Here is a 72,089-nt window from a genome sequence, read left to right as displayed (position 1 = left end):
AGAACATGTGGCCGAATTCATGATTAATTGTTTGATATGTAGACAATATACTGCAGGCCATACATTAAGAGTAGTGAGAGGAGCCATACCTCGCCCAGTTGGCCCATTCCAACTCCTCCACATTGACTATGTCGACATGATCCAAGTCTCACAAGGGTACCACTAATTGATAGCGGTTGTGTGTTCGCTTTCCCATTGGATCGAAACCGGTCCTTGTTCTCATCTTGACACCCTAAGAGCAGCAAAATTCCTGGCCCGGGAAGTATTGTGATGATGGGTGTGTGTGAGGTCCTGTGGTCTGAGAATGGCCCTCACTTCACCAATGAGATGTTTCATCACATTACAACCTTGCTGGGAATCCAACACAAATTCTCCTGTGTTGATCACCCACAAGCGAACGGTATGTGTGAATGTCTCAACGGCTTGCTTAAAGAAGCAATAGCCAATACTAAAAAGAGTTTGAACAAAAATTGGCTGCATTGCCTACCCCTAGCCCTGTTTGCACTGCGCAACAAGTCCGGATCCGACCACCATTTAACCCCACACGAGGTGGTGACAGAATGGCACATGTGACTTCCCCTGGCTCCTCCCACTAGAGCAGTGAAAGATGCTGAGAGTATAGCAAATGTGTTGGGTCAGTAAATGTATGAATATGTGAATTCCTTGATTGCTAGTGCCTCTTTTATTTCTCACCAGCTGCAAAGATACCAGGAGAGGCCGGAAGCCAGAGAAGAAAATGACACCGTTGAGAATAACGTGGACTTAATGAAGCAGCCACGTGTATACCCAGGAGACCAGGTTCTCCTCAGAAACTTTTTCAGAAGGTTTGATGCGCTCGGGTTCACGCGTACCCACACCATTGAAGCAGTAACTGAAAGAACTGTAAAGCTGATTGGAAAGAGCATTTGGAATCATTTAGGTGACATAAAGCCCTACAAAACTGTGGCCTCACCCGGCATGGGCATGGACAGGGCCAACGATCCTCACCTAGAAGAACAGAGGACTAATCTTGAAACAGCACTGCCGAGCAGAGGACCGCCATTGGGGACTCGCTCACGGGTAGCAGAGTTAGGGCAAGGACTGCCTACACATCCAGAGTGAGGGTACACTGTCTGTTTGGTATTTTTATTCCCGCACACATTCATAGTGAAAGTGCAACTGTTCTATTGCATTTCTTCCATGCTGCCCACTGATCCCCAACCTGACACATTCCAAGGCCAATTCATCCAATTCATTAGAAGATCCAACAGATGTCGAGCATGCCATCCTAATGTGTATTTCCATGTCTTCATTGCATATCTGGCCCACGTTTACCCACAACTAGAAAGTGGAAACCCCATCCATCCTTGCAGTCCTTAGAGATCCTAGAATTAAGGCTGTATGAAAACAACTATTCATTTTTGCCATGACAGATTATATGATTAACAGGTCTTGAACTACTACAACACTAACACAATAATGCTCATTTTTGCACATTTCAGGCGGGCAACTGTAAACACATGCTCATCTTGCCTTGTCTCTTATTTCCAAGTGGTGTTTTTGCATTACATTTTTGGCAAATATTCCTTGTATCCAGTGCTGCCTCTGTATCCACTACTAACAGTACCCCAACTTCAGCAGGTGGTAGGACCATGTCAGGTGGACAGGGAAGCACTGTAAGCACAGTAATGAGAGGTAAGCGCAGTGCTGATACAGACATGGGAGGGGTGGACCTATATCTCACTGACACTGTTAGAGTGTCTAACAATATGTGGTACAAGCACATAACCAAAGTAGGTAAAGAAACCACTGGGGCGAGCTTCTATGTCAGCTCACTAATCCCCTATGCCATGAGTGCCTCCAGAACGTTTATAGCAACTGAAATACCAGCAGAAAGAGCACAATGCCTTATGTACCTATCCATGGTTACAATCCGAGGAAGGTTCCAAGGGAAAACAGCAACATTGAGATGGATGTCTCAGGCACCGTTCCCCTATGAAGACAGTTACATAAATACTCTTGACATGTTGAACAATTACTGGCAATTAGACCAAGCTGCCCAATACATAACTGATGGTCCACAGAAAGGAGAGATAAAAACAATAACACTGAAAGAATGACCATGCTCAAAGAGGGGTGTCAAGGAAATAGGAAGAGAACCAGGATGTTGGGAAAGACCACAGATGCTTGTGTATGGCCATGAATACACAGCAGAAGGATGGAAAGAGGGAGTAGTAGAAAGTAAAGCTAACATCATAGTGCAAGCACCAGTAAACACTGTTCAAGGAGAAAATGACAGGTGCCTGAAAGAATGGAATGAGAGCACCAAGTTGCTCACCTGGCTAGTCAATGACGCTGGACGAATGCCCATAATACCACTGAAGAAACCAGCATTATGTTACCAGAATGAAGGTGCAGTTAAGGTTGGAGATAACACAGAGTGTAGGTACGTAGAGAAGCATCCAGCAATGAAGGTTGGCACAGCAGTATTAATGGACCACTATTGGGTGTGTGGGTCCAAGGCATACAAAAAGATGCAACCCAACTGGAGAGGAGTTTGCTCGTTGGTGCACACAATATGCTTGCACTGGTAGTGCCACAGAAGGACTTGAAGATAGATGACTTCCCTAAAATGGATACTAACAAGGGAAAGAAGAGATCGATAGAAGGAGAAGAAAAGGGAAGAAAGAAACTGTCCATAGAAGTGAGTACGTGAAAAGAGACAACTATTTCTCATCAGAATCAGAAGCATCATTTGACGATGTACCACCTGAGCATCGGTAGTTCAGCAGGACAGAGATGTTTTTAACATCAGTAGTTCGAGCTGTCTAGACATGTAAAAACGTGAAATGGTTGCAGATAACAAGATTGGAGCTGATGCAGACAAAAAACTCTACAGTAAATGGCTTCAAGCAATAAAAGAAGAGCTACGAGCATTAAGGTTAATGGCACTCCAAAACAGATATGTTCCAGATCTTCTCACAGCAATGGAAAGAGGAGTTTGTGCCAAGATCTGGAGTTCCTGTTGCACATTCTACCTGCCAATGATGGAGAGAATGGTACACTGACAGCAGCAGTGACAAGATCATCAAAAATGCAGGCCAAGATGGAGGAAGAAGCCAAAGGGACAGGAAAAGATCAGAGCCGGTTGTCATACATATGGTCCTGGATGCCTTCATGGTTAGCAGACGGACTGAAAATATTACTAGCAGCACTAATACTAGTACTAGTGGGACTGTGTGTGGTGAAGATCTGAATTACATAATGCTGCAAAACTACTGAGAAGATAATAGGAATTAAAGTTTTAGTAGATGTGAACACAGAAGAACAAAAAGACAAGATAGTGGAAGAACAAAATAACTTGAGAGCCAGGATAAAGGGGTATCCACTGTTCCCAACTGAGATGATTACATTCGACAATCCATTCAACAGTAACAGATACTGGGGGAAATGGGTATGGTGCAACCCAGAAGGAGATTGCAGCTATATGACCTGGAGTTTCCATAACCATGCAAATTACTATGAAAATCTTGGAGCAGTAACGAAGATATGGCTACCAAAAGCAAGAGTAACGAAGTATGGAGGTTTGGTCGACATGTCAACCAGAGGGGGGGACGGAAGAGAGGGTCCAAGGAATTCCCCCCTCATCCCTATGAACATGACAGCTCAAAGAGTCAACAACGCACAAAGTCACTCACTATTTGGACAGCCCCCAGGCGCACCAGTGACTGACATGTATGCTGAAAGCTATTCCCTCAGATATCCATTCAAACCTTATCCAGTGAATTTCCTTATGGATACAGGTGCTTCAACAGGGGCATAGGCCCCAATTTGAGCCTATGACCATAGACTCAAATGCCATGAGGGATGGTGTTGACTAAATGCTGAGAAACCACTGTGCTGATGTCATTAGTGACACCATGACATAGCCACGCTAGTCATGAAGTACACTTGCAGCCATGCACAACTTTACACAAACACACACTTGATTACACGAAGAACATGCTTACAAACTTCTGTAGATAGAGGACAGATACATATACATGCTATCAAAGCTTTTATTATTTTTCTCAATAGCCAAATGCAGAAACGCTGAATGCAAGGCAGCAACGAGATGCAGAGCAAGCTTGCATATGCGTATGGCAACTAAATCTATGGAACTGCAGGATCATATAAGGAGCCTCCCAGGACCAAATAAGACTAACCTATGGGAAACAGATCATGATATAAGTGTGCAGATATCATAGTATAAGTTTAACGAGAATCACATAAGGCCAAAAGCCACTGGACAAGAGATGAGGGGAAAACAGAACCAGGCTGCACAGAGCAGGAAGGCCAGGGCTCACAGCCAAGGTCAGAGACAAGCAGCACATTCCAAACCTAAAATGACAAGGGGCCATCAGCAGAAAAACATAATAAATCCTCATAATTGCAGACCAGAAGAGCTCAATTTTGTTGTTTTAAACCATGTGATGCGGCCGAGCTAGACAATGGTCAGTCACCACGGTGGAAAGATGAACAGTTCTCAGCAACACAGACATGAAGTGAAATATGAACCAGTTAACAACGTTGCAACATGGAGAACACTCTCACAGGCAAATGTGATACTGCTAGCAGATACATTGGGTACACCTAATCCTTCTCATCACCTTGAAAAGGTCAACAGAGTGCTGTCAACCGAGCTAGGTCCCAGGCCTTCGGAGACCAGTTCCAGCCAATCATGGGGCAGAAAACCAGGGGTTTATGGCAGAGGGAAAGGGCAAATGGTCACGTGGATTACGTGTCCTTCATCTCCAAGGAATCTGTTCCTGTGCCCTCTGGGTTCCTTTTATGACGTCCAGAAAAGCTTGCCAGGGCTCAGCAGAATGTAAGATCGTTTTTTCTGAAGATGGTTTCAGTAGCACACTCATCCACTATACTGTGCATGCAGAAACATGTTTAAAGCATCACTATGATGTCATAGACCGCTCAAGAAAATGTCTTATTTTTTGTAGTGCAAACAAGATTTTTTGGTATCATGCCACTCTCTTCGTATTGTTGGGTTACATTACACATGTGCTTAGTGAAACCATTCATTTATAGTAAAGAGTTACCATAACATTAAACGATATGCCTAGTGGGGCTCTGAAAACTTGGAAAGTATGCAGATTGCCTAAATAATATTGTACATTTCTGAATATATGTTGCCCTAATGCTGCACAGCATGAACAGTGGCAGGAATATTTCCACACACACCATCCTCTGAAGGCCAAGCAAGTTATAACGCAATCTCTTACAGGTAATGTCAGGATTGCTAACGTTGGAGAGGCTGAAAAGGAAATGTGCCTACCCAAAATACATTGAGGGCAGATTAATAGGTGTATATGGTTCCCCTCGCTTACTGGGAGTAATCAGAAGAATCCCCTCCAGAATACCAACACTAGTTATTATTTTTTTGTTTTTGTCAACAGAGAAAGTAAATAGGAGGTGACTGTTGTGGCTTGTGCCTTATTAATGCTTGATAAGGTGACAATTGTCTCTGTGCACTGCTAATCTCTTCTGAGTGAGCGCATATAACTTGGTACATTACAGATGGGTTCTACCACATGTTCATTGATTGATTGATTAATCAGTAAATTCATTGCATATCCTTTATCAAAATGTCTCTAAGAGCTTGATATTGTATTTTTACTTATTGTTGGGTCCAACATGACTTTCAGGCCTTGTACTTGAAAACATCTGGAGAGCCGCAGGTTACAGGCCCCTGCATTAGGTAATGAGCTCACAGGCATCAAAGAAAGAGAAGTAAGCAGAAGCTTTATGATAAGGTGTGTTTAGATCCTGAATGTGTGCTTTGAGTTCTGAGATTCACTCCACAAGCTGAGACAAGCTTGTGGAGTGAATCCACTCCTGTGGAAATACAGGAATATTTCAGGGCATGAGGAGTACATGATATTAGGAGGGTTTTTCTAGTAGGAACATAGATGATAAGGCAAGATATTTATTTATTTATTTAATATGCTTACAGCCATCAGGCTTTACATATAAAATCAACATTTCATACAGTACAGTTCAATTCACCGTAAAACATAAAAACAGAGTGCCATAATTACCCCAAAGAAAAATAAAATACATACAAATCTTATTTAAAACAGCGTACCACCAGACAATTCATTTAAAATAGTTAAAACATATTCATAAAACTTCATCATGTGGAATATCAAATTCTGACCGTTTCCAAACAGTAAAACGTGCCATGTATTACACCTATTAACATCATTATAGCTATTGTCATATGCCTTCAAATAATCGCAATGACATATTAAGTGTTCAGCAGTTTATATGGTTAAATTCCCACACAGTCTCCTGCATCTCATATAATTAGCAATTGCCAATTTTGTTCCTAAAATTTCCAACGTGTCTCGCATATTAAATTTGAATAGTAAATACTGCCTCATAGTTTCACTATCTGGGAAGCTGCTTGGTACATTGGCTTTGTTAAGTCAGTAGAACAAAATTCCAAGAAAAGGCTGCTATTCGCTTTAGTCGCCAGATTAATCATGTCACGTTCTTGCGCAAAATTAAATATGGCAAGATATATGTAGTGGCTTACATTTTGCAATGGTAACGTAAGAAGAAAAGAGATATCTTAGGCTCTAATCGGTCACAGTTCAAGGAGGTCCAGTTTACATGAACCGAGCAACCGGTGATGGAAGTATACTAAATTTAACGGATGATCTGGGGCTAGCAGACAATTAGCATGCGCCTTTCAACGTGTATTTTAAATGGTTTTGCTAGACCACGGTGTACGATAGTAAAGTATAATATTATGAAGAGTATTGACAATTATGTTACAATTATGTTACGGTTCATGCACCATCACATATTATGCAATAGTACTGTTGTCGAGAATTCAGAGATTTTAAACTGTATTTGAAGGCAATGGCTTGGATTTCACCAGGCCTGTGGGTACAGTTAAAGAAATAATAGAATGTTGTTCACCACTCACATGGATATAAAAGCTCAATGAGAAATAGGATGTCAAAGGCAACAACAGATCTCTTGGAAACGCAGAGTTTGAGTGCCGTTCATTTATTTATTTATTTAGTTACAACACACTTAATACCAGAGATTGCTTTCTAAATGTGAGATTCAAACCTGTGTTGGGCTGCATTGTCTGGCTTTCAAGAGAAATGTGTTGCCACTGAGTTATCGCCCCTCCTCTAATGACTGCACCGCCTTCTGTGTCAGGACTTTTACTCCTGCAAAACAAGGGGTTTTTGGGTGCATAGCTAAAAATATAAAAAGGAAGAAATACCATTCCCTCTATGAAACAGTTGTCACCCTGATTACTTGTTTAAAAGAAATGAGAAGAACATGAAACATATGCTAAATGGGGGCACGTGGGCTCTGGATTGGAACCAATCTTGCTGAGCTCTAGTATTGAGGTTCCGTTTGGTTCTATTTTTGTGGCAAGATCACAGGTTAAAGTTGAGGTGCAGCCCACTCCTTGTTTGTTGGGTAGAGAAAAGGAGGGAAACCTGGATACCTTGCATTTGTTGAATATAAGAAATATATTTTCCACACAGTTTTTGCGTTTGGTGCTTGATTGTAAAAGGATTTGTTTATTTTCTCAGGTTATAAACGCCCTTTAAAGGTACAGTCGGGGTTCTAATGTCCCCATCTGGTCAGCCGACACGTTTTTCGACCCGTAGGTCCTTCTCAAGGCTATGAATTGTGGTCCGGCGCCCCCTGTGGGGTTCTGGTTGGGTTAGGTTTGTCCTGTGTTTACAGTGGCTCCTGTTGGGCCCTGGAGTCTGGGCTCCTCCATGTTCGTGTAACCTAGGGGTTCCCACCTATCTGGTTGAGAAGCTTTGCATTACCGCCGGCTCCCGGCTTAGCCATAGCCAGGATAACCTGTCTCTGGAAATCTCTAAATATCGGCATCTCAACTGTGGAATAACATTCCAACCTACACAAGGCTAATCTCCAACCTACTTCCTTCTTGGAAAGCCTTAAAAACCTTATTCTTTGCCTGTGGTTTCGTGTCCAACAAGTTTTCAGATACGTACAAGTTCAGAATCTGTAGTAACTGTATGCAGTAATGTTCGTCTATTACTCTTTGGGCTTACTGCACAAAAATACCCACACTCGCTTTTAAGTGGAAAAGGTTGCTTTAATGTGACAGGCCACAGCTCACAAAAACGCTAACCTGGCTCCCTGGCCTTACAGACTAACATATTAGTTTAAAAAAATTGCCAAACAATTACATAAATAAACAATGTCCATTCCCCCAAAATTAAATAATGAAAGCATTTCAAATTCCCCCCTCCTATCCTTTGCTCGCTTCTGTCTCCTTAAAATCCTCTTAACCTTCATTCCTGCTTTTTCCCATCTTCTCCCCGAGGCCACACCCCTCCTTCTTCAATACCTCTTACCCCTCTTTGTACCCCAGGGTAGCCCGTTCATGCAAACAGCATCACCCCCTTCCTTTACCGTGCTAGTACCCCATTTTTCTTCCCCCATCCCTACTCCATAGTAAATACATCTAGGTCTTTTACCCTTTTCACTGATATTACGGAACAGGGATTGAGTTTTCAACGATATCCCCATATGTTCCCACAGCGATACATCTCCAGAATGGGAGTCTCTACTACTCTTGGTCCCCAAAGAAATTAAGAATCTTTTACTCGACCCCGGAGAGAGATCCTGGTCCCAGCACACTGAACGTCAGTGTCGTCCCACCATCCTCCTAGTATTGTCTTTTGTGTCAGCAGAACTCCTGCATATTTTAATGTCACTGAGCTCTAAGAACATATGTGAATACACAGTGAATGCGGCTAACGCCTCCCCTTTTATATGTTCCTCCTGTAGGGAGACCTTCCCAGTCCATTGAAGAAGGCTCTTGAACAGAATTTTGCTGAAACGTCCGGGGTCCCTCTATTGTCTTCATTGAGACTACCCCTCAATACATCTGAACTATTTGATCTAAATCCAGATGTTGACCTTTGATTAGGCCACTGTTTTGTGCCCGGCTTCTGCAACTATGTACCTATATAGATTGCTGTAATATGACTGATTACCATTGTAACTACTGTACTACACAAGTCACTGGAGGTGAAGGATTTGCTCACCAAAAGCACTTTATACCATTGAGTTTTTGCTGCTTATACCACCTACAATACTTTGTTTCAAATTTATAAACAGCTCAAGACCACTAATAAATACTGCTCGGATTCATAAAAACCTGTGTATTCAAATGCGTAATAAGGTTACAAATAATGTATATGCTACACCCGAACTGTTCTCTAGTGTACCCCTCATGACAAAGACATAAGTCTGCTTTACAAAATTGATAGTAAAACAGTTAAATACCCAGGAAAGGACACCCCCATGTATCCATATACTCTCTTCCCCCACACCCTTCTCCCCTGTAACGTCTGTTACTGCCACCTCAAGCTGAGCTTTAGATACCCTGCCAATAATGTTCAAGGCTTCTCTCAATGCCTGGGCGTCCACCAGGCCCCAGGCCCCAGAGTCCTGTCCTGCCATCCTACTAACTGATGAAAGTAGCTCAATGTAATACTCCTGTCCTGCAACACTGCCACAATAGCTGGCTCCCGGGCCTGTGAGATAATAAATATCTCCCTGCAAGGCCTTAATGTAAAATACCATCTAAAATCCCCTTATAATCTAATCTCTGTATTTGCTATTTGTTTATTTATTAGGTACTGCCTCTAAAAGCAGGCGAGGGCTGTCACCCCTTTTGGAAAAACTGCTCCTGACAAATTAGCCTGCAGGTGGGCTTAACGTGTCACCTGCACCAAAATCTTAATTTTCTTTTTTTTTCTGCCTATCAAGAGACTGCCCTCAGCATTCACTGGCGAGTGCAGAGCGCCAGAAACCACTGTCCCAAAACTGTGTGACCCTAAAATGTTGGGTGCACACTGCCCCCACGTGGATAACCAGCCTTGGAGATGTAGGGTGCCTTGGCAGGGGGGCCTGTGCACTTCCCCTGAAGGGTGCTAGCCCTGTAATGAAATGGCACGGCCCCCTGGCTGCAACGCTTAGTCATCGCACTGTCATGCCGACGCGCAAAGCTGCAGCAGGGCACCCCGTGAGAGTAACGCTCCCTCATCTCCCTCTAAACTAAAGTCCTGCTACCAGCCCCCATGGATCCCCTTAACACCCGGACCTCACAGAAGACGCCTGGGCCCACTGAGCAAAACTGCCTGCAAAACACCTCTCTACGATGACGAAAACACGCTGGAATGTGTTGCAGGCTCACTGTGCACCGGGATGAAGCTCACACGAGGTAAGCAGGAGGTGCTTTATCTACAGCACTCCTGGCACCTCTGTACAATAGAGGTAATAATAACTTTTTTTAAATTATCTTTTTTTTTTATAACCGCCTGCCTCCAAAGAAACCTCTCCCCGATAATACCGCCCTAAACCCTACCTCTACCGCCGCAACTAACCACGGCCTGAAGCTGGGAAGGCTCGGGAGCAGCGACCTGGACAAGGCAAATGCTTGTCCCAACTGTCACTTGCTCCCGAACCTTCCCTGCCCCCCTTCATACCCCTTCCTCAGCGCTCTATGCGCAGGCCTGTGCAGCGCCCAAAATCACCCTGGGGGAAATGATAGCGCATTCCCCCAGGACCCCTCCTCTACTCCTCCTCCCTTTTCCCCCTCAATTATTTTTTTCTTTCAATTGTATTTTGATTCTCAAAGATTTCTCTTGTCGAGCAACTTGCCTCCTTGAGGACAGAGAACACTTTATTACATTAACAATAAATAAGACACATCAATAACATTGTCTATGCATTACCTAGAAACATCTAATTGTTAGTGGGAATTTGACACTTCTTGACAAAAGAATTCTTGAGTCAACTACTAGAGGTAAAAAGCAAATTGAAGGGCAATAAACAATGATGGGCATTTCCGTTTCCACCTGCCCACTCTAATATGTTTGCAAAGCATTGACAAGTGCTCACTGTTGTCAAGGTTTATTACATGGCACACGCAAGACAGGGAACTCCTTCCCTGCAATGAGTGTGGCACACAAGAAAACACATTTTATTTTTTAGTATACTACGGATCTTTTTGAGTAGGCCTCCAACCCGTCTTGCACCCAACCTTCACAAACACTCAGTGTCACAATGGCCTAGGAACCAGGTTGGTCTGTATCAATAAGATATTTATTATTTTAGTATTTAATGAAAAAAGGAAAATCAACCAATTACAGCAGCCACCAATGTTGTGGCAACACACGACACAATAATCTCTACAAAACAAACATGTAAGGATGTCACAGTTACTTCCATTTTTTTAATGGCAGTACAGAAAAAGAACAATTGACCACACAATGATAGCATTAGCGTTAAGCGTGCTCCCTGCAACACTCCACCCCCCCAAACATCAATGGGACTTAATTCCTTTGAATGGGAGGCAGTGGCAGAAAGTGAGAATACAGGGGAAAAATTGGTTTTGGTGTGGTGCCCACAGAAACAAGATGGGGAGTCAGCAACGAATGGGACAATTCAATTTTTAGAGCAAAATGGAAGAATGTTTTTTTTAAATTATTTCTCACATCTGCTAGGGAAAGAGATGGAAAAACAGGGAATTTGCTTGCTTATGTTTAGGAAAACAGGCTAAGCTTTTAGGGAATACTAATCAGCATGCATCAAAATAGAAATGGAGTAGGACAATCGGTTTTTAGGAGATTCAACACGTGGGCAATTGAAAAGAAAAAGACAAATGGAAGTCGTTTTTCCTGGGACTGCAAATGACAGGTAGGCTCTTGGAAAAGGGGTAGCTCACACAAGGCAAAGCGGTTTTGGTTCAGGATGACAGATGCAAAGAGAAATTAAAGTGGCAAATGGAAATTCATTTATCAGGGCCCAATTTAAACACAGGGACAAATTTGTTTCCCAGATCACAATGGGAATAAATCTTTTGGGCAACACTTTATAATTTCGAATTACGCCAATCCCGATCCAGTGAAATTCAATGGGGGAATTAGTTGATTTACTTACAAAAATACTAAGGATTTACACAGAAAAATGAGGGGTTTTTCAATGGAAATATGCTAACATACACAGTATGCAGTGATAACATTGCGGCAAAAATGTTGCCTGTACAAAAAAATCATGGCTAAAATGCTGTGGTTTGACCAGTTAAAGGTGTACCCCATTACATCATTTTAGGAGAGTGGGGGTTGCGGGGCTTTCCCCCGCTCCCCTTAAATGGTATAATGGGTCCAGGGGTTGCGGGGGTGTCCCCCGAATACTTTACATGGATTGCGGCGGCAAAACCACTGCCTTTTTGCAGCAATATTTTGTGTCCACAGCCATTTTTGCCATGATTTGAACACATGGAACCACATACACAGGCAAACCAGAGAGTCCTCTATGGGGAGATGATATAACTACACTGGCAATTGGGGTTTTCAATGGGGAATTTTCAATGGGGGAAATATTGGATACAATGCTACAAGAATGAAGGGCTTATGCAATTTAGGGCTGGGGTTATTGCTACTTACATAGCAAGCCTTTGTTTAAGGTTCAGGAAAGCCAGCTGTATCTCAGGACACTCTGGAAAGATAGGGCAGGAGTCTGGTAACTCCACTCTTAAATATGGTAAGTTTCAACAGCCTTCTCTCTGTCCTCCTGTTTCTGTCTTCCCCGTTTTTTTGTGTCTCCTGTCCTAGTAAAGTCACCCTTATATAGCAGAAATGACATCACCAATTTTACAATCTAGGGGAAGTACCTTGCAATTATCCCTGCCGCTAGGATTGGACAGTTACCCTCTCTTTCTCCGCCCCCAGTCAGGATTGGTTTAGGGGTTTGGAGCAACATCTGTTTTTTCCATTTGTCATCATCCTTTGTTCTCCTTTCAACTTATTGGCAAAAACAAGTTATGTATCACAACTTCATCATTGTACTAGCAAGCGCCATACTATACATATTTTCTGTTTTAGCTGATCATGGAGTATTAGATAAGCCGACCGCCAGATCCGTACGATGTAGCATGGCCATGTGTCACATTTTTGTCATTTTCATAAAATGTACAAAAGCTATGGATATGTAAGTTATCAAGCATACTTCTAATTTCATTTTACACCTTTTTGCAAACTCTCGCATTTTTAACATGATCAGATCAGTCAGAAACATAGTTTAACTGGCCATTACAGTTCCCAGACTCACAGGTAGATGCATTTTATACCCCCAAAACCGCCTGGAAATTACATGAATAATTGTGTAGAAATCATATCAATCCACAGTATGGTTGCTGTGCAAAATGCCTAAAATGAAAATAGTCTTTTAAATTAATTGTGAGTGTTCCTTTTCAGCAAAGGGGAGGGCTGTGTCATCCCCCACAGCCATCTGTCCCCCTGGGTCCGCCTGTGACCAGAGTTTTTTATGAATCTCTTTGAAGTGGGTTCAACAAGGATTCACACCTTTTAGTCATGCTCCAGCCAAGTATGGCTTTCTCTTGAGGTCCTTGCTTCCCTAGTCAGTAGGTCTGGAGGATACAAAATGTTGACGCCTTTAACAAGACCACATTTTATTGCGGGTTATTAGATGTGAGATGTGACATCCAGCTGTCCAACATGTGCGGATTTCCTTTGTGAAGTTTTGCCCTCGGCCAGAACAGGTTTTTCCTGAAGACTAAGTGTCTTCTTCAAATGTCACTGGAGTTTTGTGGGTGAAACATAATATGCATTGCTTTGGTCAGCCCGCACATCATGTTTTGCTTTCCTGATATTTTCTGTGAGCAGTGATATTTTTCCCATTTTAGCTTTTTATAGCAATTTTTTTTATTTGCAAACATATGTGCAGGCTGTTTTTGCTTTCAATGTTGAAAAATCCTGTTTTCCAGATTACAGGATTCTTTGATTCCTCCTTCTTTTGTAAATCAAACTGCTGCTTGTCCATTTATAATGAAAGGAGTGGGATGCATCAACCCACTCATCCAAGCCCTGCAACAGTACTGTGCATTGCTGGCAGCTGAAACATCAGAATGGCCACTGGAAAGCATGCTGCTCGCTCAAAACCATCCAAAATGCGCAGTAAAAATATGAAAGATAGGCTGACATCCACTTTTGCCTATCTTAGTGAGCACAGGAGATCACTGCCTAAAACCACCATTGGGCCTCCCACAAAGCAGCCTGAAACCACTTGGAAATAGCAATACTGATTGCCAAAAGAAATACAGAGCTGGTTGGGAATCAGTTTTCTTGATTGTCAAAATGTGCTAAAATCATGGCTCACAAATCACCAAAAAGATCCAACCTTCTGGTTGGTGTTCCACATTACTCTACTGCAAGAATCCACACCAGTACAATATCAGCGAGAATCCTATGCTATCAAAGTAAAATCCCCTTTTTAAAGATACTGATGGGAAGACAGCTGTCAAAAATGGGTGTAGTACCGTTGCTCGCCTCCGACAGGTGCTGGCGATCTCTAAATTCTGACAGGACAGCTGTGTGTCAGAAGCTAAATATGCCAAAGAAGAGAATTCCATCAAAATGCCATATAGAGTGCCACACAGTGATTTCATTCTGAAAAAGACTTGATTTAAAGATAGATTGCTTATTTTAAGTTTATAAATGTATGTTTTTTCACAAGGTACTCTGTGCAATTGATCAGAAGGTAGACTGATTTAATTAAAACTTCAAGAGGCCTTCTGTCCATGGGAACCCTTCACACCTGGCCTTCCTACAACAGGAGAGGATATTGCATGGACATGTTAATTAGAACTGTTGTGAGAGGAGAGGATTTCCGCCGCTGGCAGGAGGAAAGAGACAATAGATTCCTTGACTGAATAGAATATGCAAAATTTGGGTGTGACTTGTCAACAACTGCTCTGGGAGAGACAGGACATGTGACCTCTGAGTCAAGCCAGCTCTATGGGCGGACCAGACTGGGAAGTGGATTTAACATTGCACCAAATATATGTTTAGGGAAAATGGTTCTAAAATATTGTAACAGGCTGACAAAAATGTTAATCTTTGAGACGGTTAATATGAAAAATTCTCTCACAATTTAAGACTAAGCTGGACGTCATGCAATGTTCTGAGACCAAACTCTGGGATTTTTTAATATTGCAGCTGTAGTGTTTTTGCTATGAACATAAGAACTTACAGTAATATGCCCAGGGAGGATCTGCATGCATGTATCATATTTGGTGCAGAACCAATATTGCGAAACCCATCAAAAGCGCAAATAAGTTGTCATTTCTGAACCCAAGCTCGTAGGAACATGGGACTTGAACAGAATGTACCTTAAGTAATATGTGATGTGTATATGTATTATGAACAACTTGTGTATATGTGAAATATGTTTGTTATGAAAAAATGATTTTCTAGGTAAAAGCAGAGGGGAGGGATTTCAGCTACGCCATAAACACAGCATCATGATGACACCTCATGACACACTGATTATTTTCTCTAGTCAGGGGACAGGAGATTCTCTGACCTACCAAATCCTTGGGCATAGAAAATCAGCCTTCATACCGACTTTGGAAACAGATAAATAGAGAGTGCTTAGGACAGATAGGACACACACCTTTCCACTACTCAACTGATTCCTGCGCAGCACCCTGCCGAAAGACTCCAGAGACCAGAACCTAGAATTTAGACTCCAGACTCCAGATCTAGAACCAACTATAGAACCAAACTCTAGAACCTTGAAGCAGAGAGGCGTAATCCACAAGCTGAATCCTCTTCTCCAGGCCTCAGAATCTTTTGCAACCTGATTTTCAATAGCCTGGCTGAGCTGTTCTATTCTAAACAAGAACCCTGTGCTAGAACCAAGATCCAAAGAAAGCAGCGCTGTATCCAGGAGCCGCTTGATCCAGTCTAAGAGGCCGCGCAGACCGCCATGCAGTGCTGATCGCAGACAAGGGTGCCTGACCTGTCCGGTGGCAAGAGAACCGCAGCCCAATTCCTTGACCAGATCTTGACGGGGCCCATTTTCATTCCATTCCAAAACTAGGAGTGAGAATCTAGTCTAGAACTGTACAGAACCAATCTCTTAGTTTAAAGTAATCCTCTGCCATTCATTTCATTTCAACCTATCCAGAACTGCATTATAGAATCCTGTGCTCATCCTGTTGATTCCAAATCTGTAAAGCGCCATCTGTCATTCCGAAATCTTGACTTTATTTCTGAAAATCTACCTTCACAAAAACATCCGTACCTTTTGAACCGCACGTCCTAGAAGCAGAATTTAACTGTCATTCTAAAGCTAAGATACTAAGCTTTCCAAAATGACATTCCAATTCATTATAGTGTTTATGTAATCGCGATTTATGCACGCTGAGAAATTGCAGTGAATTGCAATTTAGCTCCATTTCACCACCTGTAAACATAGCTGCTTCTTGCTTTCCACTGCTGAATTTCGTTTCCAATCTGATAATCATTCATGAATCATTGCTGGTGGTGACCTGAACCAATCTAAAGTAACTATCACTTATCCTGAAAATCCTTTGGTGAATTAAAATCATTTTAGCATATTTTCCCATCCATTGCAATCACATTCAAAAACATTTTGACCTGTGTTTTAAAATCATTCCTGTGTCTCTCTAAGCTTGCTGTGGAAACTGGAATTGAACTGCATTCTTGATTGTATTCCTGAAACCTGTGTGCCCTCATTTCCATCTCTTCATATTGCATAGGGGGGGAGTGAGTAGTTACAGGGGAAAAAGTGATCATATGATCTTTTGTTGAAATCATATCAAGTTTATTCCTGTGTTGCATTTTTTCCATCTTGCATTTCCTTGAACCATAAAAGTATTTGCTGCTACCTTATCCTTACTATCCCTACTCCTAAGAGATTAAAGAGATTGTCAATTTTGTAATATTACCCATTGTTGATTACCATCCATATTCATAACTGTGCTTTTCAGATATTATTTTGTTCATAAAAGTGTGATTATATATATTGTTGAATACTTCAAATAAATCTTTTAATTTGCAAAACAAACCTACTTCTTGGCTCAGTGAGGTCAGGGGGATTCAAAGAGAGGGGCGTTATATAAGGGTTCATCATCCAGATTTAAAGACCTTTGACATACAAAATATCAAAAAGGGCTTCGATTGGGCATCCCAGAATAGGCATTGACTTAGTTGGAGTGCTTTATTGAAGTCACTTACATAGGGAGGCCCCTTTTTCATATGGCGCTTTAACTTTACATGAAACAAAAGCAAAAGCTAGGGTGTTTTTGTTGCAGTGTTAGAATGCCTGCCATTCATGTGAAAAGCAAAAACCAGGCCGTTTTTGTTGCAGTGTTGAAATGGCTGCCATTCATGTGATATATGATATGATACGTCTATTTTTATAGCGCCTATACACAATGTGTTTCAAAGTGCTTTATGGCAAGGGAGGGAACAAGGGAAAATACAATGACATTCTTAGAGGCCATGAACAATAAGGATGTGAAAATAGCTATCATACTCGGCCTGATGACATTTCAAAAGCTAAGACATAGATAAGGAAGGGAGGGGGAGAGTGGGAAGGAAATGGAAACAGACAGGAGACTACCATACTAGGCATGACAACATTTCTCGTAGAGCCAGAGAAAACAAAAGGTGAGGGAGAGAGGCGCAGAAAGGGAGGGGAGGAACAAAACAAGCGACTATCGTACTATGCCTGACAACATTACAGATAGTGTTGGAGGGGGCCGAGGGGAGGAAAAAACAAGTAAGGGGAGGGGGGAGTAGAGAGGCGAGGTTGCCATCATACTAGGTCCAGGGACAATTCTGATAGAGTAAGTGCATAGAAGAAAGTAAGGGGAGGAGGGGAGGAGCTAGGAAAAGGAAGAAAGAGAGAGGAGGTGAGAACAGAGAGTAAGCAGTCAGAAAGAGTGGAGAAGCAAAAGGGGAGAGTGAATACAATTGCAGAAGTCAGTAGAAACACAATGTTGCAAGCCTGGGCCACCATGAGAAAGGGTGACGCACCGTGAATCGATGAAGTCCATAAAAGTCAAATCCAGCATTGGCCACAAGACGGTGATGGTAAAACCAGAATGTATCAGGACAGACTCCAGCAGAAGTATGCTGCAGAGGGACAGGGGGAGCAGGGTAGAAGTATCAGGCAAAACAGGAAACACTTGTGTGCGAGAAGGGGGGGCACAAAGGAACATCACAGGGGGACCAGAGGGGTGGGGATGGCCTGTGGGGACAGAATAAACAAATGTTGGTGCATGCTTACCTGCTGCCTGAGCAGGGGTTTGGACCCTGGATCCTACTGGTCCGAACAGGTCCAAACAGGAATTGCCCTTTTCTTAGTCTGCCCTTCGCTTCAGGGTGCCTGTGAGAGAGACGCCCTTGATGTAAGAGTTAAGAGCAGGAAGGAAGAGGCAGGGCTAAGACGGTGCTTAGTCCAGGTGACCTAGATCCACTTGCACCTGCTCCCCATCTGCAAAGGAAAAGAGGCTGGAGGGCTCCTTAAGTAGGGAAAAAGAGCGGCAACCAGGAAGGCACCAGGTGGGCGGGGCTTGCTAAGTGGGGAAAAAGAGCGGCACCTAGGAAGGCATCAGGTGGGCGGGGCTGAGGCAAGGTGACCAAGATCCACTTGCACCTGCTCCCCATCTGAGAAGGAAAAGAAGCTGGTGGGCTCCTTAAGTAGGGTAACAAGAGTGACAACCAGGAAGGCGACAGGTGGGCAGGCCTTGCTAAGTAGGGAAAAAAGAGCAGCAACCAGGAAGGCACCAGGTGGGCGGGGCTTTTTAAGTGGTGAAAATAGTGGCAACCAGGTAGGCACAAGGTGGGCGGGGCTTAGGCCAGGTGACCTAGATCCACGTGCACCTGCTCCCCGTCTGCAAAGGAAAAGAAGTTGGAGGGCTCCTTAAGTAGGGAAAAAGAGCAGCAACCAGGAAGGCACCGGGGGTGGGGCTTGCTAAGTGGGGTAAAAGAGCGGCAACCAGGTAGGCGCAGATGGGCGGGGCTTAGGCCAGGTGACCTAGATCCACTTGCACCTGATCCCCATATGCAAAGGAAAAGAAGCTGGAGGGCTCCTTAAGTAGGGAAAAGAGCAGCAACCAGGAAGGCACCAGGTGGGCAGGGCTTGCTAAGTGGGGTAAAAGAGGAGCAACCAGGAAGGCACCAGGTGGATGGGGCTTGCTGAGTGGGGAAAAAGAGTGGCAACCAGGAAGGCACCAGGTGGGTGGGGCTTGCTAAGTTGTGAAAAAGAGCGCCAACCAGGAAGCAACCAGGCGGGCGAGGCTTAGGCCAGTTGACCTAGATCCACTTGCACCTGCTCCCCATCTGCAAAGGAAAAGAAGCTGGAGGGCTCCTTAAGTAGGGAAAAAGAGTGGCAACCAGGAAGGCACCAGGTGGGCAGGTCTTGCTAAGTGGGGAAAAAGAGCAGCAACCAGGAAGGCACCAGGTGGACGGGGCTTGCTAAGTGGGGAAAAAGAGCGACAACCAGGAAGGCACCAGGTGGGTGGGGCTTGCTAAGTGGGGAAAAAGAGCGCCAACCAGGAAGCACTCAGGTGAGCGGGGCTTAGGCCAAGTGACCTAGATCCACTTGCACCCGCTCCCCTTCTGAAAAGGAAAAGAGGCTGGAGGGCTCCTTAAGTAGGGAAAAAGAGCAGCAACCAGGAAGGCGCCAGGTGGGCAGGGCTTCAGCTAGGTGACCAAGATCCACTTGCACCTGCTCCCCATCTGCAAAGGAAAAGAAACTGGAGGGCTCCTTAAGTAGGGAAAAAGAGTGGCAACCAGGAGGCACCAGGTGGGCAGGGCTTGCTAAGAAGGGAAAAAGAGCGGCAACCAGGAAGGCACCAGGTGGACGGAGCATGCTAAGTGGGTAAAAAGAGCGGCAACCAGGAAGGCACCAGGTAGGTGGGGTTTGCTAAGTGGGGAAAAAGTGCGGCAACCAGGAAGGAACCAGGTGGGCGGGTCTTAGGCAAGGTGACCTAGATCCACTTGCACCTGCTCGCCATCTGCAAAGGAAAAGTGGCTGGAGGCTCCTTAAGTAGGGAAAAAGAGTGGCAACCAGGAAGGCACCAGGTTGGCAGGGCTTGCAAAGTGGGAAAAAAGAGCGCCAACCAGGAAGGCACCAAGAGGGCGGGGCTTAGGCCAGGTGACCTAGTGTCATGCCTGCGCCATGGGCGCATACATTGGCGATCATTATGGACCTTATTTCTCATTTTCGAGACTTTGGTACTTTTCTATTTCTTCCAACAAACTTCAATAACCACAATGCACTTGGCTATAACCATCTATTCCTGGCTATTCCTATTGGTTATGATCGAAACTACAATCCCCAGAAGCTTTAGGGATTTGCTCTGCTTCCACCCGCTCAGGAACAGAGAGGGAGGTGGCCGATTGTCTGCAGGTGTGCTTAGCCAGGTGCAACCAATTAGCCTGCCTCTGTGCTGGGCTGGCCAGTATAAAAGCTGCTGCCTGCAGGGGCTCAGTCTCTTGCATTAAGAGTCCTTCCAGCACCCTTTTGCTTCGAGCTACGTATCTTTGTATGCGGTTCCTCTGCATAGCAGCCGATCATGCTCCGCTGCTACCTAACGTCCTTGCCTTCCAGGTTCCAGCCTTGCAGCCGATCACGCTCCGCTGCTACCTTCCGCCCTTGCCTTCCAGGCTCCTGCCTTGCAGCCGATCACGCTCCGCTGCTACCTTCTGCCATTGCCTCCCAGGCTCCTGCCTTACAGCAACCTACTGTCTTCGTCCGCTGGGCTTCCAGTCTGGCAGCCTTCTACAATCATCCTGCAGCCTTCTACAGTCAGCGGCCCTACTCCTCTGGGCTCAATCCTTGCTGCCCGGCCCTTCTGGGCGCCTTGCCGTGCAGCCTGCTTCACTCCGCTGCCCTAAGCCCTTTCCCTCGGTGCTTCCTTCCTTACAGCCCTGCTCCTTTTGGGCTTGCCCATTGCTTCCCTGCTTTTCTGAGCTTTCTACCTTGTACCCTACCGTCCTCTACTATCCACATCAGTTTACCTTCATTATTTACTTTCAGTTATTACAGTTCTCCTGTTTCCCGACTGCTGCTCCCTTGCTTTCTTCCTTTTTTTCAACCCTCAGTTCTTTCTCCCAATCCAATCCTGTTATACGGCTTTCCCTTCATTTCCTTCTGCTAGTTTGCTATTCGACTTCCTTTTCCCTGGATTTATTTGTTAGTGTCTTCTCTTGTACTGTTTGTAGACCCCTTGTACAGAGATTGTCTATTGGTTTCCGTCAGGCAACCTCTGCCCCTTCCCTTGTCTAGTGTCTAGGTTACAGACACCCATAGCTGTTGTTCCAAGCCATGAGCAAACAGCGTGGGCCTCTGTTATAGCAAACTGTGCAGAAGGTTAGAGTTTTCCTAAGGTTCGTGGAATACTCTTTTCCTATATCTGCATACACCCCAAGAGGGAATCCATTCTGTACCTTTTTCCTTACTACACTTGCCTACTCTTCGTTTTCCTTTCTTTCAGCTGTGTGTGTACTTATCTGTCCACTTTACTTTTGCACAACCACCCAAACCCTTCCTGGGTGTCCTGTGCCACTCTTAATAGAGTGCCATCCTTGACACCTAGAACCACTTGCACCTGCTCTCCATCTGCAAAGGAAAAGAGGCTGGAGGGCTCCTTAAGTAGGGAAAAAGAGCAGCAACCAGGAAGGCATCAGGTGGGCGGGGCGTAGGAGAGGTGACCTAGATCCACTTGCACCTGCTCCCTGTCTCCAAAGGAAAAGAAGCTGGAGGGCTCCTTAAGTAGGGAAAAAGAGCAGCAACCAGGAAGGCGCCAGGTGGGCAGGGCTTCGGCTAGATGACCAAGATCCACTTGCACCTGCTCCCCATCTGCAAAGGAAAAGAAGCTGGAAGGCTCATTAAGTAGGGAAAAAGAGCTGCAACCAGGAAGTTACCATGTGGGCAGGACTTGCTAAGTGGGGAAAAAGAGCAGCAACCAGGAAGGGACCAGGTGGACGGGGCTTGCTAAGTGGGGAGAAAGAGCGGCAACCAGGAAGGCACCAGGTGGGTGGGGCTTGCTAAGTGGGGAAAAAAAGCACCAACCAGGAAGCCACCAGGTGGGCGGGGCTTAGGCCAGGTGACCTAGATCCACTTGCACCTGCTAGCCATATGCAAAGGAAAAGAGGCTGGAGGGCTCCTTAAGCAGGGAAAAAGAGCAGCAACCAGGAAGGTGCCAGGTGGGCAGGGCTTCGGCTTCGTGACCAAGATCCACTTGCACCTGCTCCCTATCTGCAAAGGAAAAGAAGCTGGAGGGCTCCTTAAGTAGGGAAAAAGAGCGACAACCAGGAAGGCACCAGGTGGGCAGGGCTTGCTAAGTTGGGAAAAAGAGCAGCAACCAGGAAGGCACCAGGTGGACGGGGCTTGCTAAGTGGGGAAAAAGTGCAGCAACCAGGAAGTTACCAGGTGGGCAGGGCTTAGGCCAGGTGACCTAGAACCACTTGCACCTGCTCACCATCTTCAAAGGAAAAGAGGCTGGAGGGCTCCTTAAGTAAGAAAAAAGAGTGGCAATCAGGAAGGCACCAGGGGGGTAGGGCTTGCTGAGTGGGGTAAAAGAGCAGCAACCAGGAAGGCACTAGGTGGGCGGGGCTTAGGCCAAGTGACCAAGATCCACTTGCACCTGATCTCCATCTGCAAAGAAAAGGAGGCTGGAGGGCTCCTTAAGTAGGGAATAAGAGTGGCAACCAGGAAGGCACCAGGTGGGCAGGGCTTGCAAATTGGAGAAAAATAGCGGCAACCAGGAAGGCACGAGGTGGGCGGGGCTTAGGCAAGGTGACCAAGATCCACTTGCACCTGCTCCACATTTGCAAAGGAAAAGAGGCTGGAGGGCTCCTTAAGTTGGGAAAAAGAGTGGCAACCAGGAAGGCACCAGGTGGGCGGGGTTAGGCTAGGTGACCAAGATCCACTTGCACCTGCTCCCCATCTGCAAAGGAAAAGTGGCTGGAGGCTCCTTAAGTAGGGAAAAAGAGCAGCAACCAGGAAGGCACCAGGTTGGCCGGGCTTGCAAAGTGGGGAAAAAGAGCGCCAACTAGGAAGGCACCAAGAGGGAGGGGCTTAGGCCAGGTGACCTAGAACCACCTGTACCTGCTCCCCGTCTCCAAAGGAAAAGAAGCTGGAGGGCTCCTTAAGTAGGGAAAAAGAGCAACAACCAGGAAGGCGCCAGGTGGGCAGGGCTTTGGTTAGGTGACCAAGATCCACTTGCACATGCTCCCCATCTGCAAAGGAAAAGAGGCTGGAGGGCTCCTTAAGTAGGGAAAAAGAGCAGCAACCAGGAAGGTACCATGTGGGCAGGGCTTCGGTTAGATGACCAAGATCCACTTGCACCTGCTCCCCGTCTCCAAAGGAAAAGAAGCTGGAGGGCTCCTTAAGTAGGGAAAAAGAGCAGCAACCACGAAGGCACCAGGTGGGCAGGGCTTGCTAAGTGGGGAAAAAGAGCAGCAACCAGGAAGGCACCAGGTGGACGGGGCTTGCTAAGTGGGGAAAAAGAGCGGCAACAAGCAAGACACCAGGTGGGCGGGGCTTGCTAAGGGGGGAAAAAGAGCAGCAGCCAGGAAGGCACCAGGTGGGCGGGGCTTAGTTCAGGTGACCTAGAACCACTTGCACCTGCTGCCCATCTGCAAAGGAAAAGAGGCTGGAGGGCTCCTTAAGTAGGGAAAAATAGTGGCAACCAGGAAGGCACCCAGTGGGCAGGGCTTGCTAACTGGGGAAAAAGAGCAGCAACCAGGAAGGCACCAAGAGGGCAGGGCTTAGGCCAGGTGGCCTAGAACCACTTGCACCTGCTCCCCATCTGCAAAAGAAGAGGCTGGGGGGGCTCCTGAAGTAGGGAAAAAGAGTGGCAACCAGGAAGGCACCAGGGGGGTGGGGCTTGCCAAGTGGGGTAAAAGAGCAGCAACCAGGAAGGCACCAGGTGGGCGAGGCTTAGGCCAGGTGACCAAGATCCACTTGCACCTGCTCCCCATCTGCAAAGAAAAGGAGGCTGAAGGGCTCCTTAAGTAGGGAAAAAGAGCGGCATGTGAAAGGCAAAAGCAACAGCCAGGCCGCTTTTGTTGCAGGTTTTAAATGCCTGCCATTCAGGTGAAAGGGACTTCTGTTTGTGGCCTTTAAATGCAAACAACACTGTTCCATCCTACCACGTCACACTGCTGTGCAGGGAAACATTTGCCTGACATGCTCCTCAAGCACAATAACATCTGCATACAGCGAAAGAAATGAGCCAATGATTCTATTCATTTGTTTTTTTTTATTGGTTTCTCATGGCAACCCACATGTGTTGCCGAAATGGCACATCTCAATTGTCACACAATCTGCATCACTTTGTTAACAGCAGCATTTGTATAACGAACCACGCTGGCCGAAAAAGAAATGAGCTTGAAATCAGACCTTCAGGAATCATCTTTTTCTATGGCAATCCAGTCATTCTAGCCACTTGAATAAATGAAAACAATGGGTTGCGTGTTTCTGCTTTAAAATGAGGTTTATGCATATTCATCGTAGCAGCTGGAAAGCTTGGCGTCATCCGGCCCCAGAACGAAACAACAAGACTTGAAATCCGGCAACAATAAGGGAAATGAATTATTATGAGCACTGGAGTCCTTGATTCATTCTGTGATTTAATTATATTTTGGAAAACAGCCCAGTGACTATCAAAGGATTTGTGCCTGCAGCCAGACTGTGTGTGTGACTTTATTAAATGTCCTGTAGTTTTAAAGCTGCTCCCTCGATCTGTCTGAAATTCTACAGCTCATTAAAGCATTAATTCCCACACTCAAAACGCAGCAAATATTGTCCAAAGAGTGGATCTAATTAAATTTACAATGAAATATGAATGTGCTTACAAACCCCAAATAAACTGAAACAGCTTCGTGTCTGGTAACATTAAGACTCAGGGTCTGATTTACATTGAATCTCATTGAAAACCACTTTACAATTAAGGAGCTGAAAACCTTTTTAGTTTGGGCTATTAGGTGTCGCTGTATAAACCGAAATGATTGCATTGGAGTACATATAGGAAGAAATGGCATCTGAGGAGATATACACAGTTTATAGGTGTTGTTTGGTTATTTGCGCACCCATTGACTACCTAATCCTTGTGGTCGAAGTGTACAAAAAGAAGTAGTGGAACTATGTTGCCTACTCAGCTGTCTCTGCTCTGCACAAAACTCATTGCGTTGGCACCTCTCACGCGCAATACAAACCCCCAAACCCGCCAAGGGAACATAAAAACAAAACCATTCTGGAGTGGTTTCTTTTTAAAGTAAAGCTGCTGTAACGGCAAAACCTAATTAAAAAAATTTAGTGGAGCACCGCTCCTGACCACTTCTCCACTTCGACCACTGCCTAATCCCTATGGCCATCCCCATCCAGTTCCTGGCCCTCCCAAAACACATCCTCCTGGGAACTCTTAGAGCTTGCTTTAAACAAGTCATACCACCAAACTTTGTGCTCAAAGTGTCTGCCAGTGTTTTTTCAAACCACTCTTGTTAATGACTTAATTGGAGTTGTAAACTTGCTGCACTTGTAATAAACATTAACAAGGTCTGTCTTCAGCCTCTCGATGTATAAGCACTCTGCTTTTCCTTCACTGAAGTCCTGTTAAAAACAAGCATTGGCCAATCCAACAGTTTTGACTTTTGGATAAGTATTAGGCATTTTCCAGGCACTACTATAAGATACCCAGGTACTCACACCTTTTTGCACCTGCTAATATCAATGTCCAGTTAATCCCACTACAGATGTGCCTGGCAAGTGTCTTTCCCATGCCAACCCAAAAGTCCAAAATGTTAGCATTGCCAGCGCTTTTTTGCAGTTGGATTTTGTTTTGTTTTTTGGTGAAAAGTCACATATTGACTTTGCAGTCAATGGGTTTGACGAAAAAAGTGTTCACGATCTTTGCGTGGGTGCTTGATACCGTGGAAACACATGCATCTATGGAATCAACGGAATGACTGTGCGCGTAGATTTTCCAGTATAAAGAAAGACACGGTCAAAATGCGGACAGGAGGTATGGCACAGGAGGCATGCCATGGGAGAGGCTGACAGCAGACACCAGATCAAAGCGCATACCCGATTCACAGAGGTGTATGCCCTGCTCTGCGTCCTATCTGCAGCTCTTATCCCTGTGGCATGGCTACCCTGGCGGAAAACCAGGTGCAGGGAAAGGCACAATGCGGGGCAGGGTGTGGTAAGACCCCTGCTTACATTTTGGTTACATATAGGGAAACATTCATGCTACGCCTGAGCGTTTCTCTTTCCTTTTTTACATTTCCTTCGCCAAGCGGAACTAGTGAAAAGCCATTTGAGGGCTATCACGGCAAACATGGTCACTGAACCCAAGTAGGTTCCATTCCGTTTGTTTCGGTTTCCTAATTCATGCTCTGGGGTCTGATACATGCTGCACTTCTAAAAATAAAAAAGGGGGGAGGTGCTTGATGTGGGTGCCTTGCACATGTATTCTGTACCTCCTATCTCGCCCAAAGGCCTGTTGTGATACAGGGCTTTACTAAGGTGTGAGCAGAAAAATGCACTGGCACTCGGCCCTACTCATTATTTGTGAATTGGGAAACTGTATGTATGTGCATAACACATAACAGTAAATGAGACATTGAACACCTCTGGACCATACAATGGTTTGTCACCATGAGAACATAATGACACAGAAATAAGTAATTGAGGTGGCAGTTCTTAATATGATCCAGTCTTCTAACTCTGCAATAATGCAACACATTACTTCTTAGGAAACTAATGTAAATATTCTCTAGTAAGTATAGAGGTAGAATAATGGTGGTGGCTCTGAATTCCTACCTTGACTATTCGAATGATCTCTATCCATGTGTGAAATTCAGATTATCTTTCCATACATTTAAGGGTCAAAATAAAGGCACACCTATCTCTCTATGGAAATCAATCCTTACAGTCCCAGCCACTCTTCACATACTGCCCAACAAGTCTTGCCTACTCTATATTACCTTGTTAATGGCAATGGGCCTCATTACGAGTCAGCCGGTCTGGAAAGAATGGTGGTGATAAAACCGCCACCACCGGTCTTTCCGGACAGGCTGATTCAGAGTCCTGCAGGCGGGAGGTGTCACTCCTGGCAGGTCTGACCTGGTGGATTTAACGCCACACGCCTGCAGACAGACGTGGAAACACCCGCACCATTACAGCATGGTGCCGGTGTTTCCACTTCCCCATTCGCATGGAGTCGGGTTTTACCGAACTCCGCCTCCAGAATTACCAAGTCACCGAAGTTGTAATGCCCCGGTGATTTTGGGAATCACGGAGGCGGAATGGTAAAACGAGTCTGGCGGTAACCTGCCGGTTTTTCCGGCTCGGTTAACGCCGGACTCGTAATGAGGCCCATTGTCTTTTTAAGGACATTAAAGCGTTCCTCATGCATGCACTTGAGACATCAATTGCTGCATGGAATTGTGAAGTTTAGCCATGCGTCACACTTAGATAGAATAATGAAGTTAACCATGCACCAGACTTAGATAGAATTGTGCAGATTAACAATACATCACACTTAGAGATAACTGTGAATTTTAGCCATGCATCACACTTAAAGTGAAATGGGAAGACTATGCATACATCACACTTAGATAGAATTGTGAAGTTTAGCAATGCGTCACACTTAGAGTGAAATGTGAAGATTATCCCTGCGTCACACTTAGATAGAATTGTGAAGTTTAGCCATGCGTCACACTTAGAGTGAATTGTGAAGATTATGCTTACACCACACTTAGATAGAATTATGAAGTTTAGCCATGTGTAACATTTGGAGTGAAATGTGAGGAATAACCATGCATCATACTTAGAGTGAAATGTAAACATTAACCATGCGTCACACTTAGATAGAATAATGAATTTAGCCATGCAGAGGACTTAGATAGAATTGTGCAGATTAACATTGTGTCACACTTAGAGTGAAATGTGAAGATTAACCATGCGTCACACATATAGTGAAATGGGAAGATTATGCATACATCACACTTAGACAGAATTATGAAGTGTAGCCATGTGTCAGGCTTAGATAGAATTGTGAAGATTAACCATGCGTCACACACAGATAGAATCGTGAAGTTCAACCATGCATAACTTCTAGGTAGAGCTGTGAAGATTAACCACGCATCTCACTTGGAGAGAATTAGGAAGTTTAGCCATGCACCAGACTTAGATAGAATTGTGAAGCATAGCCTCACGTCCCATTAAGATAGTATTGAGAAGATTAACCATGCATCACACTTAGAGAGAATTATGAAGTTTAACGATATGCTAGATTTAGATAGAATTGTGAAGATTATCCACGCGTCCCATTCAGATAGAATTGAGGAAATTAACCATTCATCACACTTAGATAGAATTGTGAAGTTTAGCCATGCGTCACACTTATATAGAACTATGACGATAAGTCATTTGTCACAACAGATAGGACTGAAGATTAGCCGCAGAGAGGCATTGAGCCAGTAGCCAAAGCACTAACCACCCTGCTTCTACTTCCTCAAGCACATCTCCCAAACACTATACACACCCACTGGGCTATCCAACCTATACCATAACACACACCCAACACAAACAACCCACACTTACAACAAACAAACCCGGACACTGGACCGTACCCGTACAGACACAACAAGCCAGTGCGCACCGCCTTTAACACCTGCCAATCTACACATAAAACACATACACACCCCAACATAACAAACAGTCACAGAGAAACATCTCAGGCATTGGACATTACCCATACAGATACAACAAGCCATTGTGCACAACCATAAATACCAGCAATCTACACATAAAACACAGACACACCCCAACACAACAAAGAGCCACGCAGAAAACACCCCAGGCATTGGACCTTATACATACGGATACAACAAGCCATTGCACACAACCTACCACCTGCAAGCCAACACACACAGATGTCAGTTTCTTCTGGTTCTGGACCTATCCTAACATTCTTCCTTCACTAACCAACCCCATCCTCTTTCTTGCAGAGCCAGGTGCGCGCCTGGAGTCTGCCCTTGGGTGGTATTGGTGCGTGGTATAAATCAATGTACCATAACTGCACAATGTAACTTACTGGGCCTATCACAGCTATGCTGAGATGAATTTACTTTGAAGAGCCCTCACAGTGAGGGTTGGGATCAGAGGGGTGCAGATGAGGAGGTGAGGGATAGCCAGGTAGAGACTCAGGTGAAGGAGCAGATATCTATGCTCCAGCAGGCAATTGCTCATATGGAGGCAGTTATCCAGTCGGTGCCTGCCATTGCAGAGGGGGCAAGGCAGTCACAAGCGTTCCTGTTAAAGTGCTAGTAGAGATAGAAGACATCATACAGTCTACCTGCTCTCGGGTGCGACAGAATTTTGAAATGACAGCAGGGAATGCTGTTCAAAGGGAAACATGCATTACAGAGTAAACCCTTTGCAAGATGGAAGTCAAGAAGGATTAGGACTGTAAAGGTTGCACATTGAGCATGAAGGACATGTGCAACCACATTCAACTGTAACATCATGCAATGTCCAACCTGTATGTGACGCCAGGAAGAATGAATTCCACCATCGACCGTACAAGCCCAGCACCCCCAAGGGGTTCCAGAAAGGTAGATGCTAGCATATCCATGATCCCTGTCAATGCAAGAACTTATACCTTTTTACAGTCAGTGCCAGCAGTGCCCCTGAGCACGAGCAGTCCTGTGTTGTCGGATCAGCTCCCTGCCCTGTCGGTGTTGTGTTAGCCGTACCTACATATACGCAGGTTAGGCAATACAGGCTGATGCAGCAGGCAGGAACTTCCTGCCTGCCTTGTCTTGTGTCACTTGTTGTAAGGATGTAGCACACAGCAACGAGAATGCCTTGGAGAAGAACCTGCTCAAGCACCATGCTTCCCTCGTGTAACTGGTTGGTCAAAATGGAAGGAAAGAGGTATTAGTGGGAGGGTTGCTGTCCTCTGAGAGAGAGCCATAAAATAGCGCTGGAACAATAGTAACCTTGAGGGATGAGGGAGTGATTTAACTCTCTTGGAAAACCTGTTAAATCGGAGGAGTAGTCCCACTTTCTGGAGTGCACATTTGTGAAAGAAGTCCCCAAAGCGTCACCATTTTCAAGAGTCGTTCAGCTGTGTGATGAAACATTTACAATTGCTGGAGTAGTCCTCTACATTAGCCACGTTGCAAAATATATCCATGGTGCAGTTGACGGGTGTGCATGATGCTTGAGATTCTTTGCAGACTCAAGTTGAATGTCAATACCAAGCCACCTCAATAGTGAACACCATCAGTCATGAAACTTTGATCCTACCTCTATTGCTCCTCTACCACCAGAGCTTTCTCTGCATAAATTTGAACCTATAACCACCACGTTCCAACACAGCCACTGCACCTATCTCCATCAGACCTGTACTGGGTATCGGGTATTCTTGTCAGAATCAGTGGGGTGGCTAGTCTCTTGTCCTGCAACTTGGATCAGAGATGTCTTGCCATAGTTTGCTGGCATATGACGTTGGTACTTTATAATAAATGGCAAATGATTGACATGAGCCTCAGAGGGGGATCTCCCACAAACAGGCACAACAGTCTTGGTAGCGCTAAACACTCTTTAAAATTGTTTGCTAACCGAGGGGCAGCTTAGCGCAATGGCCAATCAGATTAGTACTTATGGTCACAGGAACAGTCAAAATGGTAGGGCATCATGATCCCTTGTAAGCTGGCATGCGGCATGTGTCAGGAGATACATATCCTCAATATGTGGTGCAGTGGCCCACTGTTGTGTTTTGTTGCAGACCTCAATACATTGAGCATGACTGAGTGGGGGTGGGGCGTCTTGAAGTCTAATTCACCCGGCCTCTGAGCCCGAGTGAGTTGCATTTGGGAAGCTGCAGGTACTGCCTGATGTTGTTAGCTGTGTCTGAGGCTGCTGCACATGGTGGTGTTCTGTGATCATGCCACAGCACGCCTGCTGCAATCTTTCATCCCAACTTTCCTTCGGTGCACCCTTTCAAATTATGAGAACATCTTGCTCTGAATCTCAGCCCTCCTCACCCGGATGCTTCTCAAGTTTTTCAACTTGAATTTAAAGTGAGGGTCAAGGAATGATGACCAGAGGTGCTCAAAGCTGCCTGGCATTGCAACAATGGGTTAATCTAAAGGGAAAGTTATGGGCAGTTTCCCCACCAGCCAAGCCATTTCTGCCTCATCGATCAAGTCACCTTCTTTTTCTTCTTTTGATGGAGAGTTCCAAATTCTTCATGTACACCACATGACTGAGTGACAGAGTGATAAGGCGAACCCAAGCAGTGGCCTCTTTAAAAGGCTTTAAACGGGACCAGACATTGCTCAGCATCTGCCACCCAATAACGTGAGGTATACACCATTCAGTGCTCAGCTACCACTCTTGTAGTAGTTGGTGCCTGCTTTGTTCCCTTCGTGTAGACATTCAATCAGTTCAATTTGAATAGGTGAGCATGGTAGACTTTCTGGTGGCATGGCAAGTTATTACACTGCTGCGATGTTCCTAATGCAATTAAGGCACTAGACAACTAGCTGAAATGGGAGCTGCTTGTAGGTGCCACACCAATCATGGCATCTAGAGGCTTGCAGCTGCTGATGAAATGCGTGACCAAAAGGTGAAATACATAGTATAAGCAAGGGACATTCATGCCCTGACAAATTCTTCAGGAGCAAGGGACGTTCATGCCCTGACAAATTCTTCAGAAGCAAGGGACGTTCATGCCCTGACAAATTCGCCAGACTGTCCTGGAGTAAATTATCATGTCACCATCTAATTATCTTTTCCGACATTTGCAAAGCCATTATATCAATGCTAAGTGGGATCAACACAAGGCATGTGCAACACTTTGGAGTTTAAACAACGTTTAATTGTGAAAATTACAGTTTGGGCCAAAATCGCAACATATCTTAAAAGCTTAAGCAACAACGGGTTATCTTTCATTTGGTCTTGACACTTTTGAATGTCAGTTTGGAGAGATTCATCTTATTTCCCTTCCTGGCTGGGATCTGATACTAAAGTCACTTACAGTCCTTGCACTTCTTTCTTGGATCCTCGATTTGAGGTTTTGGGTCCTTTGCTTCTCTTCTTTCATTATGTAAGGCTGTCTCTCCACAAGGCCCCAGCTACCCACATTTACATGCATGCTAGGATGTACCTGAGTCGGGGAAATGCCTGCAGTACCTAAAGCTTCCACCAGGGCGTTAGGAAATCCTTCACCTTTGCCTAGCAAGACACGTTCCTCGCTGAGGGTCATGGCTGTTTCCCAAACACCAGTTTTCGACACCCTCGTCAGTGAGTCACAATGGTCTCATGCATATGGGAATATTTTCCTCCTCTCCTCCCTCTTCTTTGACTTTCTCTACTGCATTAATGCCTTGCCATATTCTCATAATTCTACCTCTGATTTTGTGTAACAGTGCACACCAGATGATTCAATATGAAGATGAACCAAATCTTTCACAAGAATTTCACAAAACATGGGTGCAGGGGAGGTACCACAACCCTGACACTGAGTTGCGAGAATAAAGAAACAAGACAGAAGTGTCCTGAGATGGGACACTCCCGTCCCCTGCACACCTTAATGGTGTAAACACAGCTATAATCACAACCTCAAAAAAAGATATATACACCATTTGTTGTATTTAGGAAAAATTATTTTCAGACGAGATTTATGTAAAACAATGAAGCTGCTTTATTTTTCAAAGTAGACTGCTCAACGTGTTTCAGGGATGATATTCCCTTCTTCAGGAGCACAACTGTAAACATAACCTTTTTGACAAACTTAGACTCCCATTCTATTCTCAACAATCTTTAAAGGTCAAAAGTAGAAAATTCAAGCACATCACCCTTGTCATCAATTTATGTATAGACAGAACTAAACTATAGCGTAATTTTTGTCCCAATATGAAAAAGGAAAATGTGCAGCAGTGGCCCACCACCAACCACATCCTTCATGAAAAACACAAATCATGAGAAAAAACAAAATTACATATTTAAATACTAAGGAAAACACCATTGTGCACGAAATCAATGCCACCCATGCTCAAAAGCGTTACTAAACAATATCACCAAAACACTAATTATCCAAACCACTAATCTGTAAATAAACCTACCTACTTCACGTGCTAGACATCACTCCAGTCAAAAATAAAAAAGAGGAGAGCAAACACTCACAATATCCTGCGAAAAATAAATAAAGGCAGAGCGCCGAAATAGTCAGTACAAAGATCAACAACGAATTAAAAGAAAAGCCCATTATGGTAAAATAGTAGAAATAAAAAATGTTATATGTGTCAGGAGGCATACCTCAAGAATATTCAAATATAATGCACAAGATTGCACCAATTTATCAAGCTGCAACCAATATTAGCAGCCCACTGCAACGTGGCTATATTCAAAGCAACTTCAAGCTCACGGGTATGTAAATCTTCCCACAGCGGAAAAACGAACACCGCCAACTTTTCTAAATAATATGGGAAACATAATGAAAAGAGAACCTGTATAAGCATCTCTATATTGATCAAGTCAAAGACTCTCAATACCTGTCTATCGCGAGCCCTGTCTATGTCGACAGTTCGCCATGCCCATGTGGTTTACTATATGTTTGCCAAACATCTAGACCCGCTCGTGAGAGGTGGTTGGAAAACAAATCGAATATCTGGACCCATAACAACAGATCACTGGTTGCACATTATTTTTATGAGAAACAACATAGTGGGGGTCATTATGAGGTTGACGGTAAGGGGTTAACGGCGCCAGAGCCATCAACTCCTTACTGCCTTATCTCGAGTTCTGCCCGTGGGACCCGCTAAGGCCACCTGTTTTTTTTGCGGGTCCCGCGTGCAGAACAGGGTGCTAACAAGGGGCCCGTTATTAACGGGCCCCTTGTTAGCACCCTCCCCATTCCCATTGAGCCCTATGGGGGCTCGAATGGGAATGGGGATGGGTTCCTTGAATGAGGAATTACCGGGTCAGAATGGCCCGTAATTCCTCATTCAAGGAACCCGGACCCGGTACCCGGTATGGGGGTAGCCATGCCGCTAATAGCGGCATGGCTACCTCCAACCTCGTAATGACCCCCGTGTCTCATAAGTAAGATTCATGATACTGTAGGTTAACAAAACTCCCAATAGAGGTGGGGATTTTACACACGCCTGTTACAATGTGAGATGTATTGGATACACTTACTTGATATGGTACAGCCCAAGGGTATGAATGAGAATTACAGTTTACACTACTTCATATGAACCTGTTTTTACATGGTCTGCATTAAGCCTATACACCATGTCGTCTGCAGAATTAACATTGTTTATTTATTTATTTATTTATTTCAGATAAACTCATAGCCAGCAGGCTTTGTATATACAACATAATACACATTACAAGGAAGAAAAGGAAAACAATAAGAAACAAAAAATAAGTACATATAACAATGATCACATATGAACAATTCATCATAAAACCAAATTTCATGAACCGCTGAACTTTATATTAAAAAGTAAAATAAGAGCATTCTATTTACATACAAACAGGGAAAATACATTTAATAAACCTTACACACTGGTTAAAAATCATGTTAAAAAACATACAGCGGTTGAGGTATTAAAGCTCAAAAAGATAATATTTTAAAATGTCTGTGCATTTCCAGTCAAATTTACCCATGTGATAAATCAAATTGTGATCACAACCATCTAAAAACATCGGCCACAAAAAAGATAGATCATCACAATAAAAACCATGATTGTATGATTTGAGAAAGCTAAAGCGTAAACGTTGCAGACTTTTACAAACAATCAATAAATGGTCAATAGTTTCTATAGCTTGAGTGCCACAAAGACGACAGAAACGTGAGTCTCGTGCAATGACTATGCGGGCACCTTGGGTGATCAGAGCATCGCTTAGGTTAAATTTCAATAGCAAATACTGCCTGGCTACAGAGCTATTTGAGTAGGCCACAATGTATGTAGGTTTGGTCCATCGGTTGTCAATATGTCACAGAATGAGGCACTGTTATGTTTAGAGTTCAGAAAGTTTAAGTGTTCCATTTTACTAATCATAGACAGTCTGCCTTTCAGGCGAGATTTGACCACATACATTTCACCCACTAGCGAGCTGTTGATACACCCTACATGCCATTGTGATAGGAGAGAAGGTAAGATCCCCATTGAATTATAGTTGTCAATTGCAAGGAAAGCACTTAGCAAGCTCACCAGGTTGTTATAGAACATTATAGTTTTCAAAATGGAATCGTAACTAATGCCCTTAAGTTCAAATTCGAGGTAAAGATACTCAATGGACAATGTTTGTGGCATACAGAGCAGACTGCGCAGTATGGAACTTTTCGAACTGTTCTGATGCGACATATTGATGTCCCCAGATCCCGATTCCATAAAAAAGGATGGGGCGAACCTTAGAAGGGTATAGGAGAAGTATAGTTGTAATTGAGAGTCCTCCTTGGAGACCTATACATTGGCGAATTGCTTGGGCAGCTCTTTTACATTTCATTTTGGTTTCGATCCAATGCTTCGCCCACTTCAAAGTGTTTTCTACATACAGCCCTAGATATTTATACGAAGGAACACTTTCTAGTTGGAGGCCATTTCATTTGCATATAATGTTCTTTTGTTTGCAATGCGAGGGAAAAAAAATAATTATTTTACTTTTCTCAATGTTTATTGACAAACCATTGATGGCCGCATATTCCCCTAATGCTGTGATCAACTTTTGTAACTCTTTAGGAGTGTGATCTATTAAAAGAAGATCATCAGAGTAAGCTAACCAACTAGTTTGGTGCCAACCCATTTTCACATGGCAGGAATGTAAATTCTTAAAAGCTATCCAAATGTCTGCCAGATAAAGATTAAAAAGCGTTGCAGTCACAATGCACCCCTGCTTTGCACCACAATGTGTAGGCATCAAATTGGAAAGTTTACCCTCAGCGTCTAGTCTGATTCTTACAGAAGTGTTGGTATTCAATAGCATCAACATCTTAAGCAGGCCTGGAGGGATATCCCATTGAGTAAATATATGGCATAATATATTTCGCATCACTGAATCAAATGAAAGCACAATAAACTGGGGTGTTTCTGCATGCCCATGCATATTCTACGGAGGCTACTAAAATGATTAAGTTGTGAGAGGTAGTGGCTTTCTTAATAAACCCCATTTGGTTGGGGGGCAGTATATTGTGATCAGTGATCCATTGAGTTAGCTCTAACAGGCGGACTTTAGCAAACAATTTAGCAGGTACATCTAACATAGTCAATATCCTGTAGTTGGTAGCCATGTTCCATGATCCTTTTTTATGCACTGGGATGATATGGCTTTCTCGCCATGTTTCAGGTGTACAACCTGAGGAGCCTATATGGGTGAACAGTAGGTGTAGTGCGTGGGCCCACATCCCTGGGGATAGTTTCACAAGGGTATTACAAATGCCGTCAGGGCCGGCCGCTCTGGAAGAATTCAATTGTTCAATGATAATTGTTAGGTCTAGGATAGATACTTTACAGGTCCAGGAGCATGTTGGAAAGGCAATAGGTTATCTTTCGGTACAATTAGGCCAAGAGTAGAAGCAATATGATGTACCCAAACTGGTTCATTGACACCATTAATGGGTACAGCACGTTTATCACTGCCCCTCAAGATAGCCCGTATTCTAGTGTTGTCTTTTAGGTTGCAAGATGGGTGATCTCATTCCACTTATCAGCATTATATTTTAATTTATAATCTTAACCATTTACGATGGTTTTGCTTTGGAACCCTTATATATCGACTAATCTCAAGAGGGGAGAAGGGGCATAAATTAGTATATAAGACCCCACTAATGATATGTCGAAGTTGCTGTTTTGCTAGTGCTATGTTTAGGTCGAAATTCACTCGATGTGAGATAGGAATATGTGTGCGCTCCGCTTTTGTATCGTCTGTGTGGTTCAATAGATTCTTTAAGCTGGTTAAGTAAGCTAGAAAAAGCAAACACTGGGTCAGGGGTGGTTTCTTCTGTGGCGCCATCAAAATGTGAGATAAAAGTTAGTAATAGATTCTCAGCAATAGTTCTAGTTTTAATTAGCTTCTTTTTTATTCCAGTGAAAGTGAATGCCATTCTGGTTAATATGTATATCACCATTTGCATCGTAAGAGCTCCCTCTCCCAGGCATATCTATATTATTCAGAAGGAAGCACAGCAGGTGTTGATCGCTTTCAAATCTAGGTATGATGGCCATATCTTTAACAAAGGACATTCCACTAGAATTTGCAAAAATGTAGTCGATGGTGGATGCGGATTTGCCGCTTACGCGTGTAAAAGCCATTGGGTTGTTACCTGGTCACAGGCCATTGCTCTACCTGATCGTTTAGACGTGCCAATGGATTTGATTGGCGTTGAGTCTTCAGTTTCGATATGAATTGGTTCCGTCAGTTCTATAAATGAATTGAAGTCACCAAGAATCCAGATCGGAACATCAGAGTGGAGGTTAGACAATATCGATCTAACTGTGGCAACGTTCTCTAGAGTAGCTGGTCTATTGGGTGGATCATAGATGTTGATGAGGATGTAACTTTGTGATTGGCGCTGGAGTTGCACCGCTCACACCATAGAGGTGGAGCCTTCCAGTACTACTATAGTCCAAGGTTATAACACAAAAATCAACAATCCACCTTTAGGGTGTCCAATTGGGCCTTTGGATGCTGGCTTCTGTATTGTAGCACGACCATCACATTCAACAGAGATTGTGAGCCATATTCCTGTAATGCAATGATCACAAAATGTGTCGTCTGGGCTATAAGACCATCACAGCTGAATATGTGGCCAAAGCCTCCAGTGTTCCAGGAAAATATTGTCTGAACATCATAGAGACATCAGGGAAAAATGGTAGTTAAAGATTGCCGGTAAGCATTGCCAATACCCTGCTTCGGGATTGAACATCTCACTAGTGGAGGGTTGTAATTTCATTTATTGATTGTGATATTAACCTCGTTAGTGGTAGCATTTGATTGGTAGATGCATAATACTGTGTAGAACTCTTTGAGAACCCCATCTAGGTTACATGTGTGTGAAATATCTGTATAACATAACAAGAGCATCTTTCCATAATGCAGGAGTTTCTGTTCTATACATTTTGAATGTAATGTAATGGGCCTCATTACGACCTAGGCGTTAACCATGGCGCTATTAGCGCCATGATTGGCGCCGGTAATTTACTGATTCCGCCATGGTAAATGGCGGAATTAGTGGCCCATTCCAAGGTTGGCGAGGCGGTAATTCCCCATTCACCATTGGCCCTTCCCCATTCCCATTTTTGCCCCCATAGGGCTCAATGGAAATGGGGAAGGTGGTAGTTACGGTACCGTAAATTGCAGTACCGTAATTACCTCCGAGGTCCCTTTGCGGGTCCAATCCTTAACGGCTGTTAATACCAGCCGTTAAGGTAGGGACCCGCAAAGGGACCTTGTAATTAGGCGGTAAGGGGTTAACGGCGCCGCCACCTTTTACGGCGCCGTTAACCCCTTACCGCCTGGGTCGTAATGAGGCCCAATGTCTTTTTTACTGGGCATATTACAACAGAAATTATGTATTTATTTATTTTTATTTATTGGGTATTTATAATGTGCCTATAGACAAGTGTTTCAAGGCGCAAAAAGACAAGGAGAGGACAGGGATGACAAAAACAAAAACAGTCCTACTACGCCTTTTGGATCATGCAAGTGCAGTAACACGAAGAGCGGGGGAGAGGGGTGGGGGAAGTGCAGGTCTGGGCTGAATGGCCTGTGGGATAAGCGAGTGTGAGTGGAGGCCAGGTGGATAGAGCCAGGGGAATGCAGAGAGTGCAGGAGAAGGAAGGTCCATGTGTTAAGTGCAAGGTAAGGGGCTGGAATTGCTCAAGGGGTGCAGGCCCAGTCAGGCTAGTGCAGGGGGAGTGGGCACGGAAGGGCAAGTCCAGGTTGGGGGGGGTCATAGGAGACTAAATTCAAGGGTGAACTGGACAAGGAGGACCTGGTGCTCTGTAAGAATCTGAAGGAACCAGGCAGCCATTCAAGTGGTAGACAGGAACATTAGCAGGGGAGGGGGAGGAGGAAGGAGGAAGAGAAAAGGAAAGTCGTGAGAAGCTTCCAGAATTTAAGGAGATCCAGCTCAGGTCTGAGAAGGGCAGGGAGGCCATTCCAGAGGGAGGCACTTGTAGAGGAGAGAGATCTTTCCCCACACTCTCTGCTTTGAAAGGCATCTGATGTGCAGAGAGTTGGAGCTAGAAGACTGAATGGCTCTAGCAGTCAGGTATTTAGGGAGAAAGAGTTGGATGCAGTGGGGTCCCAGGCCGCAGAAAGCCATTGAGTTTCTGGGGGATGGTGAGGAAATGGGGTATGCCTCAGGGTAGGTGCAGCTGAAAGTGGGCCATGATGTGAGGAGAGAAGGAGAGAGAGGAATCGAAGATGACACCAAGGTTTTTTGCCTCACAGTAGGGTGAGGGGAGGCGGCCCAAGGAGGGTGGCCAGAGTGTGGGACAGAAAGACAGATCAGGTTTCCCAATGAGAAGGATCTCTTTCTTACTGGCATTAGGGCAGAGATTGTTAGTAGTACACCATGCCTGCATAGCAGACAGGCAGCCAGGAATGAGAGAGGAAGAGGAGGAGGCAGAGTAGGGAAGTTTAACGGGGAGCTGTGTGTCATCTGCATAACAGTGGAAGTTAGGAAGAAAGTGGAGATCAATGGGCTAGAGGGGCCAGGTAGATGTTCAAAATCCAGAGCCCTGAGGCACACTGCAGATGGAGAGGGAGATAGATGGAGGAGAGAAAAGGACCCAGTTGAACCTGTGAAGGTTGGTCAGAGAGGAAGGAGGTCAACCAGTTCAGAGCCAGGTCTGTGATGCCAAGGTTATCATGGGGCCAATTTATAAGTGTGGCATGATTGACCGTATTAAAGGCAGAGGAAAGGTCAAGAAAAATGAGAACGGACGGAGAGTTGGAATCAAGGTTAGAGAGCAAGTCTTTACGGTGTTCAGGAGTGCAGTTTCCATGCTTCTGGCAGGTCTGAAGCCAGACTAGTTCTTGTGGAGACAGCCAACAGATTCAGTGTGGTGGGTAAACTGGGAGGTGGCCAGCTTCTCCAAGAGTTTTCACAGGAAGCGGGCAATGGAGATCTCATGCTTCCTTCATCAAGGAAGTCCTATGAAAGCACAAATCAGATCAGGGAGACCCGGTCTAGGCCCATGATGAAGGCTGGCTGACCGACTTGCCGAAACATCAAGGGACGCATCATCAACAGGATAGGAACTGTCCCTCTGTACCCTCCAGTACAGTTGATCTATATCTAGACGTAGACTGCTGACTAGGTCACCCCTCAGCCTGGCTTTGTTTTTCAACATTTGATGCTCTCTAAAAATCAGCAATAATAAAAATAAAGTAATACCAATACAATTCCCTAAATGCAAAAGTGTTGGCATTGGGTATTTTAGTGCCCTCTGTTATATTGGTTGTATTTGTGAAGAAGGTGCACTCCAATTGGTGATGGTACCAAAATGTTTATTGTACCTTTATACACTGTCATGTGCAGAATTTTTATTTTCTTCCATTTTTGACATGTACTGAATATTTCACACTAAGAGATGTTTACGAACTGAATAAGAATGCAACACTGTTTGTATAACCCCTGACATGAATAATGTAATGAGTGGGTCACAATTTCACTAAGTATTAAAAAGCTATGTGAACTTATTAATTGTTGTTGCTTCTCTATTCCCTAACTGGCTTCTAGCTAGTACCTAGCAGTCTCTTTTCTGCAACAACATAAAGCATGTTAAAATAAGTACTCTTGGTGAATTAGGTATCAAGAAAAAGAATAGTTGTAGCAGGACGGGACAGGAAGGGTCGGCAGAAGGCTTTTTGAGGGGAGTGCTTGAGGAGTGAGCAAGAAGGAACCAGTTGCAAAGGAGTGATTGCAGAAATCAGCCAAGGCTGGAGCAAGGGAGTCAATGTTGTCCTTGATAGTTCTAGAGGAGCAGGGGAGCACCAGTTTGGATGAGACTTTCATAGAGCGGACTTGTCTAGAAACCTCATCTGGAGATATGGGAGAGAATGAGGAGAGTAGTATGGAGGGTTAAGTGGGCCAAGGGAGGCCTGAGAGAGGATGGAAGAAGGGAGTGGTGTGGAGGAGAGTGAGGACAGGATTTCCTGAATTTTAGTGATGAAGTGAGAGGACAGTGCAGTGCAGAGGGCAGGGAAGGCAGAGGAGAAACAGAGACTGCAGTAGGATTGCCACGTTCATTTTGAAAAGTTCATCCATGTTGTTAGGGACCCCAGAGATGCAGGCTTGGATATAGCCCCTCTTCTTCAAGCAGATGGAGAGTCTATATTGTCTTTTGAGCACGCGGCAGGCCAGTTTGTCAGAGGATGTGCTTGAAGACTGCCAGTTCCGCTCAGCAGCTCTACACTGGCGTTTCAGAGATGCCAGGTTGGAGTCATACCCGGTGTTGTGTTTCGAGGCAGGATTCATGCAGATCCACATGACAGGGGCAAGGACATCAGAGTGTTGGAGTGGAAGGTTAGTTAGACTGTCAGAGTTAGTGTCAGAGGAAGGAGTTGGGGAAATGAAGCTGGCGGCAAAAGCAGTAACTATCCCTCGCTTCATAGGTTGAATGACATAGAAGGAGACTGGCAGTGAAGGCGGGGGGTTACCTGGGGGATGGTGAGAGGACATAAGAGTATGATCAAACCAGGAGAAAGGAGTAGTGAGAGGGTTGGAGATGGGGATGTCAGCAGAGATGAGAGCATCCAAGTATTAATTGGGTGTGTCACTGCAGATACAGTGTAGGCAATGATTCATTGAATATCCATCTGTGAACTTGAGTTGTCTATGTACAGACATTTCGAATGGTATGCTACAACCTTCAAATGTATGCTTTTGAATCCCCTCTGCAGGTATAATATGGCGTTTGATATTCTTGAAAGATGGTTTGTATTGGAAATATGTGATCACCTTTATTTGCTGGTACAAACATACCCGTGAGCTTAAAGTTACTTTGCATACAGAATCTGTTGCAGCGGGCTGCTAATATTGGTTGCAGCTTGATAAATGGGTGCAATTTTGTGCATTATCTGCGAATACTTTGATGTATGCCTCCTGATATGTATAACATGTATTATTTCTACTATTTTACCATAATGGCCTTTCCTGTGTGTTTCTTTTGGTGGATGGGCTGTAACTGCTGCTCTTCCTCTAGTCTGTTGCAGGATTCTTCATTCCCTTTGGGGTTCAATTTGGCTATATTCTATATCCAGCATATCAGTGTGTGTGTGTGTGTGTGTGTGTGTATGCTATGCAGTCATTTTGAGGGGTTGAGAGGCTGCGACATGTTTGCTATTGCATGTGGTTTGATGTTTCTCCTACTGATTTATATGAAGGGAGTGCTTACAAGGGCTTATCTTTCCATCATGTTTGCAGCTGTGACGTACACGTGAGCTTTTTCGATGTTTAAGGCCTCTCCTTAGTGTGGGGGACGAATCAGAGGTTGCCTTGGGAAGTTGATTGCTGTACCAGAGAGACTGTAGCTGTGCCTTTCCCTGTCACTCAATGTTTTGAATGTGAGAGTGGTGTGAGCTTCCTGTGACTGTCCTCATTACAATGTGCGAAGACTTTCCATGCAGTGCACAGGCCCTTCTCATCGACTTCCTGCCAGTGAATCTGTAACTGTGTCTCCTGAATGTACTCCTGGCTTTCCCATTGCAAAAGAGTGGGACTTAAGGAGATGCAGTTCTCTGTTTGATTTGTTAACAGTGTCCAGTTGAGTTTGGATTGGGATATATTTTCCAGCATCCTTCCAGGCTTCGAAACCCTATAGTGTCCCTTTTCATGAATCTATTGTTGACGCTCCCAGATCTGGTTCAGTTTTTTTCTCTTATAAAGAGGGAGATTCTAGGAACCATAGGTTTTGTGTGATGGGCTTTCCAAAATGGGCTGAGTGACTTGGACTTACCTTTTAGGTATTACAGCTGGTTCGGAGGATATAGGGATCATGCGATGATGACCCTAAGGACACTTTTTCACATATACCCCCTTTCCACATACCTCCCCAACTTCCCCTTGTCATCTCTCACCCTGACTGACAACAAATTGGGGTACCTATCCTGTCTTCACAACCAAATTTGTAACTTTTAACTAAATGTATATTATTAGTTCTCTTGGTCCAGGTTCAATCCTGGTCTCTCTGGTTTCCTCTTTGCTAATCATTCCAACACTCATGAGCTAGATTGTTGGGAACTTCCACAGAAATAACATTACTTTTTGGCAAAGGATATGGGAACTCCCTTTCGGTAGATTCTGCAGGTTTTGCCGATGTGGCCTAGCAGTTCGGGCTGGACTGCCCCTTTTGGGGTGGGGTCAAGCCTGATTTGCATATGGTCTTTCCCTTCTGTAATGGCTTGGCAGGCGAAGAACGGTGGTCTGGAGGGTTGCCTAGAGCATTGCCAGTGGTTAAGATTAATTCTAAACCTTCCAGTCATCACCTTTTTGTTTTTGCCTCCTCCTCATCAGCACACCATCTCCATCCTTTTCCCTCACTCTCTGGCCGGCCTCCCTTGACCCTCCTCCTACCCCTACCTGCGAGGCTAAGAACCTTGGGGTCATCTTTGACTCCACACTTTCCTTCTTGGCCCATATCTCTGAGGTCTCTAAAAAGTCGAACTTCCTACTGCACCTCCTTAGAGGTATTCTTCCTTTCCTCTCCTTCCCTCAGAAGCTCACTGTCTCCCAAGCTCTGGTTATCTCTCGGTTGGACTTTTGTAACAGCTTCTTTCTAAATCTACCTGCCTCTACTCTCCGCCCTCTACAACTTTCCAGACCAGGACTGAACTTTCCAAACCAGGACTGCGAGACTTGTCCTTGGCCTCAAGCCCTGGGATTGTATCTCTCCAGCTCTGAAATCTCTCCATTGGCTCCCAGTGGATGCAAGGATTAAATTCAAAACCCTCAGCATTGTCAACAAGGCTTTCTGGGGCCTGGGTACAAAATTCCTTCAGCTATCCCTCCACAAATACCACCCCTCTCGAGCTCTTCGCTCTACTACCTCTAACTCCCTCCAGGTCAATCGTTTTTCAAAGAAACGAGCTGGGGGTAGATCTCTATCTTCGGCTGGGGCCTCTCTCTGGAACAGCCTCCCTGCCACTCTAAAACTTGAGGAGAACCATCTCCGTTTCCAGAAGCACCTCAAAACCTTCCTCTTTGCTTCTGCCTTCGCTCCCCTTCTCCCCTGCTGATCTGCTCTCTTGGTACTGTGCACCTGGCCACTCTCTGTCCCCTGGGCCCAGGTACCTGCTCACCCTGCCACCTTCCTGCACTGCCTCCTGGCCACCCCTTGCACTGGAGACTGTATCAGTACCCATAAAGCCCCCCCCCCCCATTTTTCTTCTTTTTCTGCACTTATTCTGATTTACCCAGCCTGCTGCCTTAAACACAGCACTTGCCACTTGCTGGCTGCACTACCACAGTTTGGCTCCATTTTCTATTTATTTTTATTTATTTTATTTATCTGAGCTCCTCGGCTCTGCACTTTCCACTCTCCCCCTTCCATGCACTTTTTCCCTTTTCCCTTTCCCAAGCACTTGCGCGTTCTCAATGTCACTGGGACTAGTAAGATCGTTTTTATTTTGTGCTGTGTTCTCCCTTGTCCCCTCCCTTGCCTAGTCGCGCTCTGAAACACTTGTGTACAAGCGCGATACAAATAAAATATCATATCATATCATATCATAACCTCTCTGAAGCATAAGCATGAGGGGTACCTGAAGAGGGCACATCTACTACTTTTACATTAAAGCTTTGGAATTACTACTCTGAATGCAAATAAAATCTCCTGCCTCATTGGATGCTTTAACTTGCATACCACCCCCACCATGGCCATGGTTATAACTTAGACCCGAGGAATTAATCCATCTAAAAGTTTAGTTTTAATTCACCTGGATTTTACTGAATTATTTCCGATTATAAGTCACATTCTAATGTTTCCTTAAAACATATAAATCATACTGTACACAAATTAGTAACATTCATAGCAACACAAATAGGTCCGAAAATTGTTTTGATACTGTTAGTGCAATCGAATATTTTTTCAGAAAATGTATGTGGTAAAGAACAATTTAAGACAATTAGTACATCAAATCAATATTTTAATCTTGTTAAGATTTGAATCCATTGATGAAAAAACCTAATGTTCACTCTATGCGTTTCTTAAATAGCATCTTGTTCTGGAGCTGGACCTCATCAACTTCATGTAATCAATGATTCTGCAACAATATATATTTATTTGGTATACATGCTTTGTACACTTCATGTCAATATTTATCAATCTCTCTGCCATTTGAACCAATGGCGCACTGACCCTAAAGTTGATATCATCTTTTTAATCTTTCATTATCTGCTGATGTTTTCATAAACATATCTATTTGTATCTGACTTGTCTTCCGTAATGGTAAAATCAAATGTATTCATTATTCATGAGAATATTCAGGTAAACTGATAGTAAATGTAATAAAATATCCTTTCATTATTTACTTCCAATGTTCAAAACATTGTTTTTCTTCCTTAACAGAACATACATATTCTCTTATTTCAGATACATTTTAGTCTGTGCTACTTCTAGCTTTCTACCGCTGGCCAAATTAAATACATAGAAATAAATCTCTACAACCTTAAATATCAGTTAGATATTTTGAAACTAGTTAAAAAATTAAAAAGTTGCATAGACTTACTGGTCTGCCATATACTTGTGTCTCCTGTTCTCATGCAGAATCTGTAAAAAGGTGCCACAAACAGCGTTTCCCAATTTAAGAAAATAACCTGGGAACTCCTGGAGAATCCATAAATGTCATTCTTGGAACCGTTTTTCTAGTTCTGAAGACTGTGAACACCACAGCCATGCGTCTTTTTTAATGAAATGGTGCCACGTCTTTACTTATTGTTGTTCCCTTGGTCACAAACAATGTTCAAATAAGCCTTAAATAATGTTCAATTCACTTGGCAAAGTGAAATTGCTTCCGGTTATGTGAAGTTGATAAAAATCACTTTCTGATTCTTGTGATATCTTATTTCATTTGACAATGTGGTCTTCAATAAGCTATTCCATTGATTACAATGTTTCAATCTATTCCTTGTATCGTAACATTGATGTGTTTGTTGTTTAAAAACATTTTAACCACTTTTACATTCTACCCCACATTTTGTTGGTGTTTTTACACAGTTTCCACCAATTACAATTTATATCAGGATATAGATATTCACCAATGAAACATTGAAAACATGAAATGCACGAGAGTCAGCTGATGAAAAATATGTGTAGGGTGAAATTACGCCTTTCAGCAACATATTCCAATGTCATTAAAAATAACTAAATATTAATCTAATGTGGTAATTGTCTTAAACTGTTATTTACAACATACATTTTCTGAAACTATATTCTAATATTCCTTTTCTGAACTCTATTCTAATATTCTAACTATATTGTACTAACAGCATCAAGAGCATTTTTGGACATATTTTTATTTTTTATTAATGTATATTGTTTCATGTCAAATATGACGTAGACGTTTTATGGCAAAATTAACATGTGATTATTAATCAGAAAAAATGAAGTACAATTCAGGTGAACTTAAAACTAAACTTTTAGAGGGATTCATTTCTTGGGTGCGTGTGGAACCTATCCACCAGAGGGGCTCTGAGGGATTATAAAAGCTTCTAGCATAGAACTCTATGCAGGTTCTATTAGCTCCAGCACCCATAAAACAAATGACTTATACCATAAGATTTCACAAAAGAACCAGAATCAGGTAGTACGACCTACACTATAATTATATTACTGAGGCATGAATCATCCCTGACAACTCCTCTACACCGGTTGCCATGCACACAAATTCTGCTACGGTTGTGCCCATCTTCCGGGCATCCAAAAGAAGTGGTTGTGTTTAACTAATGATCAGTAAGGCCATAACCACTGCCAGTTTTCAGACCTCTAACTTAATACCACTACCCTTTAAATGTACTGCTATACATCTCCCCCCCCCCCACACTTTCTATATTTTTATGATGTACATGTTCCCGGATCCCCTCATCTCTTTCTTTTCTGATCTGGGCCTCCTCTTTGACCCCCTTCCCACTAAAAGCCACATGGTACTTCTGGGACATTTCAACCACCCTAAAATCACCTCATCCTTCAACTGGGAGTTACCTCCCTATGCTCTGAACCCCCCCCCCCCACACTGCCCTTCAGGCATCACACACTAACTCATAAAGAATTCCCTAGGCCTTTTCTTCTTCTCATCTTCACTTTTCTCATCCAATCTCGCCATTAGACCCTTCTCAAACACTCTCTCCTCCACTTGTCTGCTGCCCTTCATCTACCATTCTCCCCTTCCCATCTCTCCCGGTTTGAAAAGCAAATAGAAACCTGACTATATGTCCCCCTACCTTGCCCAAGTTCGATCCTCTCTCATCTCTCTTGATGTTCCTCATGCCTCCTCCATCTACCAGGTTTTCTCTGACTTTATCCTTGCGTTCCACTGCCTATTTGAACATGGTGACCCTACCCTACTCACTCTCTCTACACTTCTCACCCAACCCTGTATCACCTTCACCCACATCCATCTCCATAAGACAGCAATGCAGAACCACCCATGTGGATGGCACAAGGACTGTACCCTCTCTTCTACACACCTAAAAATATGCCCATCTCTCCTTCACCACTGCTATGGATTCCGCAGTTTATTCCTACTCTATTAATCTCATCACATCTCTCTGTTTGTCCTCCTGTAATTTATCCTCCACTCTTTTGGCCATTCTGGCTCCCACTCCACTTCATGCCATCTCCTCCTCCTTTTGGCGGATGACTTTGCACAATACTTGTAAGATTGTATAGATATGTAACACATTCATCCCCTCCTCACTCTGCATGCTTCTTCCTTCTCACACCCTTCTCTGCTACATCCCTCCTATGCTCATCTTCTCCCATTAAACCAGCTCCAATTCTGAGGTCTTCTAACCCCTCATATGCACCTATCAACCCTTTTGACCCACTGCCAGTCAAAGAACTCACACCTCTCACTGGCTCCTATTTCGCTTTCCTCTTCAACCTCACTCTTTCTTTCAGAATCATTCCTAACTATCTCACTGTTCTACCAATCCTCAAGAAGCCCTCAGTTGACTTTGAAAACTCTACTAAATACTGCATTTTATTTCTCCTCCCTCACACTTAATAATCCTTGAATGACATACTTGACAGGTTCCCCTCTTACCTTAAAATCAATGCCATCAAACACCCTCTCAAATTCGGATTTCGTAGCTGTTACTCTGTCACTCTGAAACAGCCCTCACCCCTGTCTCTAATTATATGACCTCTGCTCACCATTGCAAACACTCCTTTCTTCTAATTATGCTTCACCGCTTAGCTGCCATTGATATGGTGAGCTAACCCACTCTTCTACAAACTCCCTTTAACCTTGGCATCATCTTTGTTGCTTCTTATCTTTCTTCACCATTCCTGGAACACGGACACCTCTGACCTGACTTGCCACATTGTCGGTACCTCCAAGGTTTTGTCCTTGGCTCTTTGTTCTTTGCCCTTTACCCTTTCTGCTGACCTGTTTGTCTCACAGACAGTCAAGGAGCGTGCTCCTATTGCCTGTTCTTATATTTCATCCCTCTTCAAATTCTCCCTTTCATTTGGAATTTTTCCAGCCTGCTTCAAGCAGGCAAATGTCCTACCTAGCCTCACAAAGCCCTGGGCAGACCACAAAACACCCTCCAAATACATGTCTGTTTAGCTCCTCCCCACCCCTTAAATAATCATTGAAAGGCTCATATTCAGGAGATGATTCTCCTTGTAACTAGATTGTAATGACCTCTAAAACGCTCCAATCTGGAGTTAGGAGGCAACATTCTACTGAGTCTGCCCTTATCCACGGCTCTAACTAACTGACTTCTGCTCATCACTCCAACCTTTGCTTTACCCGGCATCTACTTTATCTGTTGGTCACCTTTGGCATGGTAGGCCACTCATCTCTTCTTCTGAATTCAAGCAACTTTGGTATTTAGGACACTGTCCTGGAATGGGTTGCGTCTTAGTTGGTCCTTCTCATCACTTGCAATAGCCAGCTCAGACCCCCTCGCTGTTGGCATCCCCTTAGTCTCTATTCTTGGGACCCCATTATTCACACTTTGCACCTCTTACACCAGTTAACTAATCTCCTCTATGTAGATGACATGCCAAACTTATTCTCCTTTTCATATTTGTACTACTGACCTTTCTGGTTGTCAAATGAGAAATTATATCGTGCCTCCTATCGCAATAAATATATGTATATTGGCCTACGCCAAGCTGCTTATAAGTCGCTTGCGAAGAAATCCGTGTTGCAAGGTCCTGACCTTAAAATCAATGTAAGCCGCCGTTTTAGGTCAATCCGCCATTTTAGGTTCGCCTGTGAGTTAAAATGGTGGACTATGTCACTCCGAACTACAACATGGCTGTCTTGACCTCTGTATGTAGCTAATATGTAACTTGCCTGCAGGCCACTTGTTGAGGTCGTGAACTGAGACCTTGTCCTTCGTTGACCTGTGTGTAAAGGATTACTTGTGCAATGAAACTAATCCACGAGCATATGTTAAGCGCAATGTATTCAAATACTGAACGTAGAACACTTGTTTAACTACATTGTTTTAATGTTTGAGAAGACCTGCATGGGAAATCCCAGAATACACAGTTGCCGTATAGGCTTGTTGATATATGTATTAAAAGCAAACCAGTTACATGTGGATGTGTGAAACTTGGCATGAACCCTAGATCGGTGATGTATTAGCGGAATATTAACCCGAAGAAGGGCTGGACATCATGCTCACAAAGAGTAGAAAAGACCAATGCATTCTAATGTACAGCGTCTCTCACTGAACACACTGAACCGCGCTGGAGTTCGTTGTGTTGCACTGAGGGCCGATAGCTATCTGATTTTGCTCTGTTCTTCATAACTGGATTCAGTATAAAATAAAGTACGTTGTATGTTCCTTTGTAACCCGTGTCCGGTGTATTTCCTTTTGGGGTACTCAGCCTCGATATTTTGATTTTGTTTTCACAGTTGGCGCCCGAATAGGGATCCTCAAGATTGATGCCCGATTGTTGAAGGTTGACGCAGGCTATCGGACGGTGTGACAAAAAGGGGCCCCACTGAACGAGACGCGACACCTCAGCAGCGCTGCACGACCCGATCCCTGGACGATTAGCTTGTGGTCCGAGACGGCATCTTGACGAGGGTCCACTTATCGAGGCGGGCAGATTTGCCAAAATCATCATACACGAGGTAAGATTGGTTAGGTAAGATTCTTTGAAATCCGATCGGACCTCCTTAGGTTTGTTCAGGTGAGTCATGACCCGACTCTTAATTCAACCCTGATAATTTGAATTTGGCGCATTGTATCTGCAGACACAATTATTGACCAGGTAACACCAATAATTTGATATGCCTGGGAAATTGTCTACCTGCTTCAGGGCGTTGTTCCGCAGTGATAGACAATCTTTGGAATTTAGCCATCCCGCACCACAGGAGGGGTCGCCGGCATGTACTATGTACTGTAAGCATGGCATTGGAAGTATAGTATTTAATGACATTTGGCACAGACAAACCAGACATGCCTCCGAACTTCAGTGGCCAATCAATGGTAGTTTTGAAATCCCCCGTATTGAGTATTTAGAGTCAATTCTATTAAAGAAAAAGGCTAGACCTGCAGCATTTGATGTTTTGCAGAATTGGAAAAAAGAAGCGTTGCAGCAACTTAAAAGTAGAGAAAAACATGCGCGCCGTCATAAGACGAACACCGAAAAAGCATTATTGTATGACCAAGATAAACATTCTGAATCGACTAGGAATATGGATAGGGCTTTCTCACTTGGAATTCAGAAAATCTATCCTTCCAAAGACCTCCATGCTTCCGATGAATTCATAGACAAATTGTTAAATGAACGAAGGCCTGGTGCCTCTGCGCCACCTCCATATGTTCCTCTTCCTGCTGCTTTGCCTCTTCCTCCTGCTATTCCTGCTCTACCTGCTGTTGTTCCCATTGTTCCTGCTCCTCCTAATGTTCCCCTTCCTCCAGCTCCTCCACCTCTTCTTATCGCACCAGTTACAGTACCTCCATTGAATTTGCCTGCTCCCTCTCTTCCAAGTGGTCCTGAGCCGCTTGTAGTCGATCGAGGTGCAGGGTCGAAGGTTGTCACTCGTAATACTGTACCACCAGAGAAGAAACGTGATTTGATTGCATGGGCTAAGCATTGTATGGAGAGGGATGATCAAGCTAATGTTTTTTCCACACTTTGTAATATGGATAATTTTCCTGAGAAAAATGTTTTTATTGAAGGTTTAGGGATTCATTTATGTGTAATGTGGGGACAATTAAATAATACAGATCTCCCGCAAGGGTTAAGGGATCTAAATACCTTAGCGTTTTCTAGAGACACTGTGGAGAAAGTAAATGAGCATATCGAGAGGTTATTTGGGTATAGAAAGGAGTTAGAAAAGTTGCAGAATGAGGATGACGAGGGGGAAAGTATGTATGTGCAGAAACGGTTCCTTCCTTGTCGTAAATCGATATCTGAGGAAGCACGAATTTGTACGAAGGAAGCGCTTAGATGGATTTCAGATATGTCGATAACTCCAGTTGAAGTATATGACACATATAGTCAGTATACGCCAGAAATGCAGAGGAAAGTGATACAGGTAATGATAGAGCGCCTACAGGATGATTGTGTAAAAAGAAAGATTAGTTGCCCCACAGAGTTATTGAGTATTTATAAGAGAGCTTTTTTCACTTGACACTTCTTCGACTGCTTTAGCGCTCGATTTAGCTCTGTTGCTTAGTAAGCGTTCGGAGTCACCTACTTCTCAGTTGCCTATGAGAGAGGTTCCCCCGACATTTGTCCCGAAGGTTGAGATTGCGGCTGATCCTGCAGCAAATGTAGTCGCTGTGAACATTCCTGCACATTATGTATCGCAGTTTGTTCATGTCCCGTTCTCAAGACAGGAAGTGAATACTATTAGGCAATCTATTCCTGATATTAGGAAAAATCCCACAGGATTCTATAAAGAAACAGAGTCTGTCTTGCAGTCCTCAGTGTTCACCTTAGGAGATATTGATCTGTTATTTCCTGTACTCCTGCCCGTAGATTTGTGGAAACAAGTTAGAACTATGGGCGACGTGCCAGGGTTGGGAGATACATGGGTGAATATAACTAAACTCGATGGAGAAAGGCCAGCTGGTGAAAGACCGCCTCAGGTGATACTAACTTTGCCTGATAGAATCATTGCAAAATTGAAAAAACTATAATTCCAGAGAAAATAATTATTTGGGACAAATTTACGGCTTGTGTCCAAGGGAAGTCTGAGGGTGCTACTGAGTTCTTTAATCGGTTTGAACAGGTATTCTCAGATTTCAGCGGACAAGACCTAGGCACAGAGTCTGGGAAAAGGTTATTTGTGGACAAATTTGTGCGTGGATTGCTGCCTGACATCCAGTCACAAATTATGTCTTCTGAGAGCGCTTGGCAGGCGAAGTCCCAATCAGAATTACTGCACATGGCTCAGTACTGCGAGAATCGTGTCAATAATGAAAAAGATAGAGTTGAAAAACGAAAAGGTGATTTGAAGACTAAAGTGCTATAACAGCTTATTGTTAGAGGCCCCAGAGGGGGTAGTTCTCAGATTAGAGGTCAGTATGTCCTGCAAGGGAATGTGCCCTTGGGTCCTGGGAACATTAACCAGTGTGCCTATTGTCGTCAAGAGCGTCATTGGTGTGCACAATGCCCCGTCCTTCGACAAAGGTCGAATAACACATTTGGGAATACGGGTATACGATCCAGAGGTCGCCCGGGTGTAGGGGGCCCTGGTAGAGGTCAGTTTACACAGGATCCTCAGCAACCTTTTTCACAGGATAATCAGTCTCCGAGTGTGGATATGAGGAACATATTTGATCATCCTTCTGCTGCATATTTATCTGAAGAGCTTTCTTTTGATGACATTCTGTTTTGTTAGGATTGCCCGAAGCAGGGTTTGGAACCTACACTTATTCCCGTCAATCAGAAAGGTCCCTACGTTGAAATGATGGTGGGAAATAGGAAACATCAGTTTTTGATAGACACTGGAGCACAGAAGTGTTCCATTGATCATTCACGGGTTCCAAACATTCCACTGTCAGGGCAAACCAATGTTTCTGTAGGGTTTTCTGGCACGCCAGTTGTTTGTCCGGTTTCTTCGCTGGTACCCATTTCTTTGGGTCCCTTTATGGACCACTGTCCATTTCTGTTGACTTCGAATTGTGGAGAGAACTTGCTGGGGTTGAATCTGTTAAAAGAATTAAATGCAGTGATGTATTGTTCTTTGGATGGAGTGCGCTTGACGATTTCACCACAGCAACTTTCTGTCTCACAATTCTTAACCAGACCTTTGCCGCCAGAATTCATTAATGTACCAGAGGGCTTGTGGGCTGTTGACGACAATGAGGTCGGTGTTTTACAGATTGAACCTGTTAAGATAGTTTTGAAACACGGAATTGAGCTGCCACGCATTCCCCAGTATAAGATTTCAGCTGAGGGTGAGCGAGCTTTGAAATGCATTGTTTCCGATTTTGTGCATCGCGGGGGGATTTAGGACATTTCAGGAAGTTTGTGCAATAGTCCGATCTTACCCGTGTACAAGAAAGGCGATAATGTAATTCCATTCCATTTCATAATTGATTTACGTGCCATTAATAAAGTCGTCGCTACGCAATTTCCAATTGTGCCTGATGTGACAACGATATTAACCATGATTCCAGCTACAGCTACTTACTTTAGTGTTGTGGATCTAAAGAATGCTTTCTTTAGTATTCCTATACACAAGGATAGTAGACACTTGTTCGCGTTCACCTTAGGGGGACGCTCGTTCACATTTACTCGTGCACCTCAAGGGTACACAGAGAGTCCTAGCATCTATAGTAGGGCTTTGAAAGAACAACCTGTTACCCTTGAATTGCCCTCTACTTGTACATTGCTTCAGTACGTTGATGACTTGCTTTTAGCTGCTGACTCTGAGAGCGCCTGTAAGGGGTATCAGGTAATAATATGCCCATATATATGGTCGCCGTAAATAATATCGCCGGGAAAAGGTCATGGCAATATTATTTGGGTGACCATATATATGGGGACAGGGGCAAAAAAAAAAAACATTTAAAAAGAAAATACATTTGGGGGTTGCCGGGGTGTCCCCCGCATGTTCCATGCAATAATGTCGCCACAAAAAACGGCAATTTTTCGGCGATATTTTTGCATGGCAAGATTTTTGTGGCGACATTATTACATGGAACCCTGTAAGGAGGGCACTGGGTTTTTGCTTATCCATCTAGCTAAGCATGGTCACAAAGCTTCGCTCAAAAAGTTTCAATATTGTTGCCAGGAGGTCACCTATTTAGGCTATCTCTGGTCAAAGGAGGGAAGAAGATTGACACCTGAAAGAATAAAACACATTTCTGGCATGTCTGTCCCAAATACACAGAAGGAAGTTAGAGCCTTGATAGGTATGGCTTCTTACTGTAGGTTGTAGATCCAAAATGTTTCACTAGTGATCAAACCGATGTTGGCTTTGACAAAGAAGGGCATTTCTTCGCCATTGCCGTGGAACGAGGAACACCAGCAATCGTTTGACTTGCTTAAGACTGCATTATGCTCTGCACCAGTTTTGGGCACACCAAACTATGAAAAGGCCTTTGTGTTGTTTGTGCATGAATGTGATGGATGTGCTTTGGCTGTATTAACGCAGGAACATGGAGGGAAGAATAGGCCGTGCGGTTACTATTCTTCTGCCCTTGATCCTGTAGCATGCGCTTTGCCAAGATGTTTGCGAGCTGTCGCTGCTGCTGCTGCGTCTGTAAAACAGAGTGAGGGAATGGTCCTAGGCCATGATCTAACCCTGATGGTGCCTCACTCTGTAGATGTTCTACTGAACCAAACCCAAACGCAACACCTCACTTCTGCACGGTTGACAAGATATGAATTGATCTTGTTTGCTCCTCACATTCAAATTAAGAGGTGTTGTGTTCTTAATCCGGCTGAACTCCTACCTTTCCCGCAAAATACTACTTGCAGAGTCACATGATTGTTTGTATACTACCTAACAAGAAACAAAGGGTAGAATTGATTTGAAAGACACTCCTTTGGATAATGGGCAAGGAGAGCTGTTCTGTGATGGCTCCTGCTTTAAATTTCTGGATGGTACATCAACAGCTGCTTATGCAATTACCACATTAAGCACGGTCGTGGAAACCAAGAGAATCACGCGTAACTCTGCGCAGGCTGCAGAGATTATAGCATTGACCCGAGCTTGTGAACTTTCCAAAGGGCTTGCAGTAAACATATAGACTGATAGTCAGTATGCCTTTGGGGTGGTTCACAACTTTGGGAGACTTTGGTCAGAGAGAGGGTTCCTAACTTCACACGGCACTAAAATTCAACATGGCTCCCTAATAGTACAACTACTCTCAGCGCTTGCGCTCCCTACTCAGTTAGCTGTTTTGAAATGTGCAGCACATCGAAAGATTACAGATGACAAAGGGAAATAGAATGCTTTCGCTGATCAGATAGCTAGACAAACTGCTACTGATCCCCTTACAGAGATGTATGTTTCAAGGGAGACTGTAAATGCTTATGCAATGGATGAGGGTGTTGGGTCTGTACGGGATATCCAAGATGATGCCACGTTAGAAGAATCCAAGAGGTGGGCTGAAGGCTTGGGGAAACTTGATGAAGACGGGTGTTGGGTGGACATAGGGGAAGGGAAATGGCTACTCCCTGATGCGTATATAATGATGATGGTCATCATGGCCCATGGTCTTACGCATGTATGTGCCCAGAAAATGACAAAAATGTTACAGAAAGTTTGGGCAAATGACAACATTTCGAAAATTGCCCAGCGCTACGTCCAGGATTGCATGATTTGCCTATAACACAATGTGGGAAAGGGGACAGCAACTCCAAGGGGAAGTTTTGGTCCACCCTCTGTCCCCTTTGAAGTTATCCACTTTGATTTTATTGAAATGGAGCGGTGCAACAATATGAAATATGTGCTGGTGGTCATCTGTGCTTTTAGTAAATGGGTTGAGGCTTTCCCCGTCAAAGATGTTACAGCCATGACTACTGCGAAAACCATGTTAAGTGAATATTTTCCACGGTTCGGGCTACCAAGAGTCATCTGGTCGGACAATGGTCCACATTTTGTCGCTGCTGTAATTCTGCAGATATGTACGGCATTACAGATCGACAAACGGTTCCATTCGGCCAGCCATGCTCAGAGCGCCGGACTAGTAGAAAGACACAACGGTATCATCAAGAACAAGCTCGCTAAGACGTGTGTCGGCACTAAATTAAAATGGCCGGACGCCTTACCGATCGTGTTATTATCCATGCGTACAACCCCTCAAACTAAGACTGGGTTCTCTCCATTTGAGGCAGTAATGGGGAGAACTGCCAATATCTGGAACCTTCCTAAATGTAATTCGTTGAGAAATGTTGAAAATGTATTACTTTCAGATTATTGCAGCCAGTTGACTAAAAACCTGTATTTGATTTATCACCAGGTACGAGAAGCTTTACCTGTGCGATTCGAGGGCCCGGGCCACAGTATATGGCCTGGAAGTTGGGTGCTCATCAAGGCATTTGAGCGCTCTTCCTGCCTTGCACCTCGCTGGCGTGGCCCGTTCCAGGTCCTGTTGGTCACCCAAACAGCAGTGCGGGTCTCTGGAAGAAAGAACTGGATCCACGCGTCCCATGTCAAGAAACAACCTCACCCAGTGCCACACGTTACAGAAGAAACAGAACCCCTCGCTAATGCTGCAACCAACGATCCCAAAGCAGTAAATAGCGCCGAGAGTGTTTTGGAGAATCTTTCTGAGCCTTTGTCTCCACACTCTCCAAAAGTTTTGCATCCGAAACTGCTGTTCCAAATTCGGCATCTTCACTTGTCTCTGATACGTTGCTTCCAACGGGAAGTGAAGACACATTGTTTCCGGATCAATCAGTACCAGGAAAAGCAAGGTACAATCTGCATCCAAGAAAATAGACTTACGCCACGGTTTTGCTGTGCATCTGATAGACCTACGGCACGGTTCGGCTGTGCATTCGAAGAAGGAAAGGATCATCGAGGGCTTGTTTTTGCCCAAATTTGAGAAAGGGGATTCTGTTGGTTAGGGTTGTGGAAGGACTAAGAAGTCGCGCGGCCGGGAAGTCGCCAGCAACGAACATTGGGGGTTCCCGTTTGAAGACTACAATGCCCCGCCACCGCTACTGCTCGTATGGGACTTGTAAATGAGGGGGTGACCAACCGGGACAATGGACAATATGCCTGGGCCCCGAAAACGTATTGCTGTGTTTTTATAATGATATTTGGGTTTTTAATAGTCACTGTCTTAGGATTGTGGTACCTTGAGGAAATGCATGCTTTAGAATCCTTGTTGCCCACTGAAAATGTACCTGCTGTTCCTACTCCCTTTGTACATTTGCATACTCTGTCCCCTAGGGACTCTCAGCATAGACAAAGGTACTACAATAATACTCTACTACTTATCATGAATGCTACGCATGCCATTTTTAATAAGTCTAACTGTTGGGTCTGCTCACATTTGCCGCAACACGGGGATAAGGGGCTAGGTTGGTATATTCATCCTTTACCTTTGAAAACCACTTGTTATGCTTCTCTTAGAGCACTGTTCTTTGGCCGTTGGAATGATAGCATCTCAGGGAACTTTGACGGCACTAATTTGAATAGTTTTGAGAAACGTGTTTTGACTCCACTGGGATGCTCGCTTTTCGCAAACAGGAGTAAACCTAACGTTGCTTCTGTTAGGCATTCTGATAGACTGTCTCGTCCTTTTCAATCTTTGATTTCCTTTAAGATGGCTCCGATAGGCAATAAGGATGCCATGCCTCCTTCTTACACTGTTAATCATAGCCCCGATTCAGTTTCTTTATGCATACAGAGGAATGGAACTCAGTCAATGGAAGATTTTCTAGGTTGTGCCAATGTTGCAAATTTGACTGGGGAAAACAGACCTTTGTATGTAGGCGAACCTGTCTACTTCGTCTGCGGTAATGTAGCATTCCCATGGTTGCCCAAGGATTGGCAGGGAACCTGTTATTTAGGGATCCTGTTACCTGGGGTGTTTATAGCTAGTACAAAAGAAGTTTCAAAGGCTCGTCCACGGCAGGACGAGAATGGTGACACTCCAGCACAAATCTTGGGAGATATAGCAAAATCAGTTGTGCCATTTTGGGGGCAGATAGCGAATTCAGAACATTAACGAGAGTACTGGAGAGAACCATCAATCGGACCACAGACATACTCTATAATATGACATCAGAACAGAAGGCGATAAGACTAGTAGCACTTCAAAACCGGATGGCATTAGATGTCATTCTGGCTGAACGTGGTGGAGTGTGTAAATTAGTGGGGTCCGCTTGCTGTGTTTTTGTGCCAGATTCCTCCCCAACTATCTTTAAGGTAATACAGAATCTGCACGTCCTTAGTTCAGAAGTGCATGTTCCTGAGGGAAACTGGGATCTGAGCGCTTGGTTCTGGGACTTCTTGCGATCTTGGGTTTGGAAGGTACTTTCAGTCTTGCTGATTATTTTGGGAATCCTGTTGTTTCTTTGTTGCTGTATTCAGTGTCTACCTAGTATATATTCGATGCTAGTGGGATGTTGCGCACAAGCAATAGGTACGATAGGACATAAAGTGTATGCCCCAGATAAAATTTCCAAAGAATATGTGTTGAAAGAAATTTTAGTGACCTAATGGCAATATTTCCGACAGCGATTCAGGGTGCATGGACGATGATGCATGGAGTTATTTGCAAGGAGATCCAAAGTAGTTTTAGCACTTGGCATAGGCCAAAAGGAGGGTTTGTCAAATGAGAAATTATATCGTGCCTCCTATCGCAATAAATATATGTATATTGGCCTACGCCAAGCTGCTTATAAATCGCTTGCGAAGAAATCTGTATTGCAAGGTCCTGACCTTAAAATCAATGTAAGCAGCCATTTTAGGTCAATCCGCCATTTTAGGTTCGCTTTGTAAAGTCACCCTGTGTGTTAAAATGGTGGACGATGTCATTCCGAAATACAACATGGCTGTCTTGACCTCTGTATGTACCTAATATGTAACTTGCCTGCAGGCCACTTGTTGAGGTCGTGAACTGAGACCTTGTCCTTCGTTGACCTATGTGTAAAGGATTACTCGTGCAATGAAACTAATCCACGAGCATATGTTAAGAGCAATGTATTCAAATACTAAACAAAGAACACTTGTTTAACTACATTGTATTAATGTTTGAGAAGACCTGCATGGGAAATCCCAGAATCCACAGTTGCCGTATAGGCTTGTTGATATATGTATTAAAAGCAAACCAGTTACATGTGGATGTGCGAAACTCGGCATGAACCCTAGATCGGTGATGTATTAGCGGAATATTAACCCGAAGTAGGGCTGGACATCATGCTCACAAAGAGTATAAAAGACCAATGCATTCTAATGTACAGCGTCTCTCACTGAACACACTGAACCACGCTGGAGTTTGTTGTGTTGCACTGAGGGCAGATAGCTATCTGATTTTGTTCTGTTCTTCGTAACTGGATTCAGTATAAAATAAAGTACTTTGTATGTTCCTTTGTAACCCGTGTCCGGTGTATTTCCTTTTGGGGTACTCAGCCTCGATATTTTGATTTTGTTTTCACATGGTAGCATATGGTATTGGCTCTCTGCTATTCGAGAGTGGATGCACTTCTTTGTGTCATGCTCTTCTCCTCCAATATTGATGTAATCTATGGTCATTCCTCACTGCTCATCCCTTGCCCTCTACCAACTCTGCTGTCATGTTGGCAGGCTGGCTAAGAAAGTGTCCTTCTCCAAATTCCTAGTACTTTTCTCCAATCCCTCCATGGCCATGTATGCCTTGACTAGTTGGCACTATCCACGGCTCTTAGTCATTAACATGTGCTAATCACTCTAAACTTTACTTCATTCTACTTCTACTTGATGTATTGGCCGCCTTTGACATTCTAGACTACTCATATATTCTTCTGAATTTCAGCAACATTGACATTCAGGACACTGTCGTTGAATGGGTTGGATCATACCTCTCTTATTGGCCCTTCTCCATCACTAGGAATGGCCATCTCAGACCCAAATCCCTTTCCTGTTGGCATCCCCCTTTTCTCTATTCTTTGGCCCCTATGATCCCTCCTTTACACATCCTCAGTGAATTAACTAATCTCCTCTTTGCAGATGGCATGCCAAACGTCTTGTCCTTCCTTATTTTTATTCCTAACCTTTCTGGTGGCATATCTTACTGCATCTGTGCTATTCGACACTGGATGGAACTTCTTTGTATAATCCTCTTCTCCTCGAATACTGGGATAATCTATTGTCCTTCCTCACTTCTCCTCTCTTGTCCTCTACCATCTTCACTCCACATGACCTACTCTCCCCTCCACCAAGATATGCAACCTTGGTGCACATTTGATCTTAACCTTCGCTACTTTATTACCTCTACTACTACTGCAACAAAGATTAACCTGCTTAATATCAGAACATCCCACCCCTTCTCAAATTCAACTCTGCCAAATCCCTCATACTGACCTTAGTGCTCACGCGCCTTGATTACTGTGTCAGTTTTCTCTTTTGGCTCACTCTCTACTGCTTCACCCTGCATGACAATATAATTACCTTCTCCACTTGTACCCACTAAAATTGTCCCTGCTGTTCTACCACCTCCAAACTCTGCCTTCATGTCAGCAGGCTGTCTAAGAAAAAGTAGTCATTTAGCCACCAACTAGCAGACACTATCTTCTGCTAATTTCAACCGCACACGCTCTGCTCTAGTTTTTGCCCATATCTCCCCATCCCTAGTCCACCCTGACGCCCCTCTCCCAGCATATCCTGCACCCTTCTCTCCCCACATAATTCTAACTCCCTTCCGTCCCACGTAATAATCGTTTCTACACCTTATCCTCCTTCAAGTTCACACTAAAACGCCACCTACTTAATCAAAAAATTATCAACCTTTACCTACTCCTAAATGACACCCTCTCATTGGCCAACCTGAAGCCAACCACATAGGACAAAGTAAGATGCATGTAACCAGTCCTCCTTGGATTACTGTATGTGATTTCTGTTTATGTACATACAGTACCCTTAATCTACCAGTCAGTTGCTCAGTATCTTTCCTTGTTCTGTAAGGCATCTGATTCAGGATCACCCCATTGGCTGTTTATTACTTGGTAAGTGATATTGGTCATTACATCTATTACCCACAATAAATAAACACACGTTATTATGTTCTAGTATTGTCCAGGACATCATAGGTGTTTTCTTATTCTTCTCAGTCAGGACTTGGCCCACGGGTCTTTTCTGGGGTTGCACGTAGTAACTGCACTAATCAGTGGTTGGATCCTTGAGTGAAGTTATTAGAAATAGTATCAATATTGTCCATTGTGGACCTCCCTTAGAGTTTTTCTATCTTCTTTGGTTGTTTCATTCATTTGGTATTACCTGCTATGAGGTGTTTGTAGTATGTTGCAAGATGTATTCTCTGATGTATTTGTCTGGGAGTTCAACAAGTGATGTCGGCATCTCCTCCAAAGCCTGCCAGAAATACATGTCATTCTTCCCAGGGAGAAGAGTTCAAGTTATTGAAGGCCATATTGTTAGATGTTAGCTGTGGTACATTGAGACACTTTTATAATGTGCATGTCCTCCACCAGAGGGGCTCAACAAAACCCTCACCTTCTATGTGCTCTTCTTCCCCAGTGGGTAGGACACAATGTGGTTTAAACAAACAATTGGCCTGATCTTCCTTGAAAATGAACAATGATATTTTCACCTTGAGTTGTTGGTCTGAAAATGTAATAATAACACCACTAGGTTATCTGGGTGTTTAGGGGCAGCCAAAGCCCAAGTCATCTTGGTTGTTAGTCCAAATGTGAGTGGGTATGGTGGGGAAAGGACCCCACACCATCAAGATGTATTCTCCACCTGAAGGTCTATCTACAAAATAACTCTCTCCTGTCTAGGGATGAAATGTTTGTGGGTACAAACAAATTGATAAGCATGACTACATGTTGATCAACAAGGCTTGGAATTGGAGATCTCCTTAGAGTTTCTTCCCAGACTGCTTTCTCCTGAATCCTTAGTTGACTCACTCAGACCCACTCCAGGTATTCCTTCAGATAAAGAGGGTCATTGTAGGGCATATCTTTTGAATGTTTTTGCTTTCTTACATGAAGTGATGTGGCCTAAAGATATGTTTTTCAGTATTACTGTTGGCTTTGAAGCCCTGCGAATGTCATTGACTGGTACATGTACCAATGACTGTGAAGTCTATCCCTCACACAATCCATTCACAATTTAGCCTTTTGACAAACAGCACACTCCTGTTGCTACTCTATAGAATTCTTTAGCCTTTTGAAAAATGGCATACACCTGTTGCTACTCTAGGGTTTGCTGTCTGATGAAAAAACATGACCTAATGTCCATTGTACAGTGATAGCCATGTAATTAGTGTTTTGGCCAATGGTCCCCATTTCCATGGTGCAGTTCACCTCGCATTGGTCAAGTGCCATCCGGCTGCGAAAAATAACCGTGTTGTTCATCTGTAGTACAAAGCATTATAAACAAGCAATGTTACAAGGGAATCTCTCAGCAAGGATGTGCTGTTTGCATCACCCACACACTGGTCATTCAACAAATTATTGTGACAACAATTTAACACCCAACATTATGGCTACAATGGAATTTAGTGCAATTCCCATTTCATGTGGGTTATGATATTGTGTGCCTGGTTTGATGACACAGAGACAGTTAGCTAATAAATTGTGGAGGTCTGGTGAAGCCTTCTGCTGGAAATTGTGATATTGAGGCAGTGAAAGTGTTTGCTATTGTGGCGTTAAGCACCCAATCCAAGGACTGGAAAGGGTGGTAGCGGCCCAGCAGCCTGAGTTTTCACTCTGGCCTATAACGAGGGCACTGGGACGTTACCACTCGCTCCATCCCTTGGAACAGTGCTTAACACCATTAGAACCCATCCCAGGGGCTAGTTTGAGTGTAATACAAAGTATTTTTGGTCCGTGAATGACAGGACGCCTTGCTGCATCCCGTTCATGGAAGGCTATTACTATTCAAAAATGGCTGCCATGGGAAGAGAAAGTGGGGCTCTGTATGGAGCCCTTCTTCCCTTTGCATGGCAGACTTTTGGAGCCGAGAGGAAGGAGCAGCTGCGGCAGTGGCACTCACTGCCACCAAAATGAGGTAAGTGGGGGGTGGAAATGATAAAAAAAGTTATAAATGGGAATGGAGGGTGGCGGAAAGATGGCGGTGGGGGAACCTGCCATTAGGTGACTTGGAACGTGGGCTGAGAGCACCGGTTTCAGCCCATGTTTCTAGCCACCTGATTTAATGGCTCCCCCCATCAGGATGCTAATGAGGCAAAATGTCGATCTGGGGTAATGATACAGGAGACTGATTTCATTTTGGCTAGTGACCACAGGGCAGAAGGATCCTGATGTTCATTCCTGGGGTCATGTCTCCAAACTCAGGGGCCGTGTTGCCTAATATGGGCCCATAGTGATGTGAAACTCACATTTGACGAGGCCTTACCTAAGAGCATGTTCTTCTTGCGCAGAGTACTGTGAAGTCATCAATGAAGCAAGACACAAACAACAGATTCAATATTCAAAACAAACTCATTTATGAAAGTAAATGTCAGTATGGTAGACCTAACTTGCCTCTGCTAAGGTGGAATTTCCCTAACTGAACAAAACTATGGTATGTCTGAGTCCAAAAGTTCCACTTAAGAGTCTGTCTGTGTCAAAACCCTATCCTTACCCTCACAACTAAAGCTAAACAACATGTAGGGATGTCAATAATCAGAGAAATATTGTTCAAGATAAATTTCTTAGCTTCTTCCAGCTCTTAACCTCTTCTTCAGATCCCCTTCCCCAAGTTCAAAACAGTTCCCCAAAAGTCTTAAGAATGCCTTTCTCCAATTCAAGGCAATATAGTTCCACACAGTCCTCGGGGTTCCCTTCCCCAAGTTTCAAGCAACACAGTTCAAAATAAACTGGTTTTGAAGCATCATCTTCAAGTCAATATTAGTAATTCCTCAAGTCTCAGGGTCCCTTCCCCAAGATGTTAACTCAGTCACGTGTTCCAATTTAGGACTCACTGGTCTAGACACAGTTGTCAGACCACACGGTCCACCCATCACAGGTCGCGCAACCAGGATTCCTGGACTCTGCAGTTCACACAGGTTCTTCTGAGCTGGACCCTGTGTACAGAGTCAGATTCACTTAGTCTCTTTTTACTGGCCTTTTGGCATTAGGAGTAGTCACATTGCATTTGCTCATACTATTCACTTAGGGTGGTCTTATTTCATGGCCCCACCTTCTTGTGGTACTCTTTGAAACTTGCACTCCATTCCTCAGGTTGCTTTCAAATGGGAACTTTCCTTTTTTGTGTTAATCGCTATTTGCTTGGCCCAACAGTTTTATCCAATTCAAGATGCAATGTACATAATTTTGAGTTTTTACTCAGTTTGGTATTTCACTGTTCATAATTCGACTTGCTTTCACGTTTTCTTATATTTTGGTCTTCAGTTTGCATGAATTGAGTAGTTTTCAAAGTTTCTTATAGTTCGTTATTCAATATGTATACATGCAGCTTGATTTCAAGTTTCCTCATAGTTCGGTATTCAATATACATGATTTACGTAGCTTTCAAAGTTTCCCATAGTTCGGTATTCAATATGCATATGTGCAGCCCACTAGGAGCGCCCCGGCTTCTGAGTGGCTGTCCCTGTCACTCAGCGGTCCCAGCGTTCCTCTTCTGCAGCTCTGGCTGATTCTTCTTCACTTCCCAGATGGCAGGCTAGCCTTTGCGAGCCTCTCTCGCATGCTGGGCGCTGTCAGGCACACGCCGGCAACTCCACTGAGTCTGGCCTATGTGGACGGCATCCTCTCTCCACGCTGGCAGCTCCAGCTGCTTGTTTCCCCCATATAGAGATTCCCATACCTGGGATGTCAGCCGGTATCCCGGATATGCTCCTCAGGTCCCACCACGGCTGCCTCTTCATGGTCCGTGCACCCTGCTGGTTCTCCCCACACATGCATCCCTGTTGCTCTGCATACTGCTTTCTGTCGATCCATTTATACACTTGCAACTACTTGACAGGTTGCAGGTGTGCAGTCTAAATTTGGCTTGCCTGACCTTAATTAGAGGGACATGACTGACCCTCATAGTACACTACAGGCATTTTCTTCGTCCTAGTACGAGATTGGTGAAAGGGGTGTTTGGTGTTCCCTACTCTTAGTCACCTCTTCCTCATCCCCTTACTGTCAGGGATGAAATGTGGGGAAATGAGGGGGGCTGATTTACAGTAACCTAGAAAGGCTGGGGGAGGGTTAGGCTGGCCTTTAATAGGAAAAGGAGGATACCATGTCTCTCCTGTGGGTACCTGTTAAGTGAATTTCCACACCATCAAATGATTTCACAGGATTTATTAGATTAAGCTTACGCGACAGCAGGCGCTGCCAAGAAACAGACGCCAACTGACTAAATGTCACGACCCTCGCCCAAAACCCCCTCTGGCAAACCCATTGGCCAGGTGGAGTCAGGACTCGGGCCTCTAGAGCCTGGCATCCTCTTCAAAAGCCATCATGGGGCCAGTCCTGGCACCTATAGCACCAGGCTCATACACCATGAAAAACAATGTGCTTGGGAACTACTTTATTGTATTGTCAGCCAACATGGAGGCATGCTATGGGGTCTAGTGTTTTGGGTGTGTTAGCCTAGGGACTACTTTACCTGGACTATTTTGTTGGGGCTATTTGAACCACACCCGAGCAAGACAACACGCTTCGTGTTACTTTGCAGCTTGTAACGTGACGCTCACCGTGTCCAGCTATTCCCTGGAACCTCGGAGAAGCAGAACCTGCAAGGAGACAAAAGGAACATCATTACCAGCAGCATCTTACCTGCAGTCTTCATCTTTAAACACTCACAGCTACTGAGAACAGCTTCCTCGAATCTGCACGCCTCCCGGACAGAACGACCTGAAAGAGGAAGATAGAGGCAACATTAAAGAAAGCAGTAGAGACATTTACAAATTACGAACTGCTCAAAAGGCTTACCTGGATGGTCGCCTCTCGGCTGGCACCATTCCGGACATTCCACTCGCGCTGAAGAACACCGCGACCTACAAGGAAGGAAAACACAGGTTAGCAAAGGCAAGACTTTGCAGCGCTGCGCATAGCACTTACTTACCGCATCATAGCGCTCTTAATGCGCCATCATTTACCAGCGGGGCTCAACCAAGCCAGTTCGCCGCGTTGAAGCTCCGCATACCTAAGGGAAAAAAAGAGACATTTTTAAACAAAGAAAGGCATGCAGGATTGCAACAAAAGCAGCAATAAGACATACCTGAACAATATCAAACAGGCCGGCGTCAGTGAAGTAACTGGACCGCATTCGCCCATGAAAGACAACGCGCCCCTGCAAAGAAGGCAGGACGGAGAGCATGCCTAATTCTACCACAAGGTGAGGAGAGGGCACCAGATGGACTGAAATCATACGGGGGTGGAGGGAGGATACTTACCACAGTCGGTCAGTATTGAACACAGTCCTCCTGTATTTTCAGGCAGAACCTTCCCCGCAGACCACATCAGGGCAAAGCTGAGAAGCATACCAGCGAGTAACCCGGCTGGGTGGCGTCCCTGTGGATACCAGGTGAGCGTAACAGAACGTGAAGCCTACCATAACAAATCCACCTGGGCGCCATGGAGACATCAGAAATGGACCAATTGGCCCAATTACTAGGAGAGCTTCGTGCTGAGGTTCATTCTGCCCGACAAGAGACTAATGCCCTACGGAGAGACCTAATAGTGACCCAAGAACACACTGAAGAGATTAGTAGGCAATACTTACAATCACAGGCAGGACAGACGCCTCTACCTGGAAGCAATCCAACGATGCAAAACCCCACCATACCACCCACTCCGGTACAGATCACGTTACCTGGAACAGTGCCCCTGGCACCACCAGAAAGGATCTCAGGTGACCCACGGAAGTATGCGGCATTCATCAATCAGTGCCGCCTTCATTTTCTTTGTAGGCCTGGAGCATTTCCAAACGACCAAGCTCGGTTAGCTTTTGTCTTATCATACCTGAGTGGTAGTGCAGCAGATTGGTTGGTGCCATTGGTAACCCAGGACGATCCACTATCACATGACTTTGGGGGGTTCCAGAGAGAAATGGAAACATTTTTTGCTCGCCATACCCAGGAACAAGCAGTAGACAATGAACTCTTGTCCCTCCGACAGGTGAATCAGGACTTGTTAACATACATTGCTACCTTCTACAGACTGGTTGCCGAAGCTAGGTGGCTAGAAAACAAAAGAACCACGTTATTCCATCGGGGCTTACGAGGTGAATTAAAGGACGTCTTAGCCCAGGTGGTTGATCCACCCAGGGACTGTGCAGAATTCATAAATCTGGTTGTGCAGTTAGACCACCGGTTGCAGGACCGAAAGGCAGACCGGTGTAAAACGGACCCTCAGACTGTGTATGTTCGACCAAGGGAAAACACACCCCGTGTACCTGAAAATGCTGTAGAACCCATGCAGATTGGAGGGATACGGCCTCCATTAACAAAACAAGAGCGGGACAAAAGAAGACAAACAACAGTTTTGTTGGTATTGTGGGAAACCAGGACATTTCCTGAAGGACTGTCCAGTAAAACCCCCAAGAAGAACAGTCGGGGCCACAGAGAAGGATGAAGCTAAGGAATCGGAAAACTACCAAGCTCGACAAATGTAGAGGTTAGTTTGTCGAGTGAGAAGAAAGAGTTGCTGACCTCGCACGTTGAAGCATACATCGATAGCGGAGCAGTTGGAAATTATATTGATCAAGAACTGGCGGCAGAGATGGGGCTTCCTTTGTGTTCTAAGCCAACTATGGACAAGGTAACCACCGTGGATGGGACAGAAATCGCTTCCAGACCACTAACCCAGTACACAGCCAGGGTAACCTTGCTTTGCCAGGACGGACATCGGAAGTCTACTTCATCCGATCTCATCAAGGCACCTCAGTTTAGGCTAATACTACGGATGCCATGGTTGGTTGCTCACAACCCTTTGATAGACTGGCGGGCAAGAAAATTAACCTTGCCCGGTGACTGCTCCCCTGCTTGCTATTACCAAGAGGAGAAACCCGACGTCTGTATCCCCATGACTCCCGGAGCGACACTATCAACCCTGGGAGCAACTAATACCTTGCCAAGTGAATATCATGATTTCCAGGATGTTTTCCGAAAGGACTAAGCCAATACATTGCCGCCGCACAGGCCCTATGACTGTCAGATCGACCTTGTTCCTGGTGCACAAATCCCTTGCGGCAGGATCTACGCTCTCACAGAACCAGAAAACCTTCATTTGAAATCCTATTTAGAACAGTACCTTGCAAACGGATTTATCCTTCCTTCGAAATCCCTCGCAGCCAGTCCTTTGTTCATCGTAGCGATAAAGGAAGGAGACTTGAGAACCTGTATTGACTACCGCACATTGAACCAGATCACCGTGAAGAACTGCTACCCCTTGCCACTTATCCCTGAGATGCTAGACCAAGTTAAAGATGCCCAGATTTATACCAAATTGGACCTTCGAGGAGCGTACCACCTGGTCCGAGTCAGAAAAGGAGATGAATGGAAAACCGCCTTCCGTACTAAGTACGGCTAGTTTGAATATGAAGTCATGCCCTTTGGGTTATGCAACGCTCCTGCAGCATTCCTATATTTCATGAATGATGTCTTAAGGGAGTTAATTGATGTATGCGCATTAGTGTACATAGACGACATCTTAGTATACTCAGCCTCGGAACAAGATCATGTCAAGCACGTTCGTTCAGTCCTCACCAAGCTCTGTCAACATCGCTTGTTTGCAAAGCTTGAAAAATGCTTTTTTCACGTCACCGAAGTAGAATTTCTTGGTTTTATCCTTACTCCGGGAGGCATCAGAATGGACATGCACAAGGTAGATGCCATTCTGAAATGGCCTTCACCGACGTCTCTGAAAGGGGTACAAAGCATGCTGGGCTTTGCAAACTTCTACCGCCGGTTCATCCCAGACTTCTCTCAGGCTGTGCACCCAATCACAGTACTATTACGAAAAAACAATAAAAAGTTTGCTTGGACCGAAGAAGCAGAAGAAGCCTTTCAGGAACTTAAACAAAGGTTTACCTCCGCTCCAATCCTGCGACATCCTCGTCCAGACCTCCCTTATGTCGTTGAAACTGATGCGTCCAGTCTCGCAATGGGGGCTGTCCTTTCACAGAGAGACCCGGAAACCGGCCAGCTACATCCTATGGCCTTATGGTCGAAAAAGTTCTCACCTCCAGATATTAATTATGCCATCACGGACAAGGAACTCCTGGCTATCAAATCCGCCTTTAAAGCCTGGAGGCACTACCTTCTGGGGGCCAGAAACACCATTACAGTATTCACAGACCACCAAAACCTGCAATATCTCAAAACAGCCAAGGCCCAGTCCTCGCGCCAATTACGGTGGGCCCTTTTCTTCGCCGTATATGATTATGTAATCACATTTCGACCAGGAGTCAGAAACGGAAAGTCGGATGCCTTATCTCTCATGGGCATAGATGAAATAGTATATACAACTCCAGACCCAGTACCTATTATACCTGAAGACAAACTCTTGGGTATCACCACAGCCTTAACACAAGCAGAACTACGAAAAGAAATCCAACAGACAATGAATCCTGATGCCTACCTCGCATGGCAAACTCAAGGAGAACAATATACCATCAAGGACCATCTACCCTTTTTTAGGGATCACCTATATTTACCCAAGAAGGAATTACAACAGCATATTATTTCAAACTATCATGATTCACTGATCGAAGGGCATCCTGGGATCGCCAAAATCCTAGCTAAGGTAAAAGAGAACTTTTGGTGGCCTACCTGGCGTAAGGACAACATTCAGTATATTCAGTACTGCAGTGTCTGCGCACAAAATAAATCACAGAAACAAAAACCATCTGGTCTCCTACAACCATTGGACATTACTCCAGTTCCATGGCACAATCTTTCCCTTGACTTCATCACTGATCTACCTCCAAGCCAAGGGTTCAACACCATCTATACCTATAGTACATTTATCATCTCCGAGGTTCGAGGGAATAGCTGGACACGGTGAGCGTCACGTTGCACGCTGCAAAGTAACACGAAGCGTGTTGTCTTGCTCGGGTGTGGTTTAAACAGCCCCAACAAAATAGTCCAGGTAAAGTAGTGCGTAGGCTACCACACCCAAAACAGTAGACCGCATAGCTTGGTTCTTAGGAACCAAGCTATGTGGATGCCTCCATGTTGGCTGACAATACAATAAAATAGTTCCCAAGCACATTGTGGGGTGGAGGGAGGATACTTATCTCAGTTGGTCAGTGTTGAACACAGTCCTCCTGTATGTTCAGGCAGAACCTTCCCCGCAGACCAAATCAGGGCAAAGCTGAGAAGCATACCAGCGAATAACCCGGCTGGGTGGCGTCCCTGTGGATACCAGGTGAGCGTAACACTAAACACACAATTCCAGAACCTTGCAACGTAGGAATACATTCCATTTTAGAACCACATGAGTTCACAATGCCTGCTTAACCTCATATGAAATTAATGAATACCTTACATAAATACTAGACATCAAATGTCAACACTTATATGAACTGTAAAGTGACGAAAGTATAAAGCCACATTGAAACATTTGCCTTAGGTACATTGAAACATAAATGAGACCAAGCACTAAACATAACAGTACCCCACTCTCAATCCCCAAGATCCACCCAACCAGCTGATCCTACCTCGCTTCTCCACAGCCACTGTTGGGACCCAAGAGAGATGGCCTTTCCCTAGTCACCTGAGCAGAGGATCCAGTGAGAGTAGGAGTCAAGAAACCCTCAGGTTTCTCACAGTACGTGTTGAAATAATCAGTTATTATGTGTACATCTTGAAGGAATTCTGCACAGTGGACTTCTATTGTGGGCTCTGGCAGACTCTTGCACAGGATGTTCAGGTCCCCTTGGTGTAATTTGCATGCCTCATAGTTGTGATGATGTGCTGTCACATGCTGATAATTTACACTAACAGTGGAACGTTTTTGAGGCTGCTTTACAAAAATGCTGTACACAGTGGATTGACTAGTTTATAACCTTTGCTGCATGTGCACTGTTCCTGGATCATACTTATCAATTTTTCGAAAATTTCCTCTTTGAACTTGCTCAGTGCCACATTTCCTTGGTAATGTGCCAGAAGGATAGCTCAGGGGCAACGTGTTTGTCTTGGAAGCAAGACAATGCAGAGCAACACAGGTTCAATATGTATTGAAAGCAAAACAATGCAGAGCAGCACAGGTTTGAATTCCAGTCTGGCTTAAAGATTAGTCTCTGTTGCTTACTGCATTATAAAAAGATTAATTAATTAGTTATGGGTGATCTCATTTAAGATATATTGCATCCTTGGCCTAGGGAAGTAATATTAATATCCTTGTCATCGTGTTGTAATGTACTTTAACTGGATGATTGGGTATATTCGATAACTTGCTCCTCTACATCCTTTATTGTTTCTCCTCCCTAAGTATGACTTCATGATAACAGCTTTTCCTCCTCTTCAGCCCTGGATGAAGAAGGCTGAACATCCACTTCTGTCATTAGGTGCCTGATTTGAGCTTGCAATAAAAAGTGTGTGGAAATATGACATTCTCCCCTCCATTTTCCAGCACCATCAGTCTGAGGTGGGTGGAAATATTGGAGGGGAGATGTTGTGATTTCCAGCAGCAAAAGCTGCTAAAACCACATGTTCATAAGAGACTGCTACTTTTCTAGTTTAAGAACATTTTCTTAAACTTTAATTAAACTAGAAAAATTGGTGCTGCGGTCTTTGGATTTATAAAGGGGAAAAGTGTCTAGTGGAGTTTAACGGTACCTCAAAGGTACCGTATTGTTACTCCTTTTTTGTCGTTCTATATCAGTGCTGCTGGGAAGAGAATCCTCTCCATGGGGGTAATTCATAGAATTCA

This window comes from Ambystoma mexicanum, chromosome 5p, assembly GCF_040938575.1.
Source record: "Ambystoma mexicanum isolate Mex_15411 chromosome 5p, UKY_AmexF1_1, whole genome shotgun sequence".
In the NCBI taxonomy this organism is placed as follows: domain Eukaryota; kingdom Metazoa; phylum Chordata; class Amphibia; order Caudata; family Ambystomatidae; genus Ambystoma; species Ambystoma mexicanum.
The sequence above is the reverse complement of the archived record's forward strand: the minus strand, read 5'-3'. Positions refer to the sequence as shown.